The sequence below is a fragment of the Schistocerca gregaria genome, chromosome 9 (genome assembly GCF_023897955.1).
Source record: "Schistocerca gregaria isolate iqSchGreg1 chromosome 9, iqSchGreg1.2, whole genome shotgun sequence".
Lineage (NCBI taxonomy): Eukaryota > Metazoa > Arthropoda > Insecta > Orthoptera > Acrididae > Schistocerca > Schistocerca gregaria.
In genome coordinates this window covers 256,052,683-256,124,771 of record NC_064928.1, presented here as the reverse complement: position 1 = coordinate 256,124,771, position 72,089 = coordinate 256,052,683, and the positions used below count along the sequence as shown (strand labels likewise).

The 72,089-nt window shown below is 44.6% G+C and overlaps 1 protein-coding gene across 1 annotated transcript; it reads left to right on the top strand.

Annotated features, from left to right (window-relative positions):
* The first annotated feature begins 13,333 nt into the window (after positions 1-13,333).
* Positions 13,334-55,718, top strand: LOC126291904 (cuticle protein 79-like). Its single transcript, XM_049985636.1, has 4 exons — positions 13,334-13,402; positions 42,390-42,636; positions 48,318-48,709; positions 55,535-55,718. The coding sequence occupies exons 1-3, from the start codon at positions 13,391-13,393 to the stop codon at positions 48,698-48,700; spliced, it is 642 nt and encodes a 213-aa protein (XP_049841593.1). The 5' UTR covers positions 13,334-13,390; the 3' UTR covers positions 48,701-48,709; positions 55,535-55,718.
* Positions 55,719-72,089: the final 16,371 nt, after the last annotated feature.

Below are 72,089 nucleotides of genomic sequence, written 5' to 3'. Positions count from 1 at the left end.
TCTCACGGTGGGAAGGTATGACATGCATTTAGGCATTCTTGTGTTAGTCTGTGGTATTCCATTTGCTCACTCGTTACTCGTATTGCTTTGGTTATTTTAATGTCACGATTTATTCGGAGCTATGTGACATACTACTGGATTTGCTTATCATGTCAGGGTTTTCATGGAAGGGGTTGGATTTGCCTGACACCTTACATATCACCACCCATCGAACTTAATTTTTGCACTGAAGTTAGGCAATGACTGAATCGTTCTCTAAGTCAGTCAAAAATTATTCTGGTGTCTAAATTTTGTAGCCTATTGTTCAGCCACGTTATACTGTTCTCTGCTAGTTTGTATTACTAATTTATATTTTTATATTCTTCCACATTATAATTAAAAATGACAAGAGATGAATATTTTTATCCTATTATTAATTTTTAATTATTTTCTTTCTTTATTTAAGTGTGAAGTTTGTTTTTTAAGAAGTTTGTTATCGAAAGTGAGGAGTCTTTCACATCGATTTTCTCAGAAATTTTGTTTTTATAAATGTAGTAATTAAGTAAAATCTATTCCTAACACATTTTCCAAATATCATGTACAAGTAAAATGTTTTTGTTTCTAGACAGTCATTTCAACATTGTTACACTAACAAATAAGAATTATTTCCAAGAATTGCTTTGACAAAGAAATATACATACACAAGTATTGAGATATTATCCTAATAAATGGTACAAATGTTATAAAAAAGGGAAAACATCCAACAAAATAATTTTTTATTCTTTGTTTTTATAAGGATAAAATAAGTAAAATATAGTTATTCTTTTATTTTTATGAGGAGAAAATAAGTGGCATATAGTTTTAGTGTTTATTATACCCTAATTTTGTTCTTTATATACTGTCCATTACAGAACTAATGACTTATTTTTTATCGATAGTCTATTTTCTACGTAAGTCCATAGTCAATGACTGTTATTTTGTAGTTTATTAGCTGTCTGGTGTGCTTAACTTATTTAGTTTTACACACTTTTCTTTTTGCACAATTCCTACATTACATAATTTGATTTCACACATTCACACGATCCTATGAATGTTTAAGCATAAGGTTGGCGAATGTTTTTGCACGTAGGTGATGGACTTGATCGAGATGGATGTGGGCACGTATTTGATGTACAGCTTTGTCCGTCGTTCCTTGTTGGCTTTGCAAGTGTGTGTTGCTGTTGTGCAGGTCTCATAATGGAATGGAGCTGTGAGTGCAGAATCTCGTGGTTTACTGGCTTTTTATGCGTGAAAGTCATCGTTATGAGTCGCTGAATGCGGCGTTTCTCGTTGTAATACTTCACACACGACTAGTTTACAATGGGATAGGGATCTGGGAAGGTATGTCGTCTATTCTTCACCCATCTTCTTTCTTGGTCTCAATCTTGCGAATCTTTAACTTCTCTTCTTCCTGCTTTTTCTCTGCTTCTTACTTGCTTCTTGGTTCTTCTCTGGGCATGATATGGAAATATTTGTTGATAACTAGTCGCTTTGAAGTTCTCCTCTTAGTAACAGTTTGATAAATTGTTTGGGTGTGTCATTTTTACTTTGTGGACGTTTCCTTCAGTTTCGTTCATCAGCGTGCTGTTTAATAGCACTAGTGTAACTTTTACACATATTTTTGCCAGTGGTGGCTTGCCCAAGCCGTCTTCTCATCAGGCCATTTTTTGCTCGCTCCGGTGAGTTGGGGCGCTTGGAGACCCTTCTAGCATTTGGCGTCCTGTCGTGTCTCTGCAGGGACAGATTTACTGCCCAATCTACGAGGGTCCTCTGTTGGTCTCGCTGTCCTTTCCCTTCTCTCGACACTTCTGCCTTGTAGAAATCGTGTCTTGCTAATTACGTCCTTTTCTTTCTTGATACTTCTCACATAGCAACTTTGTGGGTCGTTGCATCTCGTCCTTGCTCGAGTTTTTACAATGGTTCTTACAAAAAAGTTTTTCTTATAATCATGTGATATATGTCTAGTACTTACTTGTTTTACGCCTTCTTAAAAAGCTTTACAAATTTTGGCGCCCTTTCCATATTACAATTCTAAGATATTTGGAGTCTTAACATCTACTCAAGAATCCTCAAATTCGTTTTTTTTATTTTTGTGTACTGTCGTGGTGTATAGCATTTTAGTATTTCATGCTATTAGACTATCTACGCTTTATCCATTCACCTTAATCTATGGTACTATTGGTGTTATTATTGAAACTACTTTCTTTTTCCCACCTTCCTGTCTCTTCGTTCTTCTTTCTCCTGACGATCTTATCTGCAACATAATCTTGAAATATTGTGCTGTTTATTTACCAGTAATAAAATTAATCTTCAAACTTTTTGGCTCACATGCTGAAGTCCTAAGGTTTTGCCTGTTTTTGGGTTCATTAGTTCCACAGCATTATCATGAGCAATTCGGCTAATTATGACAGGTCCTTTGTATGCAGTGTAAAACATGTATTTTGTGTTTCTGTTTGCTGGAGAGATGGTGTGTTTTTACAAATACTTTCTGGCCTACTGAGAATCTTCTTTTATTTGCTGTTCTATCTCCTCTTTCTTTTCTTTTAATGGCTGCCTTTCTGATGTTGGAGAGTGCTGTTGCTATGACTTGTTTTTGCTGTCTACGTGGTACAATAGGAAATCTAACATTTTCTCTGGTTATGTTTGGGTGTTCAATATTTTTAAGTACAGTAACTGGAGGTAGTAGTGTAGTGCTATGTGGCATTTCATTTATTACTTCTTGAAAATCTTTAAGGTATATATCCCAAGTGTTGTGTCTTTTGCCTGCATATAATCGGCATAAAGTACCTATGTCCTTCATAGATCGTTGTGCTGGATTTACGCTAGGTTTGTACTTAGATATGTAGATGGGTTTTAATTTTGTGTTGTTTTAACGAGTTCTGCCATTGCACTGATTTGTATTGTGGGCCATTTGCAGAAATTATTCGTTCCACTCGACCTACTTGTCTGAGAAAATCTTGTCTAAATGCTTTACTAAGACCTGTTGCTTGTATTAATGGTGTCAAGGTAACATATTTAGAAGTAAGTTCCAAAACGACAAATATGAAAATGTATCCATTTTTTGTGCGTGGGAGGGGCCCCATCAAATCTGTTGCAGCTATTTGTTTTAATCTTTTAGGGATTATTGGAAACATAGGTGGTTTGGTTTGGAAAGTGACGTGTTTAGCCCTCATACATTTTTTGCATTTGACTAATACTGTTCTAATTCGTCTTTCCATATTAGGAAAAAGGTTGATTTGTTTTATTTTTAAAAAGCATATCTTTGGTCCAAAGTGGCCATTACTTAAATGTGTATACCATATGCACTTATTAATTAGTTCATCTGGGATATAAATTAACCATTCATTCGTTGCAACATTTCGTCTAAAAAATAAAACATTGCTTTTTACGAGATAGTGCTCTCGAATGTCTGGAAAATCCTTACTTCTCCACTTGCGCTTGATTCCTAGTGTTTCGGGATCCTTGTCCTGTTCTTTGCCTATGTTTTTCAATGCTGTCGTAATGTAGTTTTCGAAAGGTACTTGTTTCATATAGTACATTGTAAACTGGTCTTCTGCTGCTTCCAAACCTATGTTATTGGATGCACCCTGTGGACATCGTGATAAAGCATCTGCTAATACATTCGCTGATCCTGGTATGGGTGTAATAGTGAAGTCAAATTCTTGAAGTATTAACATCCATCTGGCTAACCTTCCATGAATTTGGCGGATAACAGAAATTCTAATGCTTTTTGGTCAGTGTATACTTTTGTTTTTCTTCCGAATAGGAAGTATCGAAAACGTTGGAATCCCCATACAATGGACAATGCTTCCAGCTCCGTGACTGAATAGCTTTTCTCGCTTTTTTTGAGTACCCGACTGGCAAATGCAATTGCTTTATATGATCTTAGCCCTGCCTGTTCGTATTCTTGGAATAAAACATCTCCTAAACCTGTTTTCGCGCTATCAGTGGCCATACAAAATTTTTTGTGTTAGATCAGGATGTGCTAAAATCGGTGCTGTTGTTAGTGCATTTTTCACTTTTAAAAATTCTTCATTGGCTTGTTGATCCCTTACCCATGGCGTGTTTTTTCCAGTGAATGCACACAGGCGTGGTGTATCGAGAGATTCGATCCAAATAAATTTTTTATAGAATCCGGTGAGACCTAGAAATCCTCTGAGAGTTTTTTTATTATATGGAGTACAGAATTCTTTGATTGCCGTTAGTTTTTCTGGGTCGGGCAATACTCCTTTCTCTGAAATTATGTGTTCTAAAAATCTGACCTCTCGCCTTCCAAATTTGGGTTTTTGTTATATTTACTGTGACCCCATGCTCTTTCATGATCTGTAAAAACTGATTTAATGTGTCGTTGTGATGTTCCCAAGAGGGTTCTGCTATAATCACATCATCAACATAACAAGTAATTTTTTGTAAAATTTCAGGACTGAGTATAGTAACGCTGCTGATCATATGTTTAAACCAAATGGCAATCGTTTAAACTGGTAACATCTACCGAATACGATAAATGTTGTAAATGTTCTATATTCTGAGGCCAATTCTGTTTGCCAGAAACTACTCCGTAAATCAAATGATGAAAATATCTTAGCACCTCGGAAGTTTTGTATCAATTCCTCTAGTTTTTCTGGGAGATCTGTCTCAGTAATTATGATTGTGTTGATCTGTCTAGAATCAAGCACTAACCTGATGCTCCCATCTTGTTTTTGTACAATATGGAGCGGGCTCTTATATGTGAAGGTAGGTGGTTCAATAACATCGTCATCTAACATTTTAGATATCTCCTAGAATACTTTATTCCTGTAGCTTAATGTGATTGTATAGGGTGGCACTCTAAATGGTTTGTGCTGTTTTACTTCAAACTTGTACTGAAAGTGTTTAATACTGCCAGTCTTAGGTAAAAATACCTCTGCTTTATCTCGTAAAATACCATCTAATTTTCTTTTACTGTGTTCTGAAATACCTTGAACATCTTTCAATTTTTCGTCGATTTCTTTAGGACTACTAACATGAGTTGAGGCGATTCCTTCTTTTGTGGAAACCAGTCTAATTCTTCATCCTCTTTATCTCGCGTCATTCTTAATTGTTTGTTTATAACTGGTATTTCTTCTAATTTTACCTTTTGCTCAAAGAGAAGTGTGACATTCCCGAATGTTACGCTACCTTTCCCCATATCTATTATCGCTCGTCTCTCATTTAACCCATATATATTTTATCGCTCGTCTCTCATTTAAAAAATCTGCACCTATAATCAAAACTACAGTTAGTTTAGGTATAATCACGAAGTTGGCTTCGATCTTTTGACCTTGTCACAAAAGAGTTAACCTTGTTTGTCTCGTAACTTCCGCAGCATTGTTTCTAATAGGACCTCTTACTTTAATCTTACGTGTTTTCAGAACTGGCAATTCCTCATTGGCATTACACTGCATGAATAAATTTTCTGAGATCGCAGTCAGTTCACTTCCGCACCAATTACAATATTGACTGGGATATGCTTTACCATGGCCTTCACGATTGGTTGAATTTGAAAGGGTTGGTTCTGTTCTTCTTCCTCTTGCATCAACGAATCCTCCACTGAATCATACATGAGTCTTTTTAGGAATTTCCCTTGTGAATTCGAACTTTCTGTAGGATAAGCTTCGACTGCTACTTCTCTCTGTTTTATTTCCTCTTCTCTATTTCTTCCTTCATTTACGCTTCCTTCTACATCCCTACTTTTTCCTCATCTTCGTCTATCTTCTCCTTCTTCGTCGCTACTTCCACATAATCGCATCTAAATGCTCTAATTATCGCTTCATAACTTGCTTCATTATATACGTTGGGTTGTGTGCCCACTTGTAACTTATTTTCAAATTCTGTCGACTGCGCGTTACCCTAATTGAATTCGTTTTCCCTGGTTTCCATCTCAAATAGCTCTGCATTACTTATTACTTCGTCATTTCCTCCTATGTTCGTTGTGCACGCCTCTGATAAATTCATCTTCCTTGTCAGTATTCTCCCAATTAATTTCGTCCCAACACAATATTGTTATTTTCTTGTCTTCGTTTTCATCTGGTCCCTGCGGACTTGTTTCTTCCTTCTTCTCTTCTCGTGATAATATTTTTACTTCTCTGTTCAAGGTGCTCCAACTGTCCTGGGTCGGTGCATCATTCTCTTTGGCACGGGCACATAGCTGTCAATTCGAACGTTTAACGGGGTTTGGTGATCTTACCTCCACCTCTTTTATCTGTATTCGCTGTTTTTGTACAGCTTGTTGATAGTGGTTTCTTTGTTGATAATTTGTCGGTATATTCGTTCTCCAGTACCCGTTCCGGTTGTCGTTATTCCCTCTGTAGTAGTTGTTGCCGTTCCTGGGTGAATTATAGTTATTGCCATATTCTATTCTAAGTCCATAACCGGTTCTCTGTTGAAATCTATTGTCGTTTCTTGGTGCGAAGTTATCATGTGGTTCGTAATTATTGTTTCTTCGTACTGTCCTGTAATAATTCGTACTTCACTCTGTTCTGTGCTTCGCTGGACCAATATCGTGAGGGAAACTTCTCTCTGAAATCTTCGTACGATCGGCATGTCGCTGCAACATTCTGCATGGTTTCTGCGACTGTTCCTGACATGTGTGCACATATAAAGTCTAATTTGTGTGCTAGCGTCCAGTGTTCTGGTAATCCTACTCGGAATTAATCAATAAAAGTTCGTGGATGTAATGAGTTTCCTTCTCGAAAGTGTTGAAATATTCTGACTGTGAGGAAATGATCGTTGTCGTACTTCGTCATAGTTCCATATGAAATTCGCGATTCTTCGCCACTTTTGTTTCTGATCATTTCTCCCGTCGTTCTTTCCGGTTGTGGTATATCGATTGGATATTGTCCACTGTAACTTTCGCCTACCCTTGTGTAGCATCGTTGGAGTGGTACGCAATAATTTTCTTCCATCGGTTGTGAACGTGTAGCTGAATGCATTGCACTGTACTCTTCGCGACCTGGCCTTCCATTGTCACATATTGTTGGGTATCTTGTCTAGCTAACCTTGCTGCTTCATTGCACGATCCAAACTGTCTTGAAACATACATTTGTGGTTCCGCATGTGTTTGTGATGACGTTTGTTCATCAAGAATTTCGCAACGTGATTGTTGCTGTGCAGGCTGTCTGATTTCAGGTATGTTACTTTCCGCCTGTGATTGGAATCGCAAATGCGTAATATCTTCGTTAATTGCTTGTTTTTCCGGTGCTGTTACAGATACGGATGTGGTTGCAGACTCTGTGCTTGTTCGATCCTGTTCACTACGCTCTTCAATGGTTTGCAACAACTCTGTTCGCAATTTCTGAAATCGTCGCTTCGTCTGCGCTTCTATTTTGACTATGCGCTTATCATATTTTTTCAGCGCTGCTTTTGTGATACGTTTGTGTAACACACTGTTTTCAACAATTTCACGCGATGTACCTGCTGCTTGTCTAGTAATTTCGTTTATCTGTTTCTCTAGTTTCTTGACTTCTCCTTGGGTGTGGTTACGTAATGTTTTGATCTCGTCCTTAGTGTCATTACGCAATGTTTGTACGTCCGCTTGTACCTTGTCAATGTTTGTTCTCAATTGATTGTAACCTGTTATTAAGTTTCCTATCACTTCTCGAGATTCTTTTGCCTCATCTTCAATATGACTTAGGTGTAACTGAATTTTTTTGTTTTGTTCTTTAATCGCACGCATTTGTCTCGTGGTTTCTCCATTTGGTTTCGTCATTTCTGCATTCTGAATTTTAATTTGGTTCGCAGTTTCTTTGTCTTGTCATAGTTTTCGTCATTGATTGTATTAATTCCGCCAGATTAGTGGGTCCTATTGTGTTTTCTCCCGACGTCCTACGCTCTGTGTTTTCGCCCAATTGTTGTTTTGCAACCGATTGCATTGAACTGTGCTGTGACACGTTTCTGCTCGCATTCCTTGTACTCTGTGGTGAGGGAGCTCTGATTACTTGTACTATGGGTTCTCCGTATGCAAGGCGCAAGTTAGAATCCTCATCGACTGTCTCACTACTTTCCTGCTCCTCTGTCGTATGCTGACTTATGTTTTCTATGCCTTGACGTACATTATCCTCGTTATAGTGCGTTATATGTCCTATTTCTCGCGATACTGCATCGTCTGTTGTACTGTCCTCTATTCTCTGTCTATTTTCATGCTGGGTCTCTACCTCAATTCGGTCAGGGTCTCGATCTGCCATTGCTAATCTTTCCGAATCCCTTATTTTCTGTTTTAAAAGCAATTCACGCGCCCTACTTCGCGTCAACATGCGCTCATACGATCTCACGCGTTTCATAAACTTTTTGTTCACACGATTTGACAAACAATTCACTGACTTGTTGGGTCAGAACCAACTTGTCAACGATGTATCAGCCACCTGCTATCAAAATGGTCTACAGTGACCCTCAATTATCTTTAATTACTTATCTAACTTGTCGTAAATTACAGTGGCTGATGTGGCTTCTCAATAATTATATAACAGAAAAATCATCGCGTTTCAGATTTTTACTTCAAGTGGCAAATGTGAACACCATGAGCTGTAATTGACGATCGACACTAGTATTACGCAAAAACGGGGTGTAACAGATGAGACTTCTGCAGTTCTGAGTGAAGCTTTATGCGCTGTTATGCGGCATAGCGTGCGTTCATTACCTTGTTGGTGGTCGTCAGGGGGCGGCGGCTGGCGCAGCAGCCATCCGGCTCGGAACTAACTAACTTCTCCTTACTACCATTTACCGAAGTTGGTTTAAAAAAAACTGTCTGGCTGTGTTTTCATCTGACTAATCAGGGCCTCAATGTTAACCTTAAGCTCCGCCTACAAAAATTCTGACAATCTAATGAGAAACATTATCCCTTACGTGGTGGGGCAATGTTTCTAAAGTTTGCAACGTAATAGAGACGCGAAAAAGTCTCACGCTAAAACTTGCAGCTGGCGTTGTCCTAGTGGTTAGCTGGCGACGTGGGTGTCCAGTCCGTCCCTTATCGTAGGGCCTTCTAGCTTAACGCGGTTCTGCTCTCGGCTTCTGTTTTTTGTTTCTCCCCTCGGAACTGCGTCTGTCTCACGGTGGGAAAGTATGACATGCATTTAGGCATTCTTGTCTTAGTCTGTGGTATTCCATTTGCTCACTCGTTACTCGTATTACTTTGGTTAATATAATGCCACGATTTATTCGGAGCTATGTGACATACTACTGGATTTGCTTATCGTGTCAGGGTTTTCGTGGAAGGTGTTGGATTTGCCTGACACCTTACAACAGGAAATCACGAAACCAGTCGTACAACTGAGACGATACCCCATGGGCCCGCAGCTTGATTAGAAGTCGCTTGTGAGGAACGATGTCAAAAGCTTTCCGGAAATCTAGAAATACGCAATCAACTTGAGATCCCCTGTCGATAGCGGCCATTACTTCGTGCGAATAAAGAGCCAGCTGCATTGCACAAGAACGATGTTTTCTGAAACCATGCTTATTACGTATCAATAGATCGTTCCCTTCCAAGTGATTCATAATGTTTGAATACAGTATATGCTCCAAAACCCTACTGGAAACCGACGTGAATGATATAGGTCTGTAGTTCGATGGGTTACTCCTACTACCCTACTTAAACACTGGTGCGACCTGCGCAATTTTCCAATCTGTAGGTACAGATCTATCGGTGAGCGAGCGGTTGTATATGATTGCTAAGTAGAGAGCTATTGTATCAGCGTAATCTGAAAGCAACCTAATCGGTGTACAATCTGGACCTTAAGACTTGCCCGTATCAAGCGACTTGAGTTGCTTCGCAACCCTGAGGTATCTACTTCTAAGAAACTCATGCTAGCAGCTGTTCGTGTTTCAAATTCTGGAATATTCCATTCGTCTTCCCTGGTGAAGGAATTTCGGAAAACTGCGTTCAATAACTCCGCTTTAGCGGCACAGTCGTCGGTAACAGTACCATCGGCACTGCGCAGCGAAGGTATTGACTGCGTCTTGCCGCTTGTGTACTTTACATACGACCAGAATTTCTTCGGATTTTCTACCAAATTTCGAGACAATATTTCGTTGTGTAACCTATTAAAAGCATCTCTCATTTAAGTCCGTCCCAAATTTCGCGCGTCTGTAAATTTTAGCCAATCTTCGGGATTTCGCGTTCTTCTGAACTTTGCATGCTTCTTCCGTTGCCTTTGCAACAGTGTTCGGACCTGTTTTGTGTACCATGGGGGTCAGTTCCATCTCTTACCAATTTATGAGGTATGAATATCTCAATTGCTGTTGCTACTATATCTTTGAATTTGAGCCACGTCTCGTCTACATTAGCATAGTCAGTTCGGAAGGAATGCAGATTGTCTCTTAGGGAGGCTTCTAGTGACACATTATCCGCATTTTTAAATAAAATTATTTTGCGTTTGTTTCTGGTGGATTTGGCAGAAACTGTATTGAGCCTAGCTACAACGACCTTGTGATCACTAATCCCTGTATCAGCCATGATGTTCTCTATCAGCTCTGGATTGTTTGTGTCTAAGAGGTCAAGTGAGTTTTCGCGACCATTCACAATTCGTGTGGGTTCGTGGACTAAATGCTCGAAAAAATTTTCGGAGAAAGCATTTAGGACAATCTCCGAAGATGTTTTCTGCCTACCACCGGTTTGGAAAAAGTATTTTTGCCAACATATCGAGGGAAGGTTGAAGTGGAGTCGAAACAAGGCCCCGGGATTAGACAACATTCCATTAGCGCCACTGACGGCCTTGGGAGAGCCAGTCATGATAAAACTCTACCATCTGGTGAGATGTATGAGACAGGTGAAATTCCCTCATACTTCAAGAATAATATAATAATTACAATCCCAAAGAAAGCAGGTGTTGACAGATGTGAAAATTACCGAACTATCAGTTTAATAAGTCACAGCTGCAAAATACTAACGCGAATTCTTAACAGACAAATGGAAAAACTGGTAGAAGCCGACGTTGGGGAAGATCAGTTTGGATTCCGTAGCAATATTGGAACTCGTGAGGCAATACTGACCTTACGATTATCTTAGAAGAAAGATTAAGGAAAGGCAAACCTACATTTCTAGCATTTGTAGACTTAGAGAAAGCTTTTGACAATGTTGACTGGAATACTGACCTTACGACTTAGCTTAGAAGAAAGATTAAGGAAAGGCAAACCTACGTTTCTAGCATTTGTAGACTCAGAGAAAGCTTTTGACAATGTTGACTGGAATACTCTCTTCGAAATTCTAAAGGTGGCAGGGGTAAAATACAAGGAGCGAAAGGCTATTTACAAGTTGTACAGAAACCAGATGGCAGTTATAAGAGTCGAGAGGTATGAAAGGGAAGCGGCGGTTGGGAAGGGCGTGAGTCAGGATTGTAGCCTCTCCCCACTGTTATTCAATCTGTATATTGAATACGCTGTAAAGGAAACAATAGAAAAATTCGTAGTAGGTATTAAAATCCACGCAGAAGAAAAACTTTGAGGTTCGCCGATGACATTGTAATTCTGTCAGAGACAGCAAAGGACTTGGAAGAGCAGTTGAATGGAATAGGCAGTGTCTTGTGTTGTGGCTGGCAGGAGAGCCAACACCGCGTTACTAGAGGAGGCCGAAAGGCACGCGATTTAGCTCACGCAGGCTGGCGTGAGGTCTGGAACAGGACAAGGAAATTAGAATTTAGAAAAACGGACGTAGCTGGTTGAATACTTAACTTTAATCCAATAATGACGAACGTCGGTCTTGACGGTACATGATTTACAATATCAATAGTAACTGATAATGGCACCTTGCTAGGTCGTAGCAAATGACGTAGCTGAAAGCTAGGCAAATGAGAGCGTATTTATTCAGTGAACCATTGCTAGCAAAGTCGGCTGTACAACTGGGGCGAGTGCTAGGAAGTCTCTCTAGACCTGCCGTGTGGCGGCGCTCGGTCTGCAATCACTGATAGTGGCGACACGCGGGTCCGACGTTACTACCGGACCGCGGCCGATTTAAAGGCTACCAACTGGCAAGTGTGGTGTCAGGCGGTGCGACCACATCTTGAAAGGAGGGTATAAGATGAACATCAACAAAAGCAAAACGAGGGTAATGGAATGTAGTCGAATTAAGTCGGGTGATGCTGAGGGATTTAGATTACGAAATGAGACACTTAAAGTAGTAAAGGAGTTTTGCTATTTGGGGAGCAAAATAACTGATGATGGTCGAAGTAGAGAGGGTATAAAATGTAGACTGGCAATGGCAAGGAAAGCGTTTCTGAAGAAGAGAAATTTGTTAACATCGAGTATAGATATAAATGTCAGGAAGTCGTTTCTGAAAGTATTTATAAGGAGTGTAGCCATGTATGGAAGTGAAACATGGACGATAAATCGTTTGGACAAGAAGAGAATAGAAGGTTTCGAATTGTGGTGCCACAGAAGAATGCTGAAAATTAGATGGGCAGATCACATAACTAATGAGGAGGTATTGAATAGAATTGGGGAGAAGAGGAGTTTGTGGCACAACTTGACAAGAAGAAGGGACCAGTTGGTATGACATGTTCTGAGGCATCAATGGATCACAAATTTAATATTTGAGGGCAGCGTGGAGGGTAAAAATCGTCGAGGGAGACCAAGAGATGAATATATTAAGCAGGTTCAGAAGGATGTAGGTTGCAGTAGGTACTGGGAGATGAAGAAACTTGCGCAGGATAGGATAGCATGAAGAACTGCATCAAACCACTCTCAGGACTGAAGACCACAAGAACAACAACATTGAGGGAAGGTTGAAGTCCCCACCAACTATAACCGTATGAGTGGAGGTTACGAGACTCGAATTTTCTCTCAACCGTTCAGCAACTGCATCATCGGAGTCTGGGGGTCGGTAGAAGGAGCCAATTATTAGTTCGGCTGTTAAGTATAACCTCCACCCGTACCAATTCGCATGGAGTATCTACTTCGGCTTCACTACAAGATAAACCACCACTGACAGACACCAACACCCCACCACCAATTCGGACCGAGAACAGAACCCTGTGGTACCCCGCATTTCACACGAGCCCACGTTTTGGCCCTCTGCTACCCGGCAGCTGCCGCAACGTCGCTCGCCAGCTCAAGAGTGGAGAGACGACTTGCTGGGAGCGGCAGGCGGCCGGAGAAAGCAGCCGCCGCTCCTGTGCTCAGCTCGCCGCTTCCTTCCTTCCGTCCGCAGCTCGCGAGGTGCTCCGGAGCAGGGAGCGGAAACCCGCTCCGAACGAGCTGACGCCTGTGAGGCCCGGCCGTGAGGAGGGGAAGCGGATCGCGTGTCGACAGGGAGGGGAGGGGCAGGCAAGGCTGGAGCGAGTATAAATCGCTGCTGCCAGCCGCGGCCGCCAGCAGTTGCTATCCTCCCGCCTGCAGCGAGCAACTCAGCCCAACTGAGCCAGCGGACATGAGGACTCACGTGAGTACAGGCGCGGCGCCAGCATCCCGCCGCACAAACTGTCCCACCGAAGACCCCCGCACGATAGCCCCGCAGGCTGACGAAGCCCGCTCCCAAAGTCGACCTACATCTACATCCATACTCCGCAAGCCACCTGACGGTGTGTGGCGGAGGGTGCCTTGAGTACCTCTATAGGTTGTCCCTTCTATTCCAGTCTTGTATTGTTCGTGGAAAGAAGGATTGTCGGTATGCTTCTATGTGGGCTCTTCGTCTCTGATTTTATCCTCATGGTCTCTTCGCAAGATACACGTAGGAGGGGGCAATATACTGCTCGACTCTTCGGTGAAGGTATGTTCTCGAAACTTCAACGAAACGCCGTACCGAGCTACTGAGCATCTCTCTTGCAGAGTCTTCCACTGTAGTTTATCTATCATCTCCGTAACGCCTTCGCTATTACTAAATGATCCTGTAACGAAGTGCGATGCTCTCCTTTGGATCTTCTCTATATCTTCTATCAACCCTACCTGGTACGGATCCCACACTGCTGAGCAGTATTCAAGCAGTGGGCGTTCAAGCGTACTGTAACCTACTTCCTTTGTTTTCGGATTGCATTTCCTTAGGATTCTTCCAACGAATCTCAGTCTGGCATCTGCTTTGATCAACTTTATATGATCATTCCATTTTAAATCACTCCTAATGCCTACTCCCAGATAATTTATGGAATTAACTGCTTCCAGTTGCTGACCTGCTATATTGTAGCTAAATGATAAGGGATCTTTCTTTCTATCTATTCGCAGCACATTACACTTGTCTACATTGACATTGAATTGCCATTCACTGCACCATGCGTCAATTCGCTGCAGATCTTCCTGAATTTCAGTACAATTTTCCATTGTTACAACCTCTCGATACACCACAGCATCATCCGATGTCATCCACAAGGTCATTTATGTATATTGTGAATAGCAACGGTCCCTGCGGCACACCTGAAATCACTCTTACTTCGGAAGACTTCTCTCCATTGAGAATGACATGCTGCGTTCTGTTATCTAGGAACTCTTCAATCCAATCACACAATTGGTCTAATAGTCCATATGCTCTTACTTTGTTCATTAAACGACTGTGGGTAATTGTATCGAACGCCTTGCGGTAGTCAAGAAACACTGCATCTACCGGGGAACCTGTGTCTATGGCCCTCTGAGTCTTGTGGACGAATAGCACTAGCTGGGTTTCACACGACCGTCTTTTTCGAAACCCATGCTGATTCCTACAGAGTAGATTTCTAGTCTCCAGAAATGTCATTATACCCGAACATAATACGTGTTCCAAAATTCTACAACTGATCGACGTTAGAGGTATAGGTCTATAGTTCTGCACATCTGTTCGAAGTCCCTTCTTGAAAACGGGGATGACCTGTGCCCTTTTCCAATCCTTTGGAACGCTACGCTCCTCTTGAGACCTACGGTACACCGCTGCAAGAAGTACATAGAACTTTACTTTCGAATTCATTGAACGCCTCTCGCATAGCCGTCCTCACACTACCGGATGGTTATAATTAAACTTTCCCTATTTAACACCGTGTGAGTACCAAGCTCGGCAGCATTAATGTCAAATACATGGGGAAGATAAATAATGTAGAATCAATTCAATGTGCTGCTACAGTTCTTCACTCCGGCACCATTACTGCTACAAAAGGGGCTCAACATGGGGCCCATCAGTGTCGCGAAGAGTCTGAAAGCGTAAGACTCCATTCGGCACAGCAGAACGAAGCGTGTCCATAGGTGTGCTGGCTACCTCTCTCGATATGCTGCGCTTCAGATCAGCCTGTGTGTGGATGTCCCCCTGGTAAACCCTGTCCTTCTGGTGGCCCCACAACCCTAAATCACAGGTAGTGAGATCAGTTGATAGAGCCAGCCAAGCATTTGGAAACGATCGACTGATAATGCGATAGTTCCGAAATGGGTTTCGGAGAAGCACGTGAACTTCACGAGTGGTGTGCGTTGTTGCCCCATCTTGGATGAGAACCGTTCACTTCGTCTCTCTGATGTAGGGCGGCTATGAAATGCTGGCGAAGCATATCGCTGTAACGATGGCCAGTCACACAGTCCTTAAACGCCAACCTCTTCCAAAAAAGAAATGCCAGTGATGAATGTACCCATGAAGCCACACCGTACAGTGACACGTTCAACACACAGAGGCACTTTATGCACAGTGACTGGAGGTGAAGATCCTCGCTCTCGGCTATTCTGTATGTTCACCTCGCGCGTCAGAGAAAAATGAGCTTCGTCTGGGCATAGGATTCTCCAGGGTCGGCCCTCATCGACTTCAATCCTGTGGAGAGCAAAGTCAACACGTCGTTTTGCGTCCTGTGGTGCAAGCTGCTGTACGATACGGATCTTGTACGGATAGCATTTGGGAATGGCTCGAAGTACCTTCTGTACAGTGGACCACGGGATGTTCAACTGTCGTGACACAGCACGCGCACTGCCTGACGATCGGGAATTGCGCGCAGCGTTATCTGCCATAGCAACAGCGATTTCATCAACCAGCTGCGGTTTGCACCATAAGTGGTTGACGAAATCCCTGTTACTATGGCAGACAACGCTGATGGTCGTCGGGCTCTTTCCGAAGCGCCGTCCAGTTCTCCAGTCGAATCGAACTTCTTCATCACGCTCTGCACAGCAGCTGGAGAAAGAGGAGCCTTCTGTAATCCTTTCAGCCCTCGATATTCTCGAAGTGCAGCTGCAGCATTACTGTTGTCTCGGTAACAGAGCTTCACCAATAATGCCCTGCTCCTTTTGGCCAGGGTCAGACGCTCGGTGTGGCCCTGCGGTTCTAGGCGCTTCAGTCTGGAACCGCGCGACCATTACGGCCGCAGGTCCGAATCCTGCCTCGGGCATGGATGTGTGTGGTGTCCTTAGGTTAGGTTAGGTTTAAGTAGTTCTAGGGGACTGATGACCTCCCATGTTAAGTCCCATAAAGCTCAGAGCCATTTGGTCCAGGGTCACGTTGACACATCAACAACTGCACTGCGACTGGCGAGGCATGTGAGACAGTGAACCACGATGACCGACCACGGCACCTGGTTGATCTGGACGGTAGCGCTGTGACGCATGGAAATCACGCACCCCATATACTCGACATTAATACTACCAAGTTTGGTACTCGTACAGTAATTAGGTTCCGTGTTATAACGTGGTAAATCGGGAAAGTTTCATTATAACCACCCTGTATATTGTGAGACAAAGATTATGACAACTCGCTTAGCAGCGCGCGGGTCCACCTTTGGAATCCAGTACAACTGTGTGCCATGGATTCGACAATCCCTTACTAACAAGGGAACCTCCCCATGCCCCCCCCCCCCTCCTCAGATTTAGTTATAAGTTGGCACAGTGGATAGGCCTTGAAAAACTGAACACAAATCATTCGAGAAAACAGGAAGAAGTTGTGTAGAACTATGAAAAAATAAGCAAAATATACAAACTGAGTAGTCCAGGCACCAGATAGGCAACAACAAGGAGAGAGCAAGCCCAGGAGTACCGTGGTCCCGCGATTAGCGAGAGCAGCTGCACGACGAAAGTCGTTGGTTCAAGTTTTCCGTCGGGTGAAAAGTTTAACTTTTTATTTTCAGTTTATGTAACAAACGCTTATATTTTCAACAATTTTTTGGGAGTGATTATCACATCCACAAGAAAACCTAAATCGGACAAGGTAGAAGAATCTTTTACCCATTCGCCAAGTATACAAGTTAGGTGGGTAGACAAAATATTCCTGTCATGTGACGCACATGCCGTCACCAGTGTCGTATAGAATATATCAGACGTGTTTTCTTGTGCGGGAATCGGTTGACCTATGACCTTGCGATCAAATGTTTTCGGTTCCCATTGGAGAGGCACATCCTTTCGTCCACTAATCACACGGTTTTGCGGTGTGGTCGCAAAACACAACACTAAACTTATTACAGTGAACAGAGACGTCAATGAACGAACGGACAGATCATAACTTTGCGAAAATAAAGTAAGCGTTTCACGCGAGGGAAGATTTGAACCAAGGACCTCTCATTCCGCATCTGCTCACGCTAACCACGAGATCACGGCGCTCCTCAGCTCACACTATCCTTTATGTTGCCTAACTTGCACATGGACTACTCAGTCTGTATATTTTGCTTATTTTTTCATAGTTTCACACAACTTCTTCCTGTTTTCTCGATTGATCTGTGTTCAGTTTTTCATGGCCTATCCACTGTGCCAACTTATAACTAAATCCGAGGGGGGTGCGATGGGGAGGTTGCCTTGTTAGCAACGGATTGACATTCAGATCGGAAAAATTTGGTGGCCACGATATCAACGTATTCTCTCCTCAGATTACTGTAGAACGATTGTGGCCTTATGATTTGGACAGTTATCGTGTTGGAATATGTTGCCGCCGGGGAAGACGTCAAGGATGAAGGGATGAAAATGGCGTGTAAGAATGTTCACATATTCCACAGCTGTTGTGGTGTCTTTGGTTGCTACCACAGGAACCACGGAAGGCCAGGCGGATGTCCTTTCTAGATTGGTACTGAACCCACCGGTGTTCACCCATGGCGTGTTGCAAGTTTGGAGGAGCCATTTGCCTGGATGATGGCATACCTGAACACGTTCATCGACTTGGTGTGACAAGAAACGCGATTCATCCGACCACGTGACACGTCTCCATTGTTGTGTAGTCGAATCTCGATTTCGCATGATCCCTGCGATTGTAAATGACGTTGTCGATGGCACAGTGGAGAACTCTGGGAGACACGTGCTTGCACCAGCACCGTGCACTCTGCCACAGATCGCCGTCTATTCTATTTTACAGAACGGGCAATCCTCCGACCTTTAAAATTCTGAGATGATTTGTGGACGTCAATCACTTGGTCACCTGTTAGTGCTTTCACTGTCCTTCATCCTCTTTGCGGCCACCCTCACGGCAGTAGCTCGCGAACAGTCGACCGACTTCGCCGTTTCCGCGATGCTCGTTCACACCCGTCAGACGATAACTGTCTACTCTTTGTCATATTCGCTTATGTCAGTTCATTCCCCAATTTGCGGTTGGATGGATGAAGTAAGGAAGACGTAAAATGGCAAGAAATGCATTTCTGATGAAGAGAAATTTGTTAACATCGAATTTAGATTGAAGTGTTAGGAAGTCTTTTCAAGTGGTCACCAGTTTAGCACTGGAGGGAAATGTGTGTAGGTGGAGGTGGGGGAGGGTAAATATCGTACAAGGTGACCAAGACTTGAATACAGCAAGCAGATTCAGAAGTATGTAGACTGCAGTAGTTATTCCGAAATGAAGAGACCTGTGCAGGATAGAGTAGCATGGACAGCTTCGGACCGAAGACCATATCAACATCAACAACAACGTCGCTCGAATGATCCCCCTTCGTCTCTGCTCGGCTTATAGAGTTTCATAACCGCTCAATGTGCCCACAACGCGATCAGATAGCAATCAATGTCGCGATGGGCAGCGGTCACCATGTTTTCCATCCCTACTATCAGTTGCTTCGTAGGGACTTCAATCTTGTTTGAGAGCTCGGAGGCTAAGCGGTCCAGTATCAAGACTAGGTGTCAGGTTCGACCCCTGGGCAGTCCAAGGACTCCTAGCTGTCAGTTATCACTTCTGGGAGTGTTTGTGAAATATGCCGACTTTCTCTATGGTCCAGAGAGTAAATCAGCCGAAAAGCTGGAGGAAGGCAACGCCAGACCAGTTGCTAGTAGGACAATACCTACTAAAGCGCCCCCTCTCTCCTGTCGCCACATGTGAGTTGCCATCGCTTTCTAGCCTTTCCACTCTTCCTGGTCCTCTTCTATTTCCATTTTTCTCATGTCCTCCTGTAGCCCCTCTCATCAGGTAACTTTCAGTCTTACGCCTCTCCTTCTACCTTGAGGGTGCCCATCAAGATCTTCTTTGGCAATCTTTCATTTGTAATGTCCATACCAACCGAGCTTCCGTTCTCTTATTCTATCAGTGACGCTTTCTTGAGTCTGGGTCATTTCCCTGACTTTTTTTCTCCTTACGTGATCTCGCCGAGATCTTCTTAAATCATCCATTTCTACAACTCTCAATTTGTTTTTATTTTTTATACCAAGCTTCCAGCGCTCGAGCCATAAGTCGTTATGGGTACTACAATGTTTCTATACAGCATCTTCGGTGTATTGATGACAGCTTCACCTGTTTTTCTCCAACTAAGTAGAGGAGACATCTGCCTACCATTGATCAACACTCTGGACTCTTCATTTGAAGAACAACTTTATTTGCACTTACAGCAGCAGTCTAAACGCTGTTAGTGGGTTCAGTGGTTATGCTGCCTTCTGACACTGAGTTCTGTTAAGCTTTTTGTTCCATCCGGCGACGGAAGGCGACTTTACCAGATAAACCATCAGTTCCAACAGATGAGTATGGGGCCAGACCGACTGCAAAACACATAGCCAACTGCAAATACAATTGTTTTATAATAATTAACAGTAGCAGAAACACTGCCATCATACGCCAAATTTGAACACAATGATGCTAGAGGTCACCATATATATGATGTTCAGTGGTCACTGGATCCTGGACCAAATCAGCTGAGCGATCGCGTAATTTTTTGACGAATTCATAGACGTTCGCTAACCAAACAGATTAAAGTGGACAAATTCTAGTTTGTAGTGAGATTTCTGTCCTCCTAATGACATCTGTCAGGCCCTGCCCTCAATTTTCGTGATATAGCACCGTTCCAAAACCTTAAACACAATGACGCCCCTGTTAATACCCTCTCCATTCGAAAAAAATAAGCCAGTTTTTGCGCTACCACGACCCAAGACTCACAATAGCTTGAAAATGGCCTTGGTGGCCTAAGCCGCAAGTGGTGAAAGAAAATAGAAGGGCAACTGGTGATGGTATTTGGTTCCATGTAATTGCCACTACTGCGGACTCTGCAGCACCACGGTTCACATGGAGGTTCACAATGTATTTCGAAACGAAACAAAATGTGAAAAATGCGACATATATATAATGGTGCGTGTTTGTTTTTCCTACGGAAATGAAAACTAGAGGCATAGTGAGTGACGGCAGACTTATTCTCACTGCACTGTTCCAAACCTTGTACCGTCTGAAAAACGTAGACTTTAAGGGTTGGCAACGGCAGCACAGTTTCTCCAGTTCTGCGCAGAGCAACGAGCATGCCTACAGTGGGCTTCAGAACAGTGTAGGCAACCCGCATTACGGCACTGCAGCAATACGGCAGAAAATGTGGCACAGTTTCCATTATTTAAAGTTTATGTACTCCAAAAGCTGTAGAGATTAGAGCAGTGAAATCAAGTTTGTCATCATTAACTCTAAGTCCAGTTTTATTTCAGTAGAAGAAAATATATATATATATATATATATATATATATATATATATATATATATATATATATATATATATATATATGTCCCATTTAAACTGACATAACCTTTTGTTGAAAGTGGGTTTTCGTTTACTTGTGGGGATTGTGCGTTCCTATCCATTGTGCAAGCCCCTGACACAGGTGCAACCCTGCCTAATTGTATTTCTCACATTTCATTTCATTTCGGAAATACACAATGTGATCAAACGTATTTGGACACCCGGCGGAAAATGACTTTACAAGTTCGTGGAGCCCTCCATCGGTAATGCTGAAGAATGGGCTGCCATTCCCCAAGAAACCTTCCAGCATCTGACTGAACGTTGCCTGCGAGAGTGGAAGCTGACGTCAATGCTAAGGGTGGTCCAACACCATAGTGAATTCCAGTTTGGTGTTCCATACTGAATTCCAGTATGGTGTTGGACCACCCTTAGCATTGACGTCAGCTTCCACTCTCGCAGGCAACGTTCAGTCAGATGCTGGAAGGTTTCTTGAGGAATGGCAGCCCATTCTTCACGTAGTGCTGCACTGAGGAGAGGTATCGATGTCGGTAGGTGAGGCCTGGCACGAAGTCGCCGTTCCAAAACATCCCGCAGGTGTTCTATACAATTCAGTTCAGGACTCTGTGCAAGCCAGTCCATGTTACTGCCGTGTAACCACTCCGCCACAGGCAGTGCGTTATGAACAGATGCTCGATCGTGTTGGAAGATGCAGTCACCATCCTCGAATTGCTCTTCAACAGTGGGAAGCAAGAAGGTGCTTAAAACATTAATGTAAGCCTGTGCTGTGTCACGCAAAACAACAAGGGGTGCAAGCCCCCCTGTGAAAAACACGACCACACCGCAACACCTCCGCCTCCGAATTTTACTGTTGCCACTACACACGCTCGCAGATGACATTCACCTGGCATTCGCCATACCCACACCCTGCCATCGGACCGCCACTTTCTGTACCGTGATTCGTCACCCTACACAACATTTTTCCACTGTCCAATGATCCAATGTTTACGATACTTACACCAAGCGCGCGTCTTTTGGCATTTATCAAAGCGATGTGTAGCTTGTGAGCAGCCACTCGATCATGAAATCCAAGTTTACGCGCCTCGCTCCTAACTGTCAGAGTACTTGCAGTGTCTCCTGATGCAGTTTGGAATTACTGTGTGATGGTCTGGATAGATCTCTTCAATTGTCGGCGATCTCTGTCAGTCATCAGACGAGGTCGGCCTGTATGCTTCTGTGCTGTACGTGTCCCTTCACGTTTCCACTTCACTATCAGATCGGAAACAGTGGACCTAGGGATGTTTAGGAGTGTGAAAATATCGCGTAGGCTACAGACGTATGACACAAGTGACAATGAGTCACCTGACCACGTTCGAAGTCGATGAGTTTTGCAGAGCGCCCCATTCTGCTCTCTCACGATGTCTAATGACTACTGAGATCGCTGATATGGAGTGCTTGGCAGTAGATGGCAGCACAATGCACCTAATATGAAAAACGTATATTTTTGGGGTGTCCGAATACTCTTGATCACATAGTGTATGTGAGGTACCAAAGTTGTGTGGGATAGACGTGTTTGACATTAGTGAAGATGAAAAAGTGCTCATAGGTCTTAAAGTACGCGTATTAGAGCCCATGTTTGGTATACGTTTCGGTTTCGCATGATACTTACTACCATTTCTCAGCATATTGATAATTCCCCTTGGAACACCCTCTAAAGGGCGACCAAAATAAAACTGGCTCGAAAGATATTTTTGATTGACGCACGACTGACTCTTCGTAATGAGCAGAGTAACTGCGCAGGAAATTGCAGTTGTGCAAGAGTTAAAGTGTCCAGGCCGTCTCCTGCCGGTGGTTTCCAACTTAAGTGGAATGTGGACTGTTCGATCAACAGTTTTTCATTTCTTCATCTGAGGCCTCGATCAGTCTGTCAGGGTACGTGATATCGCAGACCAAGCCTCGTTGCGCGTCAGAAAATTCCCATGGGTACTTTGAAGAGCAGATGCCTAATCTCAAGACTGATGTGGGGGGACACAGTGTATGGAGTCGGCATACACTGCGCTAAGAAGCTTATGTCCTCCATTCAGCACAGTTTGAGGAAGCATCGGTAGTGCCGAACTCATCTCGCCCTTTTCTCACCTGATATACTGAGAACTATATATGAAGGGCAAGAGGTAGTTTCCATATTTCTAGAGTTCCGGTAAGCATTTGACACGGTGCCCCATTTGCACTCTGTTAAAGAAGGTAAGAGCATGTGGAACAAGTTCACAGACTTGTGAATGGCTCGAAGACATCTTAAATAATAGAAACCAGTTTGATGTCCTCGACGGCGAGTCTTCATCAGAGACAAGGGTACAGTCAGGAGTGCTCCAGAGTAGTGTGGTAGGATCGCTGTTGTTCGCTATATGCGTAAATAATTTTGCGGAGAGGGTGGGCAGCTGCCTGTGGTTGTTTACGGATGACGCCGTGGTGTACAGTAAGGTGTCGAAGTTGAGTGACTGCAGGAAGGCGAAGAACAGACTTAGACTTTTAGGAAGGGTTCTGGGAATGTGGAGTAGATCTGTGACTGATATTACATACCAGAGACTAGTGTAATCAATTCTGGTGTATAGTTCTAGTGTTTGCAGTCGTTATCAAGCGGGCATGACAACACAATTCAAGGACGTGTAACTACACTCGTGCTCATAAATTAAGGATAATGCTGATACATGGTGAAACAAAGCTCTGATGGGCGGTTTGCGGGTTTAAATCACCTGGGGTATGAGCATGCGGTGCCTTTAACCTGCGGTCTTCGCACGGTGGCGCTGGCAGCAGTCCATGTACGTAGAGGTGTGTTGGTGCATGTCAGAGTACGGTGCAGCGAGTAAGTGTGCAGACCTTTTCAGACGTGCTAATGGTGACTGTTTGTTGAAAATGGCTCAAAGAATACATACTGATGACGTTATGAGGGGTAGAAAACTAGGGCGACTGGAGGCTGGTCAAACAGCAGGTCGTAGCACGGGCCCTCCGTGTGCCACAAAGTGTGATCTCACGATTATGGCAACCATTTCAGCAGACAGGAAACGTGTCCAGACGCTACAGCACGGGACGTCCACAGAGTACAACGCCGCAAGACTACCGATATCTCACCATCAGTGCCCACAGCCGGCCACGGAGTACTGCAGGTAGCCTTGCTCGGGACCTTACCGCAACTACTGGAACAGTTGCCTCCGGACACACAGTCTACAGACGACTGAACAGACATGGTTTATTCGCTCGGGGCCCTGCAAGGTGCATTCCACTTATCCCTGGTTACAGGAGAGCCCGTACAGCCTGGTATCAAGAACACGGACATTGGATCAGTGGTCCCAGGTTATGTTCACGGACGAGTCCACGTATAGTCTGAGCAGTGATTCTCGCCGGGGTTTCATCTGTCGTAAACCAGGAACCAGATACCAACCCCTTAATGTTCTCAGGGACCTGTATGGAGGTCGTGGTCTGATGGTGTGAGTGGGATTATGATTGGTGCATGTACACCTCTGCATGTCTTTGACAGAGGAACTGTAACAGGTCAGGGGTATCGGCTCGTCATTTTGCACCAGTATGTCTCACTTTGCAGGGGTGCAGTGGGTCCCACCTTCCTCCTCATGAATGATAACGCACAGCCCCACCGAGATGCCATCGTGGAGGAATACCTTGAAACAGAAGATATCAGGCGAATGGAATGGCCTGCCTGTTATCCAGACCCAAACCCCATCCAGCACGTCTGGAATGCTCTCGGTCGACGTATGGGTGCACATTTTCAAACCCCTATGACACTTCCGGAGCTCCGACAGGCACTGGTGCAAGAATGGGAGGCAATACCCCAGCAGCTGCTCGACCACCTGATCCAGAGTATGCCAACCCGTTGTGCGACCTGCGTACGTGTGCATGGTGATCATATCTCATATTGATGTCGGGGTACATGCGCAGGAAACAGTGGCGTTTTCTAGCTCATGTGTTTCGGGACAGTTTTCCCAACTTACCACCAATACCATGGATTTCCAGATCTGTGTCGTGTGTGTTCCCTATGTCCCTTTGGTATTAGCGCCAGTTTTGTGTGGTGCCCCTTTGTGTGGCACCACATTCTGCAATTATCCTTTTTATGAGCATGAGTGTAGGATCGTAACAGCTCTGTGCAGCCGATACGGAAGTGTAACAAAAGTGCCTCGGAAATTTAATAGGGGAGTGGCGGCGTAGTTCTCGCGAAACCGTCTTGAGGAAGTGACTGGGCGTTCAATTCGCTGCCACCAGCGTATGTTTGCGTAGGGATTATCAGAACAAGACAGGAGAAATTAGGTTGCGAACAGAGACAAGGACACTGTCATTTTCCTGTCGATCAATACGCAAATGGAATTGGAAATCGGTAAGAAGCACTCTCTGCCGCTTACTGGCTCTACCTAACGACTGTCAATATTAATTAGTACAGCTTCTCATTTCCGCTTCAAAGCCGCCGAGTCACGCAGGCTAATGGCTTGCTAACGCAGCTTACTGCTTATTGCCACTCTCGCCTACTTCAGCAGTACGTTAACCTCACCATTGATGAGACATACGCCTCGCAGGTAACTAAGTGTAACAGCTTACACGATATTCACTTGTCCCTCGTCCGTGACCAGCACACACCAAGCGCAGTTCCCTACCCAGAATGCGGGTCCACGCATACGCTGTTATTTCACGCTCGGTTTCGGTTACGGCAGCGCAAAACGGCGTTTCCATTGCGCCGTCGTCTATGCACACACGTTTCTTTCAGCTTTTTCGAACACGGAAAGATTATACTTTCACACCGCAGTCAGACGGACAGTAGAATACTTCCCCTCATCTCTCTCGTTCGCCAGCCGCACGAATCTTTTGTAACGCTAACTTGCATTCGAAAGAAAGACATCTGACTGGCAATATGACTAACCACTTTCGATTATTAGAGACGTCGCACAAATGGCTCTGAGCACTATGGGACTTGACTTCTGGGGTCATCAGTCCCCTAGAACTTAAACTACTTAAACCTAACTGACCTAAGGATATCACACACATCCATGCCCGAGGCAGGATTCGAACCTGCGACCGTAGCGGTCGCGCGGTTCTAGGCTGTAGCGCCTAGAACCGATCGGCGACTCCGGCCGGTGACATTGCACATTTAGCGAATTAGGACGAGAACGCCGAAATAAAATATGTCTTTTTTTTTAAAAAAAAAAAGTAATCGACAGTCACTAAATATTATTGCTAAAGTTAGCAACGATTGTAAAGAAAAAAAGGAAGAAAAAGTAACCCCCTGAGTCTTTAAAAGATCGAAGTCAATTGTACAAAACAGCTTCAAACTTCTCTTTACCTTACAAACGAGTTAACGTGTTAAACACTTTACGTTAAACATGTAAGTGAGAAAAACTTTTAAATGATTTGAAAGTAAAGTTTTTTTGAAAGTCGATAAGTGCTCTTATTATGGACTGCAGTCCGGATGGTTCTCACCCTGTTTCAAGCAGAAGTCCGGATGGTTCCCACCCCGTTTCTAGCAGAAGTCCGGATGGTTCCCACCCCATTTTGAGCAGAAGTCCAGATGGTTCCCACCCTGTTTCGAGCAGAAGTCCAGATGGTTCCCACCCCGTTTCGAGCAGCAGTCTGGATGGTTCCCAAACCATTTCGACCAGAAGTCCAGATGGTTCTCACTCCATTTCGAGCAGAAGTCCGGATGGTTCTCACCCCATTTCGAGCAGAAGTCCGGATGGTTCCCACCTCATTTTGAGCAGAAGTCCGGATGGTTCCCACCCTGTTTCGAGCAGAAGTCCAGATGGTTCCCACCCCATTTCGAGCAGCAGTCCGGATGGTTCTCACCCTGTTTTGACCAGAAGTCCGGATGGTTCCCACCCTGTTTCGACCAGAAGTCCAGATGGTTCTCACCCCATTTCGAGCAGAAGTCCGGATGGTTCCCACCCCGTTTCGAGCAGAAGCTGCCTTTTCACGCATGTCAATGTTAAGACGTCATACCCTGTGAAGTATGTATCGTACAGAGATATAATTGTGTAGGTACAGGGTGACAATTATTGAACTATGCGAAGTAAAATCGTCTTAACTTCTGAACGACTTGAGTTAGAACTTTCAAATTGCACGGCTGGCCGTGGGGCACGATGTGAATTACAGTGCGTATGTACAGTTCGGTTTAGCCCACTTTCTTTTGGATGGGCTTATCAATAAGAAAAATTGGCGCATTTTGGGGACTCATAAACCGCATTTCGCGATCGAGAAGTCTCTTCACCCTCAACGGGTGGGTGTCCAATGTCCAGTCACGGAATAATCGCTGGGATATTCTTTGATGGCACAGTGACTACCGAACGATGCGTGAAGGTTTGGAAGATGATTTCATCTCCATTATCCTAAATGACGCTGATTTCGACAAGATGTGGTTCGTGTAAGACGGAGCTCGACCCCAGCGAAGCAGGAGAGTGTTTGATGTCCTGGAGTAGCACTTTGCGGACTGCATTCCACTGTCAAAGTCATTATCGTGTCACGTTACCTCGCGACATATTGTCTTTTTCATAGAACACTTGTCTGTAACAGGATGCGCACGTGTGACGCCTAGACTTGCGTCACACTTCGCATCTAGCAGTACAGACAGGACAGCTTGAAAAAGTCCAACCCTTCCCGTCGATTTCCCCCCTCCCGCTTACTTAGTAAATTTAGAACGCACTTGGTGCTTTCATTTCTTGGAGAAAGATGTTGTAAATCTTTTTACCAGAATGTAATTTCCGTCTCTGAGATTCGTTTTTACTAGTTCGGCATAGAAATTTGTATTTTTTCCATGTATAATGACCATGCAAATTCTCATTCCTTGGGTGCTCGGTTATATATTTCTTAATGGACACAACAGTGTCAGAAATATATTTATTTACTGATTTTCTGATTAACCGTCAACAAGGTTCAAACTGGTTCAAATGGCTCTGAGGACAACGGGACTTAACACCTGAGGTCATCAGTCCCTAACTAACCTAAGGACATCACACACATCCATGCGCGAAGCAGGATTCGAACCTGCGACCGTAGCAGCAGCGCGGTTCCGGACAGAAGCGCTTAGAACCACTCGGTCACAATGGCCGGTGTCAACAAGATTCCTCACATTCTAATTTGTTAAAATCATTTTATCTGTCCCGAAGTGTTTCATACTGGATGCTGTATTGTCCCTAAATGTAGCAGCTTCTTGCGACACAGAGTGAAAAAAAAGCGAAAAAGTACATTCCCAATAGCGTTTTCGACAATTATCGATGCATCAAATTAGGAGTGGTAAAAAAGTGATAGGACCTTGTATTCTGAACCCAAACGCCCGTGATGGCATTCGTCCTTGCACTACGAAAAATTTTAATTAACCCAACTATCAGTATATTGTAAAAATTAATCTGCGTTGTCAGTAACATAATACGACTGCAGATTACTCTCTTTCTCTGAAATCGACAGGCCTTGAATTAAAGACACGAAAAGTAGGATGTGAGAGAAAATAGACTTGAAGTAAAAGAAAAACCCAATAGTTATGTGAGCAAAGTGACTATTGAGTAGGAATACCCTAAAGGTATCATCCAGAGATTATAGCGAGGAATTTGAAAGTGAGTGGGAGGAAAAAGTAAGGTTGTACTGATGAAAGAGCAAGTGCAGTTGAAGATCAGCTCGCAAAAAAGGGTTACTGCATCCACGCATCGACATTAAACCAGGTTCCGTGCACACGACTACAAACCCACAAATCGCTTTATTCCTAGCAGCCTCAGTGTTTGATGACAAGCACAACAGAAAACAAAATGGTTACCTCAGGAGACGTCACGCTAATACCCTGTAACGCCGCCGGTAGCTTTGATAAATAGCCTCAAACAAACAAAAAATGGCTTTGGGCACTATGGGACTTAACATCTGTGGTCATCAGTCCCCTAGAACTTAGAACTACTTAAACCTAACTAACCTAAGGACATCACACACATCCATGCCCGAGGCAGGATTCGAACCTGCGACCGTAGCGGTCGCTCGGCTCCAGGCTGTAGCGCCTAGAACCGCACGGCCACTGCGGCCGGCTTCAACGGCCTCAATGCTTCTGGAATGCCATATCCAGCTACAGACACTCACTGATGCTTACATCGCATAGTTACCAAAGTGTGCAACTCTTGATTGCTATGTTTCACTCGCTGTTCCAAACAGACCCCATATTATTTATCGGATTAAGAGCGGGTAATTTAGGCGCCCATTTCTACATCTACATGTACGTGATTGATCTGCTATTCACAATGAAGTGCCTGGCAGAGGGCTCAATGAAGCACCTTCATGCTGTCTCTCTACCGTTCCACTCTCGAACGGCACACGGGAAAAACGACCACTTAAAATTTTTCCGTGCGAGCCCTGATTTCTCTTATTTTATCGTGATGATCATTTCTCCCTATGTAGGTGGGGTGCCAACAGAATGTCTTCGCAATTGGAGGAGGAAAACGGTGATTGAAATTTCATGAGAAAATCCCGTCGCAACGAAAAACGCCTTTGTTTTAATGATTGCCACTCCAATTCACGTATCATGTCTGTGACACTATCTCCCCTCTTTCGCGATAATACAAAAGGAGCTGCCCTTCTTTGTACTTTTTCGATGTCATCCATCAGTCCCACCTGATACGGGTCCCACACTGCACAGCAGTACTCCAGAATAGGGCGGGCAAGCGTGGTGTAAGCAGTAGCTTTAGGAGACCTGTTGCACCTTCTAAGTGTTTTGCCAATGAATCGTAATCTTTGGTTTGCTCTACCCACAATATAATCTATGTGATCGTTCCAATGTAGATTATTTTTAATTGTAATCCCTAAGTATTTCAGTTGAGACAGGCTGCTTGAGTTTATGGAACCAGGTACCACGTGGCTGCAGACCTGTGAAGACGGTTGGTAACCTCCTTGGAACACAGGCGTGTCCACAGCAAACTCATCATGACGCTGTAGAACTAAGAGCAACACTTGGCAAGGTGACAACCTATGAGGCCCGTCCACAATGAGTGCAAGGCCCACATCACTCGCACACCTTACATTTTCAATACACAATTACGCAATTAGCATATAGTACGCGGAATCGTTCTATTTCTAGTCATGGTCTCCCGGGACTAGCCAAGTGGAGCAAGGGATGATTAAATGTCTCGTTTCACGCAAATAACAAATTTTGTAGCAGATCGAAATAATTGAGTTAGTTGCGGTTTCTGTGAGCGTGTGGCGAGCGAACGTCAGAGTCCAGGGCGGTTTATAGCGGCCTCCAAAGAGAGCCCGAGAGAATGGCAGCGGACACGCTCCCCACACCCCCTGCAGGCGGCAGGCTTTGTATAGGACGGGGATGGGGAGGCCCCCCACATCCCGCACCGTAAAACCTCAAAAGCTGCGGTTCCACCACTACCTGGAAATCTGGCCCAGGCTCAGGCGCCGTATTAACACAAAAGCCGAGTCTGGGGTTGCTACGAGCGAGATGTGCTCCTTAAAAGCCCCGCTCTTGGTGTGGGTTCTGCAGAAAAACTCCGATGGTTGCGATGGCGACGGAGAAGCCTCCAGAACGTTTCAACTTAAAACGACTTCCAGAAGCCACCCATTTGCTACAGTTGTGCGACGTGGATCGATCATTCCCTTGCAGTCGATGTTTGGAGGGAAGACAGGAGATTGGCGGAAATTGTTTTTGCAAGAGGGTGATTGGAGAGGCCGCTGGTGCAGAGTGGCAGAAAGTGACGCTACACTCCAGCTGAAAAGAAACACTCGTGTTCTGACTGCCTTAGCCAGCAGTCCTATCTCCCTGTATCGTCTGCTACAGGCCAGGGTGATAGCAGTTTTACTTGCCCGGTAAACGGACAGGTACACGTTCTTCATAAGCATCGCAACTGCAGCTCCTTGGGCCATGTGCATAACAACCCATCGTGCACTGAAGGCAGTCGACGACAACACCGGCTACAACTGCAGTTACTTACGCAGTACCGGTGTACTTAGATTAGCCTTGTGATTCCCAGTTAGCGCTTTGCTCCATCTCGCTAGAGCGATAGAGATCGCGACATTTGATTACTAGTTCGCGCCTTTCGTGGTCAATACTGATGGATGATAACGCACGCCCCCACCGAGATGCCATCGTGCAGGAGTACCTTGAAGCAGAAGATACCAGGCGAATGGAGTGGCCTGCCTGTTATCCAGACCTAAACCCCATCCAGCACGTCTGGAATGCTCTCGGTCGACGTATGGGTGCACATTTTCAAACCCCTATGACACTTCCGGAGCTCCGACAGGCACTGGTGCAAGAATAGGCGGCAATACCCCAGCAGCTGCTCGACCAGCTGATCCAGAGTATGCAAACCCGTTGTGCGACCTGCGTACGTGTGCATGGTGATCATATCTCATATTGATGTTGGGGTACATGCGCAGGAAACAGTGGCGTTCTCTAGCTCATGTGTTTCGGGACGGTTTTCCCAACGTATCACCAATAGCGTGGACTTCCAGATCCGCGCCGTGTGTGTTCCCTATGTGCCTTTGATATTAGCGCCAGTTTTGTGTTGTGCCCCTTTGTGTGGTACCACATTCTGCAATTATCCTTTTTATGAGCATGAGTGTAGGATCGTAACAGCTCTGTGCAGCCGATACGGAAGTGTAACAAAAGTGCCTCGGAAATTTAATAGGGGAGTGTCGGCGTAGTTCTCGCGAAACCGTCTTCAGGAAGTGACTGGGCGTTCAATTCGCTGCCACCAGCGTATGTTTGCGTAGGGATTAGCAGAACAAGACAGGAGAAATTAGGTTGCGAACAGAGACAAGGACGCTGTCATTTTCCTGTCGATCAATACGCAAATGGAATTGGAAATCGGTAAGAAGCACTCTCTGCCGCTTACTGGCTTTACCTAACGACTGTCAATATTAATTAGTACAGCTTCTCATTTCCGCTTCAAAGCCGCCGAGTCACGCAGGCTCTTGGCTTGCTAATCCAACTTACTGCTTATTGCCACTCGCGCCTACTTCAGCAATACCATAATCTCTCCATTGATGAGACATACGCCTCGCAGGTAACTAAGTGTAACAGCTTCCACGATATTCACTTGTCTCTCGTCCGTGATCAGCGGACACTTTGCATGATTCATACCGATAAACGTGTGATAGGATACACATCATAAGAATTCTGTGCAGTCCGTCTTGATAAGGAAAGTGCCAGCCGTCGTGTACCCTATTTTGAAGTTTACTGCGAAGAAGTTTATTACTGAAGTCCAGGAACACTAAGTCGGCCAACGGATTACTCCCTTACACGTAAGTTTCAAGATTTTTATTTTATATATATATATATATATATATATATATATATATATATATATATATATATATATATATATTTTTAGTCATCATTCTTCTGCCACGAATTCCTTACCTGTGCCAACCTCTTCATCTCACAGTTGCATTTGCAACTCCCGCCCTCAATTATTTGCTGGATGTGTTCCCACCTGTGTCTTCTTCAATACTTTTTGCCCTCTACAGTTCGCTCTAGTACCACGAAAGCTATTCCCTAATATCTTAACAGATACTACCACCCTGTCCCATATCTTGTCAGTCTTTCCCAAGTATTCCTTTCCTCTCCGACTCTGTGAGAACTTCCTCATTCCTTACTTTATCACTCCACCTAATTCTCAACATCTGTCTGTAGCACCGCATCTCGAATGTTTCGACTCACTTCTGTTCCGGTTTTCCCGCAGTTCATGCATCACTACCAAATTACACCGTTGTCCAAACGTGCATTCTCATAAATTTCTTCCTCAAATGAAGACCTTTGTTTGATCCTAGCAGCCTTCTTTTGGCCAGGAAAGCCCCTTTTGCCAGTGCTAGCCTGCTTTTGATGTCCTCCTTGCTCTGTCCCTCATGTGTTATTTCGCTGCCTAGGCATCAGAATCCCCGATCCATTGTTCAGTAATATTTTGAATTAAAAATTCCCGCACTTCCAGATGCCATTGTGGCGGTGCCCCATCCTGTTGGTAAATGAAGGCGTTCGAAAAAGTCTCCAACTGCGGGGAAAGAAAGTTCTCAAGCAGAACGGGATATGTGTTTCCTGTAAGTTCTCGGCAAAGAGAAATGGACCGCATAACTATTCCGTGAAACTGCACAAAACACATTAAATTTTGGAGAATCCCTCTCACGTTGTACAACTTCATGTGGTTGTCGCGTACCCCATGTTCTCACATTATGACGGTCCACTTTTCCATTTAAATGGAATGTTGCCTCGTCACTAAACACTAAAAGTGGCAAAAACTGTCACCCTCTATCTTGCCAAGGACGAAATTACAGAACTGCACACGTTGTGAATGGTGTGCTCCATGCGGTTCCCAAGTCATGCAGCGACCGTAAACCATAAAATTACCAAATATGCAGCAACCAGTCACAAATTGGTTTTATTTATTCACTTTTGCAAATCGATTTCAACTGATTAACAACCATCATCGTTGCTTTCAACCAATATGATGGCTGTTAATCAGTTTTTCATAAACTTTATGTTTGACCTCTGCTTAAGACAGTATTACTACTCAGGGCGCATATTGGTTGAAAGGACCGATAACGACTGTTAATCAGTTGAAATCGATTTGCAAAAGTGAATAAATGAAACACGATTATGCGACTCGTTGCTGCATATTTGGTAATTTTACTGCACACGTTGTTGTTCGTCACCTTCACGAAGAGCTCGCAGAAGCTAAATTTTGTTTCGTGTGTAAAGATTGACGCAACACACGCCAGACGGACATCGTTAACATGTTGAGCTGTCGATCTGCACGGCTAACGGATTTCTGCGGACCCCTTCTGAAACTACAGCGGATGCGTTCGACGTCTGTGTCAGACACTCGGGGACGGTCCGGCGATTTGCCTTTACACCAACAACCTGTTCCTCTAAATTGTTCGTCCCATCGTCTAATGCTCTGTGCTGTAGGAGGATCCACACCATGTTGTTGTTGTTGTCTTCAGTCCTGAGACTGGCTTGATGCAGCTCTCCATGCTACTCTATCCTGTGCAAGCTTCTTCATCTCCCAGTACCTACTGCAACCTACATCCTTCTGAATCTGCATAGTGTATTCATTTCTTGGTCTCCCTCTACGATTTTTACCCTCCACGCTGCCCTCCAATACTAAATTGGTGATCCCCCGATGTCTCAGAAGATGTCCTACCAACCGATCCCTTCTTCTAGTGAAGTTGTGCCACAAGCTCCTCTTCTCCCCAATTCTATTCAATACCTCCTCCTTAGTTATGTAATCTACCCATCTAATCTTCAGCATTCTTCTGTAGCACCACATCTCGAAAGCTTCTATTCTCTTCTTGCCCAAACGATTTATCGTCCATGTTTCACTTCCATACATGGCTACACTCCTTATAAATACTTCCAGAAACGACTTCCTAACCTTTATATCTATACTCGATGTTAACAAATTTTTCTTCTTCAGAAACGCTTTCCTTGCCATTGCCAGTCTACATTTTATACCCTCTCTACTTCGACCATCATCAGTTATTTTGCTCCCCAAATAGCAAAACTCCTTTACTAGTTTAAGTGTATCATTTCCTAATCTAATTCCCTCAGCAACACCCGACTTAATTCGACTACAATCCATTATCCTCGTTTTGCTTTTGTTGATGTTCATCTCATACCCTCCTTTCAAGGCACGGTCCAGTCCGTTCAACTGCTCTTCCAAGTCCTTTGCTGACACTGACAGAATTACAATGTCATCGGCGAACCTCAAAGTTTTTATTTCTTCTCCGTGGATTTTAACGCCTACTCCGAACTTTTCTTTTGTTTCCTTTACTGGTTGCTCGATATACAGATTGATTAGAATTGGGGAGAGGCTACAACCCTGTCTCACTCCCTTCCCAACCACTGCTTCCCTTTCATGCCCGTCGACTCTTATAACTGCCATGTGGTTTCTGTACAAATTGTAAATAGCCTTTCACTCCCTGTATTTTACCCCTGCCACCTTCAGAATTTGAAAGAGAGTATTCCAATCAACATTTTCAAAAGCTTTCTCTAAGTCTACAAATGCTAGAAACGTAGGTTTGCCTTTCCTTAATGTATTTTCTAAGATAAGTCGTAGGATCAGTATTGACTCACGTGTTCGAACATTTGCACGGAATCCAAACTGAGCTTTCCCGAGGTCGGCTTCTATCAGTTTTTCCATTCGGCTCTAAAGAATTCACGTTAGTATTTTGCAGCTGTGACTTATTAAACTGACAGTTCGGTAATTTTCACATCTGTCAACACGTGCTTTCTTTGGGATTGGAATTATTATATTCTTCTTGAAGTCTGAGGGTATTACGCCTGTCTAATACATCTTGCACGCCAGATGGTAGAGTTTTGTCAGGACTGGCTCTCCCAAGGCTGTACTAATGGAATGTTTTCTACTCCGGCGGCCTTGTTTCGACTCAGGTCTTTCAGTGCTCTGTTAATCTCTTCACGCAGTATCATATCTCCCATTTCATCTTCATTTATATCCTCTTCCATTTGCATAATATTGTCCTCAAGTACATCGCCCTTGTATAGACCCTCTATATACTCCTTCCACCTTTGTGCTTTCCCTTCTTTGCTTAGAACTGGGTTTCCATCGGAGCCCTTGATATTCATGCATGTGGTTCTCCTTTCTCCAAAGGTTTCTTTAATTTTCCTGTGGGCAGTATCTATCTTACCCCTAGTGAGATAAGCCTCTACATCCTGACATTTGTCCTCTAGCCATCCCTGCTTAGCCATTTTGCTCTTCCTGTCGATATCCACACCATATCTAGTACGAAAGTCACGATGAACAGTTTTAACTGACGCGCACTGCGCAGAACGTAGAACGGCTTCTGTTGTCCCGACGCCATTTTCACTAGAACTGCGAGGGGCGCACATTGCTGCTACCTAGCGAGAACTATGGAAAAGTCGAGAGTTTGCCCTTTCCAGCAGTACGTTGTTAACGTACATATCTCGAATAAGATAGTAGTTATGTATTCAAAGTTCTCGGGCGTCCAGCCGGATCCGATCGTCGAAGTTCCGCGATATTTCGGCGAATAACTGTTCCGCCACATCAGGTGGGGCTGATGGAATGCACCACCTGATGATGGGGCAACGGTTATTCGCCGAAATATCGCGGAACTTCGGCAATCGGATCCGGCTGGACGCACGAGAACCTTGGATGCAGCACATTCGCCGGGAAAGCCACAGATCACAATTATAGTAGTTATGATTCTTTTTTTTTAATAATTGGATTTGTGGTGATGGGAAATGGTGCTGGAGAGGAGAAAGTGCCCACTCGCTTCACGGAGCAACTGGAAAGGTGCGTTAAATGAGTCGGTCGGCAGCTCGGGGGAGCGCGCTGGTGGATTTCTCACGCCCCGCCTAGAGGGCGCGGAGAAAGTGTCCGGAGATCGGGGGATCTGGTTTGCGGGAGGTCCGCCTTTCACGGGAGGTAAGAGGGGCCGTTTATCCGGGCACGGCGGCCACCGCCTCGGACACGGGCCGGTTCTTCTCTGTGTTTTTGCTTTTCTTTTCCCGGCCGAGCAGCGAAAGTGGCCGCGGCGGCGGTCAAGGTGAGCCCTGGTGTGGGCTGGGTTGCACCGCCCGCTCGCCTTTCACCGTCGCTCGGCTGACCGAACACCTCGGCGGACCTCGCTCTCTCACACGCGGCATCTGACGCCTCCTCCTCCGTGTAGGCAAAAGCCTTGCATCATACCTTCAACAGGGCGCCGGCCTCGGCGATGAAATTTCGGGAATGCGGCCGCCACCGGCTGATCTGCTCCGCCGCAAACCACAGGTCAACACTCGATCCGTTGCCTCACGCGTCGCCTCGGCTAACGTTGACGATGCGCTCGGTGATTGTTTTGGGGCGTCACTTCCCGCTGTTTCACGATGAGGAACCACCTTGTCGTGTGTAATACAAAGTAAGTTCCACGTGAATTAAAACAAACAAGAAGCAACTGTGTGCGGGACCGGGACTGAAGCAGGAAGTACACTACTGGCCATTAAAATTGCTACATCAAGAAGAAATGCAGATGATAAACGGGTATTCATTGGGCAAATATATTACCATATACTAGAACTGACACGTGATAACATTTTCACGCAATTTGGGTGCAAAGATCCTGGGAAATCAGTATCCAGAACGACCACCTATGGCCATAATAACGGCCTTGATACGCCTGGGCATTGAGTGAAACAGAGCTAGGATGGCGTGTACAGGTAAAGCTGCCCGTGCAGCTTCAACACGAAACCACAGTTCATCAAGAGTAGTGACTGGCGTATTGTGACGAGCCAGTTGCTCGGCCACCACTGATCAGACGTTTTCAATTGGTGAGAGATCCGGAGAATGTGCTCGCCAGGGCAGCATTCGAACATTTTCTGTATCCAGAAAGGCCCGTACAGGATCTGCAACATGCGGTCGTGCATTATCCTGCTGAAATGTAGGGTTTCACAGGGATCGAATGGTAGAGCCACAGGTCGTAACACATCTGAAACGTAACGTCCACTGTTCAAAGTGCCGTCAGTGTGAACAAGAGGTGACCGAGACGTGTCACCAATCGCACCCCATACCATCACGCCGGGTGATACGCCAGTATGGAGATGACGAATACACGCTTCCAACGTGCCTTCACCGCGATGTCCCCAAACACAGATGTGACCATCGTGATGCTGTAAACAGAACATGGATTCGAAACTTCCTTGCAGATTAAAACTGTGTTCCCGACCGAGACTCGAACTCGAACTGTAAAGTTTGGAAGGTAAGAGACGAGGTACTGGCAGAAGTAAAGCTGTGAGGACGGGGCGTGAGTCGTGCTTGGGTAGCTCAGATGGTAGAGCACTTGCCCTCGAAAGGCAACGGTCCCGAGTTCGAGTCTCGGTCCGGCACACAGTTTTAATCTGCCAGGAAGTTTTTATATCAGCGCACACTTCGCTTCAGAGTGAAAATCTCATTCTGAAGAACCTGGATTCGTCCGAAACAAAGACGTTTTGCCATTCGTGCACTCAGGTTCGTCGTTGAATACACCGTCGTAGGCGCTTCTGTCTGTCATGCAGCGTCAAGGGTAACAGCAGCCATGGTCTCCGAGATGATAGTCCATACTGCTGCAATCGTCGTCGAGCTGTTCGTGCAGATGGTTGTTGTCCTGCAAACGTCCCCATCTGTTGACTCATGGGTCGACACCAGGGTGCACGATCCGTTACAGCCATGCGGATAAGATGCCTGTCATCTCGACTGCTAGTGATACGAGGCCGTTGGGGTTCAGCACGGCGTTAACGGCAGAACTTGCGAGACGCCATATTGTACGAGGGGTGATCAATGAATAAAGCAACACCCTTTTTTTCTGAAAGCGGGTTGGTTCCATTCGGGGTTCCAGTGCATCAAATTATCCCCAACTCGCCTGGTTACAAAACCTTGTTTTTGAAATCAATCTCCTTTCAGTGCGACAGCCTTATGCGAGCTTACTCGGCGGAGGGGGGGGGGGGGGGGGGGCGGAGAGACGGGGGGGCTGTACCACTCTACTGGTCAACGTCAGAGGCCACGTCTTTCTGCATCAGTAACCTCCCCATTGTCTATGTAATGCCTCCTACAGAGGGCTCCTTTCATTAAACCACACAATTTGAAACTAGACTCGTCCGACCAGGGAACTTGTTTTCAGTCATCAAATGTACAGTTCGGCTTTAGAAGTCATTTGACAACTGAAAATGCTATATTCTCTTTTCTCTGTGAGGTACTGTATGGGCTAAACAAAAATTTTGAACGCTTGGCGTATTTTTTGATTTAACGAAGGCTTTTGACTATGTTGATCTCACAATATTGATCCAGAAGTTGGACAATTACGGAAAAAGGGGAGTAGCTCACAATTGGTTCACCTCTTACTTTAGCAACAGGCAGCAAAAGGTCATTATTCACAATGTTGATAACGGCTGTGATGTGGGATCTGAGTGGGGTACTATCAAGTCGCGGGTGCCCCAGGGATCAGTGTTGGGGCCGCTCCTGTTCCTTATTTATATACATGACATGCCCTCTATTATTATGGGTAGCTCGAAATATTTATGTTTGCTGATGACACTAGCTTGGTAGTAAAGGATGTTGTGTGCAACATTGATTCGTTTTCAAGTAGTGCAGTATATGATCTCAGTTCATGGCTTGTAGAAAATAAACTAACGTTAAATCACAGTAAGACTCAGTTTTTAGAGTTTCTAACACACAATTCAACAAAACCTGACGTTTTAATCTCACAGAACGGGCATACGATTAGTGAAACTGTTCAAATTTCTAGGTGTTCAGATAGATAGTAAGCTGTCGTGGAAAGCCCACGTTCAGGATCTTGTTCAAGACTTAATACTGACATTTTCATTATTCGAACGGTATCAAAAGTGAGTGATACTTCGACACATAAATTAGTTTACTTTGCTTATTTTTATTCACTTATGTCGTATGGTGTTATGTTTTGGAGTAACTCTTCCGATTCTAGAAGGATATTTTTGGCTCAGAAACGGGCGGTTCGGCCAATAACTGGTGTGAGTTCACGAACCTCTTGTCGACCTATGTTCACGAGTCTGGCTATTTTGACATTGGCCTCTCAATATGTATATTCCTTATTATCGTTTCTTGTTACCAATATTAGTTTATTTCCAACAATAAGCAGCTTTCACTCGGTTAATACTCGGCAGTATACTGCTGCATCCATTTTCAATAAGCTGCCACTCGAATTCAAAAAACTTAGCAGTAATCCACGTGCTTTCAAATCGAAACTGAAGAGTTTCCTCATGGGTTACTCCTTCTATTCTGTCGAGGAGTTCCTTGAAAAATTAAGCTGATTCTCATTGTATTGCTGATAGCGTTTACTTAAACTTATGGCTGCCTTTTTTTTCAGGTTCATGAACATTTATTTTTACCTGTTATTACTTTTACGTTGTACGTTCATGTACTGACACGTTCCATGACCTTGGAGATTTGCTCCTCAATTTGGTCCTACGCAACTTTACGTGTAAATAAAATAAAATAAACAGTCCAATGTCGGTGTTGACGGGTGTAAAGCTTTGTGTCGTTCAGGCATCAAGGGGACAAGAGTGGGGCTTCGGATCTAAAAGCCCATACAGATGATGTTTCGTTGAATGGTTCGCACCCTGACACTTGTTGATGACCCAGCACTGGAATCTGCCGCAATTTGCGGAAGGGGTGCGCTTAAGTGACATTGCATGATTCTCTTCAGTCGTCGTTGGTCCTTTGTTGCACGATGTTTTTCCAGCCGCAGCGATGTCGGAGATTTGTTGTTTTACCGGATTCCTGGTATTCACGGCACACTAGTGAAATGGTCGAACGGGAAAATGTCCACTTCATCGCTACGTCGGAGATGCTGTGTCCCATCGCTCGTGCGCCGACTATAAGACGACGTTGAAACTCAGATGTAAACTTGCTTTGTAGCAGCAGTAACCGATCCAACAGCGGTTCAGGCACTGGTTGTTTATATAGGTGTTGCTGACCGCAGCGCCGTATTCTGCCTGTTTACATTGAAACGGAACTTGTTGTACTGTTCCAATGTTTTATTAAATTGCTAGCACGCAGAAATTATTAGCAAGAGTTTCTTCTCTTGCAGGTAATACCTCAGCTGGTGTCCAAAAGGAGAGAATGGACTAAACAGTGTTATTTATTGAATTTTTTTCTGTTGTGTACCACGTTTCCCATTTTCCTATTCTTTGTGCGGCCTGGACGGTATAAATGAGTGAGTGAGTGAACTAGCACAAAGCTTTAGGCGCAGATTGTAACACTGCACGAATGAATCGTCGTTCTGGGGTAGGGTAGTACCAAATCCCCAAGCGTGAACAAGTTTAGCACAGACCGAGTTTGCAGGTCAGGGCAAAGAAGACACGAAGGCGCGCGTATTGGCTCTGTCAGGTTGGCGCGCCACCGCCACCACGTTTGTAAGAGGAACGGTTAGGCGAATTTTGTTGGAAGAACTCTGGTTCCTGGGTCGTGGTGCTGGACAGACATGGAGACGCAGCTCTCGTTTTGGTAATGTTAACATAGGTATTAGATAGTCTGAAATCTGATCTGTAATGAAGTCCAGATGTTGAAATCAGGTGCGAAATTACCACTGAACCCCATAAGGGAATCGATTTTCTTAATTTACTCGAATTTCAGCAGACCTTGCGTTAGTGCCTTGTTCGAGCAACGCACCACGTGCCTTATACTCACGGTCACGTTATTGCTCCGTGCTTAACCGAAATTCACTCATTCAATGTATTTTAATCTGCTCTTCCATTTACAGTAATATTTTGGGGGTTTTTGTTTATTTTCCATATGCTTTCTTTGTGAACTGGCTCTCGCGCCACGTGGTCGGTTGGAGCAACCGCCGCATTGATAAATTGTAGTTTCGGTCTGAAAATAAATTGTATACGATAAATAATCACACGATAGTGAGCGAGTGTAAAATAGGGAAGGAACAATCGTGTGTGTCCATATTTTTCTGGGTTTCTGTTGGCTACTCAAACTTGACCATGTGGGTAGAACAGCACTGAAGTGATGTTTCTTGTGTACCCCCATAACGATTTGATATGTTGACGATGTGGTGCGTTAAGTAAAATACTCGTGCCACTAGGAAAAGTATCGGATTTTAATGCCCACTGATTTGATAAAGATTTGCGAAATACTCTTCCACCCTGACCTAGTTTTGCTTGTATTGTCTTTGCGGAACTTGTTCTGAGTAATCTATAGTAACTGAATGTAATAACCGAGGGTTTAGGTATAATTGTGCGGTTGTATAGAATTACAATGAAGCCAGGTCTGCGCTCCTCTGTCCCATTCCATAATTGCGTGGCGAAACTGAACCATGTCAACTAGAGACCGGTTTTATTGATGTACATTGCATGAGAAACACGACTAGTTGTTGAAAAAGCTTTGGTACTGAATAAATATCAATTAATCTCTACCACCGACTGATTATTTACTCCTTCCATCATAAAGAATAGGTGGCAGTCGGTACCACAGTCGAATTCTGGGCCATGAAAGCAAATAAAAGCTATATAATCCCTATTAACCAATGTATAGGTGAATTTCGGAGTGGAAAAATGGCTCTGTGCACTATGGGACTTAACATCAATTGTCATCAGTCCCCTAGAACTTAGAACTACTTAAACCTAACTAACCTAAGGACATCACACAACACCCAGCCATCACGAGGCAGAGAAAATCCCTGGCCCCGCCGGGAATCGAACCCGGGAACCCGGGCGTGGGAAGCGAGAACGCTACCGCACGACGAGCTGCGGACAGTGGTTCAAAAAAATGCCTTCTCCGCTGCGTTCTAACTTCTACTGGTTCGTGAAAACCTTCCGCGAGAAATTATTAATACCCAGCAATAAGTCGCAGGGGCCAGTAATTTCGTGGACCACACGGATGTAAGAAACCATTTACTACGGACGGTAGCCTGCAGGAGCGGTAGGACATGCCAAAGCGACGGTAATCTGCCTACTTAGGTGGACTTATACCACCACCAGTACTGCAATGTTACGTTGCGACATGTACGTGTGTGCATTTAAATACGCCTGCCTATACCAGCTTCTGTGGCGCTCCGGCCGTCGCCCTCGGTGCGTCTTGTGGACCTCGGCATGACACTCGTCCCCTCTTCTGCCCACGACAGGTGCTGTACAGCTCCGTGCTGGCGACGGCGTTGTTCCTGTCGATGGCGCCGGCGCGCTGCCTGTCTGAGGAGCCCGGTCCGGTTCCAGAGTGCGACCTGCACGTGGAGCGCGAGTCGGCGGAGGTCCACCACGTGGTCAAGAAGCGAGGCGTCATTCACGACGGCGGCCAGGGCGTTGGGCTGGACGGCGCTGGGTATGGCGGTGGATATGGCGGCGGATACGGCGGCGGATACGGTGGTGGATACGGTACGTCACCCTTCGACGCACCTACGTAATTTTTTCCTTATGTATTCCTTTTTTTTTTAACCCGTGTTCTCACTGACGGATACGTCGGCAGTCGCCCAACAGCGATTTCTGTGGTTGTTTCGTGTAGTGTTGCTTGTCTGTTAGCACTGACGACGATCCAAAAACGCCGCGACTCTGGGTCGTGAAGTGAAGCTAAGCGGCCTCTGCGTTGTCCGTGGTGAGAGGTAATGTCTGGAATGTTGCCTTCTCGGCACAGTCTTGACGCTGCATATCTCGGAATATTTACCTGCCTGACGATAGTTCAGCATCTTGTCCAAAGACATTTTCACTATTCGAACGGTATCGAAAGTGAGTAATACTTCGACACGTAAATTAGTGTACTTTGCTTATTTTCATTCACTTATGTCGTATGGTGTTATGTTTTGGGGTAACTCTTCCCATTCTACAGGGATATTTTTGGCTCAGAAACGGGCGGTTCGGGCAATAACTGGTGTGAGTTCACGAACCTCTTGTCGACCTCTGTTCACGAGTCTGACTATTTTGACATTGACCTCTCAATATGTATATTCCTTATTGTCGTTTCTTGTTACCAATATTAGTTTATTTCCAACAATAAGCAGCTTTCACTCGGTTAATACTCGGCAGAAATCAAACCTCCATTTGGATCGGACTTCCTTAACTCTTGTGCAAAAAAGTGTGCAGTATACTGCTGCATCCATTTTCAATAAGCTGCCACTCGAATTCAAAAATCTTAGCAGTAATCCACGCGCTTTCAAATCGAAACTGAAGAGTTTCCTCATGGGTCACTCCTCCTATTCTGTCGAGGAGTTCCTTGAAAAATTAAGCCGATTCTCATTGTATTGCTGATAGCGTTTGCTTAAACTTATGGACTGGTTTTCTTTCAGGTTCATGAACATGTATTTTTATCTGTTATTACTTTTATGTTGTAAGTTCATGTACTGGCACGTTGCATGACCTTGGAGATTCGCCCCTCAATGTAGTCATACGGAACTTGACGTGTAAATAAAAGAAAAGAAAATAAATAGTCGGAACGGAATGTCCCAAGCCGGGGACTCCAACTACCGTTCCCGTCGTGCGGTCACAACCACGTCGGAAACCTTCCACTTGATGCGCAATGTGTTGCATTCAGATCAGTGGTTAAGTTCAAATTGTTCAAATGGCTCTGAGCACTATGGGACTTAACTTCTGAGGTCATCAGTCCCCTAGAGCTTAGAACTACTTAAACTTAACTAACATGAAACACATCCATGCCCGAGGCAGGATTCGAACCTGCGACCGTAGCGGTCGCGCGGTTCCAAACTGTAGGGTCTAGAACCGCTAGGCAACCACCCGGCCAACAGTGGTTAAGTGTTCGAATGGAATACACCTCAGAATGAACAGATGAAATGACAGAAAACTTGAAGGGAAAGCGAACGAAGGGAGCTGTGGGCGGAGGGGGGGGGGGGGGGAGGGGGCTACACACTATCGCCAATCAGAAGCTTCATCCAGGCAATGCACCGAGACACACCCGCTTCTTGGTCAATGATCATCTGACATCGGAAAGGTTTCCCAGACACACCTCCCGATGTGTGTGGTCCTGGGGGTCCCGGGTTCGATTTCAACACGGGTTTGAGATTTTTCTCTGCCCGGGGACTAGGTGTATGTGTTGTCCTCATCATTTCATCGTCATCACCATCATTCGTGACAGTGGGTATATTGGAGTGTGTGCAAAAAATTGGACTATGAAAAATTGGGACTTCGTACAGGCGCTGATGACTGTGTAGTTGAGGGCCCCACAAACCAAACATCATCACCTCCACATGTGGTTTCAGTGGACTTCCCCCTGTTCGCACGAGACCTACCTAAAAGGACTATGCCATGAGACGATAACAAAGTGACTTAGACGCAATTCTGGAAGGAGATACTGGAAAGGTACTTCCAGGACTCCCTCCAAACGAGAAAAACTCGTTGGCAGAAGTTCGTCGGTACCTAAGTTTTCTATTTTCCTGTTTCAATGCTGCCCCTTGGGGCATTGGTGCTGATAAACGTCGGTTATCCTGTTCGCAGACAGGCACAGCTTTTGTAGGTTATCAGGCACGTTCCCTATTACACTTGTTCTGTCCACGCGAGAACTACTTGGTCACCCCTGCCAAACACCCCCACATCGGCTGTTTGCCCACCCCTGCCGATCGCTGTCCCCCTCCCCCCCTCCCCCCGCCACCCAGCTTGCAAGTGGACACTCCAGCTGGAAGATCCTATGTAGAATGTAACTGTTCGTACCGATGTCTTCATTTTTGTTACCCAGTTTCAATCCATTCCTTTTGTACTAGAGCTGTATGCTGAGGTGACAAAATACACATGGGATAGCGGTATGTACATATACAGATGGCGATAGCATCACGTACTCAGGGTATAAAAGTGCAGTGCATTGGCGGAGATGTCTTTTGTACTCAGGTGGTTATGTAAGAAGTTTTCTGATGTAGCACTTAAAGGAGTAAAGGAGTTTTCCTATTTGGGGAGCAAAATAACTGATAAAGTAGAGAGGATAGGAAATGTAGACTGGCAATGGGAAGGAAAGCGTTTCTGAAGAAGAGAAATTTGTTATCATCGAGCATAGATTTAAGTGTCAGGAAGTCGTTTCTGAAAGTATTTGTATGGAGTGTAACCATGTATGGAAGTGAAACATTGACGATAAATAGTTTGGACAAGAAGAGAATAGAAGCTTTTGAAATGTGGTGCTACAGAAGAATGCTGAAGGTTAGTTGGGTCGATCACGTAACTAATGAGGAGGTATTGAATAGAATTGGGGAGAAGAGGAGTTTGTGGCACAACTTGACAAGAAGAAGGGACCTTTTGGTAGGACATGTTCTGAGGCATCAAGGGATCCCAAATTTAGCATTGGAGGGCAGCGTGGAGGGTAAAAATCGTAGAGGGAGACCAAGAGATGCATACACCAATGAGATTCAGAAGGATGTAGGTTGTAGTAGGTACTGGGAGATGAAGAAGCTCGTACAGGATGGAGTAGCATGGAGAGGTGCATCAAACCAGTCTCAGGACTGAAGACAAAAACAACAACATGGCCGCATGACGGGAATTAACACACTTTAAATGTGGAATGGTAGTTGGTGCTAGACCGTTGGGACATCCCATTTCGGAAACCTTTCGGAAATCCCGTATTCCGAGATTCGCACTGTCGAGAGTGGAGCGACATTCCAAATTTTAGGCGCTGCCTCTGACAGCGGACAAGGCAACGGCCGCCGGCCTCCACTTCACGACCGAGAACAGCGGCGTTTGGGTGGAGTTGTCAGTGCTAACAGACAAGCAACTCAGCGTAAAATAGCCGCAGAAGTGAATGAGTAGCGCACTGCGAACGTATCGGTCAGGGCAGTCCGGCGAAATTGGCGTTAATGGGCTACGGAAACAGCCGACAGAGTGCCTTTACTAACAGCACGACATCTGCTGCAGTGATCTCTCCTGGGCTCGTAACTTTATCAGCTGAGCCCTAGACGACTAGAAAACCGTAGCCTAGTGAGATGCCCCGTTTTCAGTTGGTAAGAGCCGATGGTAACGTTCGAGCTTGCCGCAGATCCCACGAAGCCATCGACCCAAGTTGTGAACAAAATGGCTCTACGCACTATGGGACTTAACATCTGACGTCATCAGTCCCCGAGAACTTAGAACTAGTTAAACCTAACGACATGGCACACATCCATGCCCGAGGCAGGATTCAATCTGCGACCGTAGCAGCAGCGCGGTTCCGCACTGAAGCGCCTAGAACCGCTCGGCCATAGCGGAATGGACCGGGGCCTCTGGTGCGACTGAATGATAATTGACTGTAAACGGTTATGTGCAGCTAGTCGGAGGTCCTTTGCAGCCGTGCATAGACTTTATGTTGTCAAGCACGATCGAAATTTTATACATAGCAATGCACCCATCTACCAGACCACAATCGTTCGCAGTTGGTTTGAAGAACTTTTTGGAGTATTCGAGTGAATGATTTGACCATCGAGATCGCCCAGCACGAACCCCGTCGAACATTTACAGGACGTAATCGAGAGGTCAGCTCACGCACAAAGTCCTTCACCTTGTAATGGTACCTGAATTACGTAACCATTGCGGCACCTCACCTCAACCTCTCGATACCAGCAATATTCTACTGTGTTTCTGTAAAATAGTTGACGTATTTCTGAGACAACAGTCAGATTTGATTTCATAAATGTAGAGGCACTTTGCTACATCGATATGTTTGTATTGCAATGATATTATTCTTAAGTGTATTCTTTCTTTTGTCACTATCATCTTTGACGTACTTGTAACTCTTGATTTTTTGGCGCGTAAGCGGTTATTAGAGAGTCAAGCTTTGGTCGTCATGTTAAAAAGACGCAAATTGTAGTCAGTTTATGAAATGTGAACAGTGAGGAAGATGCTTTCGTGTATGTTTTATATTTTGAAGTGATGTTTTGGAACGAGTTACGCGATATTGCAACAAAAGTAATAAAAATGAAGTATAACTTAAATTCGGAGTGCTGATTAATCTTTTTTACATCACCATTGTGCTAACTTGCAAAAGTTTAATCTTAAAGAATGGTTTACGAAACACATCTATAAAACTTTTGATTATGGCAGAATAACACCTAGTCCTCTTTGCATCCGAACTTGGAATCATCAGTACCTACATTTTCGAACATTGAGCCATGAGTTCACAATTAGACTGGGATGGAAAACAGGAAAAGATAAAGTACCTAGTTTATCCACTATTGCAAGAAGTGACTTTATTAACTGTGCTTTAATGACACCTGCCACATAATATAACTTGGTTGTTGCCCCAAAACGCAATATTTAGCAGCGTGAGCAGCACTAAAATCATAGTTAATTTTGTGACCTTTGTTGTGGTAGGGTTGTTAGAACCTGCCACACTTTCGCAGTTTTGGACGGTCCACTATCTGTGCAGGCCACTCCCAACAACTTGTTGAGTCCATGCTGAATCAAGTTGCGGCTCGACACTGGACAAAAGTAGGCCCAGTACGATTGTAGGATCGCTCTCGGTACCTCTACATCTATATCCATACTCCGCAAGCCACCTGACGGTGTGTGGCGGAGGGTACCCTAAGTACCTCCATCGGTTCTCCCTTCCATTTCAGTCTCGTAATGTTCGTGGAAATAAGGATTGTCGGTATGCTTCTGTGTGGGCTCTACTCTCTCTGATTTTATGCTCATGGTCGCTTCGCGAGATATATGTAGGAGGGAGCAATATACTGCTTGACTCTTCGGTGAAGGTATGTTCTCGAAACTTTAACAAAAGCCCGTACCGAGCTAGTGAGCGTCTCTCCTGCAGAGTCTTCCACTGGAGTTTATCTATCATCTCCGTAACGCTTTCGCGATTACTAAATGATCCTGTAACGAAGCGCGGTGCTCTCCGTTGGATCTTCTCTCTCTCTTCTATGGACCCTATCTGGTACGGATCCCATACTGTTGAGCAGTATTCAAGCCATGGGCGAACAAGCCTCAATGTATACTGCCCATGCGAGAGGATTGCAGGAGCTTGCAGAAGGTGTGCAGGGCACAGAGGTTTAACCAGAAGTTTGATATTGGTGGTGGTGGTGTGGTCTCAGCAGCAGCTACACATAGGAGCCCAGAGCACCTGGGGTTGTGACCGGCTGGCGGTGCGGCGTGTGTTGCAGCGGCCGGCGCAGTCCCCATCTCGGAGCACGTGGAGGTGGAGCGACCGGTGGCGGTGCCGGTGGTGAAGCAGGTGGCGGTGGAGGTCCCGGAGCCGGTGGCGGTGGCCGTGCCGCAGCCGGTGGCGGTGGCCGTGCCGCAGCCGTACCCCGTGGCCGTGCACGTGCCGCAGCCCGTGGCGGTGCCCGTCGTGCAGACGGTGGCCGTCCCGGTGGAGCGGCCGGTGGCGGTGCCCGTGGAGCGGCCCGTCGCCGTGCCCGTCCACCGGCCCTACCCCGTCCACATCGAGAGGCACGTGCCCGTCCCCGTGCCGCGGCCGTACGCCGTCACCATCCCCGTCGTCAAGCACATCCACCACTACGTCAAGCACGGCGGCTGGCACTGAGCGCACCAGGTACGCCGACCACCGCCCCACTGCGTGCGGGACGCCCACTCATTACACGCTCTTGTGCGATAAATACTTTATCCCCAGTGATCAATTACCCCAAAATACGATGCCATATGCAAGCAATGAGTGAAAGTAGGCGTAGTAAGCTAATTTACTAAGGTGTTTATCACCAGAATTTGCAGTGACCCTTAATGCGTAAGTAGCTGAACTCAGACGTTTCAGCACACCATCAGTGTGTTTCTTCCAATTTAATCTCTCATCAATGGACACACCTAAAAATTTTGAATATTCTACCTTAGCTATACGCTTCTGATTAAAGTCTATACTTATTAATGGCGTCATTCCGTTTACTGTACGGAACTGTATGTACTGTCTCTTATCAAAATTCAGTGAGAGTCCGTTTACAAGGAATCACTTACTAATTTTCTGAAAGACATTATTGACAATTTCATCAGTTAATCCTTGTTTGTCAGGTATGATCACTATACTTGTATCATCAGCGAAGAGAACTAACTTTGCCTCTACATGAATATAGAATGGAAAGACATTAATATATATTAAGAACAAGAAAGGACCCAAGACCGACCCTTGTGGAACCCCATTCTTGATAGTTCCCCTGTTTGAGGAATGTGCTCATCTTTGCATATTACGAGAACTGCTTATTCCAACTTTATGCACTCTTCCAGTTAGGTACAAATTAAACCATTTGTGCACTGTCCCACTCATGCCACAATACTTGAGCTTGTCTAGCACAATTTCATGACTTACACAATCAAAATCCTTTGAGAGACCACAAAAAGACCTGTGCGTGGTGTTCGGTTATTCAGATCATTCAAAATTTGATTGGTGAAAGCATATATGGCACTTTCTGTTGAAAAACCTTTCTGGAAACCAAACTGACATTTTGTTTGTACTTCATTTTTACAGGTATGTGAAGCTATTCTTCAATATACACTCCTGGAAATTGAAATAAGAACACCGTGAATTCATTGTCCCAGGAAGGGGAAACTTTATTGACACATTCCTGGGGTCAGATACATCACATGATCACACTGACAGAACCGCAGGCACATAGACACAGGCAACAGAGCATGCACAATGTCGGCACTAGTACAGTGTATATCCACCTTTCGCAGCAATGCAGGCTGCTATTCTCCCATGGAGACGATCGTAGAGATGCTGGATGTAGTCCTGTGGAACGGCTTGCCATGCCATTTCCACCTGGCGCCTCAGTTGGACCAGCGTTCGTGCTGGACGTGCAGACCGCGTGAGACGACGCTTCATCCAGTCCCAAACATTCTCAATGGGGGACAGATCCGGAGATCTTGCTGACCAGGGTAGTTGACTTACACCTTCTAGAGCACGTTGGGTGGCACGGGATACATGCGGACGTGCATTGTCCTGTTGGAACAGCAAGTTCCCTTGCCGGTCTAGGAATGGTAGAACGATGGGTTCGATGACGGTTTGGATGTACCGTGCACTATTCAGTGTCCCCTCGACGATGACCAGAGGTGTACGGCCAGTGTAGGAGATCGCTCCCCACACCATGATGCCTGGTGTTGGGCCTGTGTGCCTCGGTCGTATGCAGTCCTGATTGTGGCGCTCACCTGCACGGCGCCAAACACGCATACGACCATCATTGGCACCAAGGCAGAAGCGACTCTCATCGCTGAAGACGACACGTCTCCATTCGTCCCTCCATTCACGCCTGTCGCGACACCACTAGAGGCGGGCTGCACGATGTTGGGGCGTGAGCGGAAGACGGCCTAACGGTGTGCGGGACCGTAGCCCAGCTTCATGGAGACGGTTGCGAATGGTCCTCGCCAATACCCCAGGAGCAACAGTGTCCCTAATTTGCTGGGAAGTGGCGGTGCGGTCCCCTACGGCACTGCGTAGGATCCTACGGTCTTGGCGTGCAGCCGTGCGTCGCTGCGGTCCGGTCCCAGGTCGACGGGCACGTGCACCTTCCGCCGACCACTGGCGACAACATCGATGTACTGTGGAGACCTCACGCCCCACGTGTTGAGCAATTCGGCGGTACGTCCACCCGGCCTCCCGCATGCCCACTATACGCCCTCGCTCAAAGTCCGTCAACTGCACGTACGGTTCACGTCCACGCTGTCGCGGCATGCTACCAGTGTTAAAGACTGCGATGGAGCTCCATATGCCACGGCAAACTGGCTGACACTGACGGCGGCGGTGCACAAATGCTGCGCAGCTAGCGCCATTCGACGGCCAACACCGCGGTTCCTGGTGTGTCCGCTGTGCCGTGAGTGTGATCATTGCTTGTACAGCCCTCTCGTAGTGTGCGGAGCAAGAATGGTGGGTCTGACACACGGGTGTCAATGTGTTCTTTTTTCCATTTCCAGGAGTGTATTACTTTCTCAAAAATTTTGGATAAAGCTGTTAGAAGGGAGATTGGACGGTAATTGTTGACATCCGATCTATCCCTTTTTTTATGCAAAGGTATTTTTCCCTCGTTCTGCTTGGCCATTGAAATTGCTACACCAAGAAGAAATGCAGATCACAGACGGGTATTCATTGGACAAATATATTATACTAGAACTGACATGTGATTACATTTTCAAGCAATTTCGGTGCATAGATCATCAGAAATCAGTACGCAGACAAACCACCTCTGGCCGTAATAACGGCCTTGATACGCCTGGGCATTGAGCGAAACAGAGCTTGGATGGCGTGTACAGGTACAGTTGCCCATGCAGCTTCAACACGATACCACAGTTCATCAAGAGTAGTGACTGGCGTATTGTGACGAGCCAGTTACTCGGCCACCATTGACCAGGCGTTTTCAATTGGTGAGAGATATGGAGAATGTGCTGGCCAGTGCAGCAGCTCGAACGTTTTCTGTATCCAGAAAGGCCCGTAAAGGACCTGCAACATGCGGTCGTGCATTATTCTGCTGAAATGTAGGGTTTCGCAGGGATGGACTGAAGGTTACAGCCACAGGTCGTAACATATCTGAAATGTAACGTCCATTGTTCAAAGTGCCGTCAATGCGAACAAGAGGTGACCGAGACGTGATCCCATACCATCACGTCGGGTGATACGCAGCGATGTCACGGATGCGAACACCATGATGCTATAAACAGAACCTGGATTGTAACTTCCTGGCAGATTAAAATTGGGTTCCGGACCGAGACACGAACTCGAGACCTTTGCCTTTCGCTGGCAAGTGCACTACCGACTGAGCTACCCAAGCACGACTCACGCCCCGTCCAGGTTAGCAGAAGAGCTTCTGTTAAGTTTGGAAGGTAGGAGACGAGGTACTGCCAAAAGTAAAGCTGTGACGACGGGGCGTGAGTCGTGCTTGGCTAGCTCAGTTGGTAGAGAACTTGCCTGCGAAAACCAAATGTCCCGAGTTCGAGACTCGGTCCGGCACACAGCTTTAATCTGCCAGGAAGTTTCATATCAGCGCACACTCCGCTGCAGAGTCAAAATCTCATTCTAGAACCTGGATTCATCCGAAAAAAAAAAAACGTTTTGCCATTCGTAGGCGCTCCTGTCTGTGATGCAGTGCCAAGGGTAGCCGCAGCCACGGTCTCCGAGTTGATAGTCCATGCTGCTGCAAACGTCGTCGAGCTGTCCGTGCAGATGGTTGTTGTCTTGCAAACGTCCCCATCTGTTGATTCAGGGATCTAGACGTGGCTGCACGATCCGTTACAGTCATGCGGATAAGATGCCTGTCATCTCGACTGCTAGTGATACGAGGCCGTTGGTATCCAGCACGGCGTTCCGTATTACCCCCCTGAACCCACCGTTTCCATATTCTGCAAACAGTCATTGGATCTCGACCAACGCGAGCAGCAATGTCGCGATACGATAAACCGCAATCGCGATAGCCTACAATCCGACCTTTATCAAAGTCGGAAACGTCATGGTACACATTTCTCCTCCTTACACGAGGCATCACAACAACGTTTCACCAGGCAACGCCGGTCAACTGCTGTTCGTGTATGAGAAATCGGTTGGAAACTTTCTTGATGTCAGCACGCTGTAGGTGTCGCCACCGACGCCAACCTTGTGTGAATGCTCTGAAAAGCAAATCATTGGCATATCAACATCTTCTTCCTGTCGGTTAAATTAGGCCTCTGTAGCACGTCATCTTCGTGGTGTAGCTATTTTAATGGCCAGTAGTGTATTATGTTAATGCACGGCTTGATGAAACGGGCACCACACATTCGTACAATTGTTTCGCCTCGATCGCCAATGGAACCGCCTTCTTCAGCGTGGATGCCCATGAAAGGCAAGGTTCCAGGTTCGAGTCCCAGTCTGACACACAGTTTTCGTCTGGCAGGAAATTTCAAGGCAGTGCACACTCAGCTTAATGTGGAAGACCTCTTCTCTACTCCGTTTATCTGGTCAGGTAGTTGAACCTAATTGCAAATGGAAATGATGCATAAACTCTAGTTAAAAACAAGCCACTAATAGTACTTTAAAAAGTTCATGGTATCTACGTGGACCATAGATTTATCCTCTTGTTTTTAACTTGATTTTCTCCTTGACTTTGATTACCATTTAGAATATTCTCATGTGAACATGCTCATTGCTCTATGGCCCAATGGCAATCACAATGTTGAACAGGTGATAAATACTTCGTTCTCGATTTTCAGGTTATATCTACAGAAGGGTTCAAAAAGGGTATCCACTGTTTAAAAGTCCATAACTGACAAACTAATTGACGGAATTATCTCATCTTTGGTAATGTAATAGTTTGTAGTTCCAGCAATCGCCACACAAGCGAATGTATTGCGTTGTTTTGTTTTGTCGCCTGATAGTGTTTTGTTCTTAGTTGCGACTAGTTACTCGAGTAAACACGGCTGGCGCAAGGCTTCCATTCGATGAAAGGAAGTCAGTTTTGAAGTGGTATTTTATGTAAGAAAACATTAATGATGTTCGCCGGCCGGGGTGTGCGAGCGGTTCTGGGCGCTACAGTCTGGAACCGTGCGACCGCCACGGTCGCAAGTTCGGATCCTGCCTCGGGCATGGATGTGTGTGTTGTCCTTAGGTTACTTAGGTTTAAGTACTTCTAGGTTCTAGCGGACTGATGACCTCAGAAGTTAATGTCAGAGCCATTTGAACCATTAATGAGGTTCAACGGCAATGGTGAAATGAGTATCAGAGTTACCGACACGTTTAACGATTCGTCGCATTCGAGACAGACTTGAAGCCGAAGCCTGTGTTAAAGATGTACACAAACAACTATCTGGACGACCTGCAACAGTAACAAGTCCAGCTGACTCCCGTCGTGTGTTACAACAGTTCACTCGCTCACCACAGAAGTCTGTGAGACAGTGTGCCCGTGAAACTGGAGTGAGTCGTTCAAGTGTTCGGCGAATTTTGAAGAGAGCAAAGTGGAAGTGCTGCATGCCACGATTGATATACGCAATTAACGAGGACGACCCAGATTTTAGAATGGCGTACTGCAAGTGGTTTACTAACATGGTGCGCAACGATGAAGAGTTTGCAGAGATGATTGTGTGGTCTGATGAGGCACAGTTCATGCTCAATGGTACAGTAAATCGCCACAATTGCATCTAATGGGCCGCCGAAAATCCGAATGGCCTTGTCCATAAAGCCGTGAATTTGCCAGGAGTAAAAGTGTGGTGTGGGTTGTCTTACCGGGACTTGATTGGGCCATTCTTCTTTGGCGGCACAGTTACCCGTGAGGTGTACCTTCAGAAGCTTCAGACATCATTTTACCTGCCGTCCGAGACTTGTATGGAGACGGAAGAGTTTAGTTTCAACAAGATGGTGCCCCAGCCCACTACCAAAATCGCGTTAGGCCTTAGAGGTGCTGTGGACTATCCACCACGTTCCCCAGACCAAACTCCTCTCGACTTTTACCTGTGGGGAACACTTAAGGACGTCGTTTATCGACAAAAGCACATTCGATGAACTTCGAGAATCCATCGTACATTGGTGTGCAAATATCCAACTGAACACGTTGCAGTCAGTAGTTCGTGCTGCAGTTTGGCGGCATCGTTTGTGTGTGGACGTTAACGGTGACCATTTCTAACACCTACAGTGATATCCTTAAGTTGGACTTTAAGCTACACTTTCACCAAAAATAAGACAACTCCGTCAGTTAGTTTGCAAGTTACGGACTTTTAAACAGTGGATACATTGTTTGGACCCCTGTGCAACTAAGCAAATGCAGTTTCGTTGTAAGAAATAACACATCTTCAGCCGCGGTCAAATACAAAGTCAAATGTAGCGTTTCAACTTACAAGTTCTCCTGTTATACTTCCTGCTCTTGTTAAGTCCTACAAGCTTAAAAGGTTTTTGATGGTGCTGAACGAAACTCATACGGTATTTATTGAAAGAATACACACCGCCATTTGCCGGGGGATTAGCCGAGCGATGTAAGGCGCTGCAGTCATGGACTGTACGGCTGGTCCCGGAGGAGGTTCGAGTCCTCCCTCGGGCATGGGTGTATGTGTTTGTCCTTAGGATAATTTAGGTTAAGTAGTGTGTAAGCTTAGGGACTGACGACCTCAGCAGTTAAGTCCCATAAGATTTCACACACATTTTAACATTTTGAACACAAAGCCATTTGACTGTGTGTTACTGTATTTTTCTTCTGTACAATCTAGATGTCAGCTTTCACGCCATTATCCAGCATAATGTTCTCTTGCCGTGTACTGTGCCAGGATCAACAAATACACAGCTCAACAAATTTGCTTAACATTGATACGAGTATAAATGTCACTAAATTAACGGCTTTTGTAGGAATGCAGCGCACTGTTGTATAGTATCTGTTTACCCGCTTTGGGCTGCTTTTACCAGCTACGATCTGCCTTCTGTTCGCAGGTTACTTCAAAGAGGTCCGACTGACTGACATTCGCCCCATCTGCGCCTCTGCACCCCAACCGTCGCACAGCCATCTCTCAGGGAATACTCCTCCCATCATCTTGTTATCAATCGTTATGTTTGTGTACAGTATTGTTGCTCGTTGATGACATTTTTTTATAATAATAATTAATTCCAAAACATATTCTCACTCTTTTTATTTCACCTCTTTGTTCTTTGGTACCCTTTAAAGCAATGTTGTCTGGAGTTTGTTAGATCAATTCGAAGTACGTTACGTTTCATCAGTGTCTCACGTTACGATACAACTGGTATTTTTGTTTTGGCACTTACCGTACTGCTATCGATGTGCATCGTGAGAAATGTCGGTATCAGCGTGTGGAATGGCGTGGAGAGAAAATAATACTTCACTACCACTTTAATGAGAATTATAATTTGTGTGCCTTATACGAGGAATACATGTACAGAAGTATAAATTGAGAGCTTTACGTAGAATATTACGAACGTATCAGGTAATCTGCAACCTATGCAAGTAATATGGCTACGTGCCCAGGCAGAGGCGTATTTAGGCCTCTGCAGTCTAAGGAGCTGCCTAGGACAGAGGAATTTAAGGGGCTTCTTATTTTAAGGGGTGATTTATAAGCTGTTACTTTATTTCATAACATCTTATCACAGCTCTTGACAAGACTTTACTTACAACGAAATTAATATGAATAACAGTGGCAACAATCTGCTGAAATTTCATGAACGATCTACTCGGGCAACGCAAAAAGGACAGGTTCTATAATGAAGGCTTTCACGGAAGGTGTTGTCATCACTTAACACTTCCGGACTGAGATGCGTTGGTCCATACATAAAACTCTCCCCTGACGTTTCGCCTTCGGAGGATACCTTCCGCAGTCGAAGGTGTAACCTCAGGGGAGAGTTTTATGTATGGAGCAACGCATCTCAGCCCGGAGGTGTTATGTGATAAGAGGACTGGTTCTGTTTTTGACATGACGTTAGGTCGTGAGACTGTGACCGTCATTCGTTACCGTGCCTTCTCATGTGGCGTACGATGGGAAGACAAATCTCGTTCCTTCGTGATAGGAGAGGCCCCCAACACTGTCTTAAGAGTAGCCAGTTCAGGCACTCAACAATTCCCTTCCAAACTTGAAATCCAAAGAAAATACCTCCACTCATTCAAATTGCCGGACATTGGCTGGCAGTTCAATTTGAACTGTAAACAGTGCAGTTGTCTGGTATTAGTATTAATCATATCTACATCTACGTGATTACTCCGTTATTCACAGTAAAGTGCCTGGCAGAGGGTTCAATGAACCACCTTCAAGCTGTCTCCCTACCGTTCCACTCTCGAACGAGCGCTTAAATTTTTCTGTGCAAGCCCTGATTTCTATTATTTTATAGTAATCGACATTTCTCCCTATGTAGGTAGGTGCCAACGGAATGTTTTCGCAGTCGGAGGGGAAGACTGGTAATTTAAAATTCATGAGAAGATCACGTTGCAACGAAAAACGCCTTTGTTTTAATGATTGCCACTCCCATTCACGTATCATGTCTGTGGCACTATCTACCCTATGTGGCGATAAAACAAAACGAGCTGCCCTCTTTTGTGCTTTTACGATGTCATCCGTCAGTTCCACCTGATGCGGATCCCACACCGCACAGCAGTACTCCAGAATAGGGCGGACAAGCGTGGTATAAGCAGTCTCTTTGGTAGACCTGTTGTACCTTCTAAGTCTCCTGCCAATGAATCGTAGTCTTTTGTTTGCTCCACCCACAACATTATCTATGCGAACTTTCCAATTTAGGTTATTTGTAATTGTAAGTACTTAATTGAATTTACAGCCCTCAGATTTGTGTGACTTATCGCGTAATCAAAATTTAGCTGATTTCTTTTAGTACTCATGTGAATAACTTCACACTTCTCTTTATTCAGGTTCAATTGCCACTTATTGCACCATACAGATATATTATCTAAATCATTTTGCAATTCGTTTTGGTCACCTGATGACTTTAAAGACGGTAAACGACAGCATCATCTGCAAACAATCTAAGACGGCTACTAAGGTTGTCTCCTATATCGTTAATATCTCTCTCTCTCTCTCTCCTCCCGAACAGGCCGTGAAGGCCCAACGGCACTGACCGGCCGCCATGTCATCCTCACTCATAGTCGTCACTGGATGCGGATATGGAGGGTCATGTGGTCGGCACACCGCTCTCCCGGCCATGTGTCAGTTTCCGAGACCGGAGCCACTACTTCTCGATCAAGTAGCTCCTCGGTTTGCCTCTCAAGGGCTGAGTGCATCCCACTTGCCAACAGCGCTCGGCAGACTGGATGGTCACCCATCCAACTGCTAGACCAGCCCGACAGCGCTTAACTTCCGTGATCTGACGGGAACCGGTGTTACCAATGCGGCAAGGTCGCTGGCATATCGTTAATATAGATCAGGAACAGTAGAGGGCCTGTAACACTTCTCTGGGGAACGCCGGATATTACTTCTGTTTTACTCGATCACTTTCCGTCTGTTACTACGAACTGAGACCTTTCTGACAGGAAATCACGAATCGAGTCACACAACTGAGGCGATACTCCGTAGGCACGCAGTTTGGTTAGAAGACGCTTGTCATGAACCGTGTCGAAAGCATTCTGGAGATCTAAAAATATGGAATATATTTGACATCCCCTGTCGATAGCACTTATTACTTCATGAGCATAAAGAGCTAGTTGTGTTTCACAAGAACGGTATTTTCTGAATCTGTGCTCACCAAGTATCAGTAAATCGTTATCTTCCAGGTACTTCACAATGTTCGAACGCAGTATATGTTCCAAAATCTTACTGCAAATTGACGTTGGTGCTATGGGCCTCTAACTCGGCGGATTACTCTTACATCCTTTATTGGGTATTGGTGTGACTTGAGCAATTTTCCAGTCTTTAGGTACGGATCTTTCTGTGAGTGAGCGGTTGTACACATTTGCTAAATACGGAGCTATTGTATCGGCATACTCTGAAAGTAACGTGACTGGTATACAATCTGGACGAGACTCCTTCCCTTTATTAAGTGATTTTAGCTGCTTTGCTTCACCGAGGATATCTACTTCTACTTCTGCATCATACTGCTCAAGCCACCTATTGGTATGTGGCGGAGGGAACCTTCGATACCACTATCTGATCCCTCCAACCCTATTCCACTCACGAATAGTGCGTGGGAAGAATGATTGTCGATAAGCCTCTGTATTTGCTCTAATTTCTCGAATTTTCTCCTCGTGGTGATGTATGTGGGGGGGAGGGGAGGGGGGAAGTAATATGTTGTCTGACTCCTCCTGAAAAGTGCTGTCCCGAAATTTCAGTAGTAAATTTCTCAGTGATCGGCTCTCTTGTAACGTCTGTTTAGCATCTCCGTAACGCTATCTCGCCAGCTAAACGACCCCGTGAGGAAACGCGTCGCTCTTCGTTGGATCTTCTCTACCTCCTCTATCAGTCCTACCTGATAGGGATTCCGGATAGATGAACAGCACTCAAGAATCGGGCGAAAAAGCGCCTTATAAGCTACTTCTTTCGTGGATGAGCTACATTTCCTTAAGTTCTTTCCATGAAACTGAGTCTTGTGTCGGCTTTCCCCACTATCTGTTTTATATGGTCGCTCTGGGTAGTTATGACTTGTATTTTACGGCAGACGCTGTTTTCAGCCGTTTGTCACCAATAGCGTAGCTGTACAGTAGTGGATTTCTTTTCCTATGTACACGCAATATGTTACATTTGTTTTCGTTCAGGGTCAACTGCCAGAGTCTGCACCATTCATCAATTCTCTGTAGGTCGTTCTGCAAATTCTTACTATCTATTACAGTTGCTACTTTGGTACAAACAACTGCATCATCTTCGAATAGCCTTAAAGAGCATCCCACGCTTTCTACTGGATCATTTATATATATTACGAACAGCAACGGTCCTACCACACTTCCCTGTGGTACTCCGGACATTACCTTCACGTCTGTCGATTTAGTTCCGTTACTGTATGTTTCTAATCTCGGCAGTTGTTCTTCATTGGAATTCAAGAATATTTACTTCGTCTTCTTTGGTGATCGAGTTTCCGAAAACCGTGTTTATTAACTCTGCTTTAGTGGCTATGTCATCAGTGAATTCACTGTTGTTATCGCGCAGTGAAGGTATTGATTGGGTCTTGCTGACTCTCGTTGTTTGGCGTTGGTATTAGTGAAAGTGACTGTCAGGGAAGGGTAGTCGTTACTGGTACCAGAAACTCGTAAATGTCAAGACGTTAAGGAAAAGGAAAATGTGACAAAGAGTGAAAAAACCGATGTACTATTTAAAAATCAAACACATCCAACTAGTTCCAGCTCGAGCTCTCCTCTAGAAACATCACAGTGTAATAATGTGGAGTGTAATGATGTTGTGAACGGGATCGAAAATAGGACAGCGTGGCATTTATCTTTGACAAGCTTTTAAGTTATTGGAAAGAATAATAATGGCGCGGCAGAAATCATTTCTGTCGACCCAAATGGACGATAGTGATTTAGTTTCTGACGATAGTGCGATCTGGATAATAAATTCATTCTTTCCCGGTCTATCGCTAAACAAGGTCTACGGTACAGAATTATTACTTCTGCGATTCATACAGTCAGTATAGTGACTTTCGGAGGCACTTAAATAAAGCTTTGTTTTTCAGAACCATGAGGAGTGACTAAAAACAAGAAAAACTATATTTAGTATACTCTCAAAGTAAGGGACGTATATTTTGTATCTCTAGTTTACTGTTTACAGGGACATCACAGTTTGTAAAACCTAATGAGAGATTTGTTATTGTTGCTCTTGTGGTCTTCTGTCCAAAGACTGGTTTGATGCAGCTCTCCACGCTTCTCTATCCTGTGCAAGCTTCTTCTCCCAGTACCTACTCTAACCACATCCTTCTGAATCTGCTTACTGTATTTAACCTTTGGTCTCCCTCAGCAAATTTTTCCCCTCCACGCTTCCCTTCAGTACTGAATTTGTGATCCCTTGATGCCTCAGAACATGTCCTACCAACCGTTTCCTTCTTCTTGTCTAGTTGCACCACACATTTCCTTTCTCCCCAATTCTGTTCAGTACCTCCTCATTAGTTACAATCTAATCTTCAGCATTCTTCTGTAGCACCACATTTCAAAATCTCCTGTTCCCTTCTTGTAGAAACTGTGTTATCGTATGTTTCACTTCCATGGCTACATTCCAGATAAATACCTTAAGAAAAGACTTCTTAGCACTTCAACCTATATTCCATGTTACCAAATTTCACTTCTTCAGAAATGCTTTTCTTGTCATTGGCAGCCACGCGGAGTAGCCGTGAGGTCAAAGGCGCCTTGTCACGGTTCACGGGGCTCTTCCCGTCGAAGGTTCGAGTCCTACCTCGGGCATGGGTATCTGTGTTGTCCTTAGTGTAGGTTAGTTTAAGTTAGATTAAGTAGTGTGTAAACTGCCAGTCTACATTTAATATCCTCCTTACTTCGGCCATTATCAGTTATTTTGCTGCCCAAATAGAAAAATTCTTTTGCTATTTTAAGTGTCTCACTTCCTAATCTAATTCTCTCAGCATCACCTGCTTTAATTCGGTTTCATTCCATGATCCTCGTTTCGCTTTTGCTGATGTTCATCTTATATCTTCCTTTCAAGACACTGTCCATTCCGTTCAACTGCTCCTCCAAGTCCTTTGCTGTCTGGCAGAATTATAGTGTCAACAACAAAACTCCAAGTTTCTATTTCATCTCACGGGGGTTTAATTCCTACTCCAAATTTTTCTTTTGTTTCCTTTACCGCTTGCTCAGTGTACAGATTGGAAGTGGTACAATCTTGTCTCACTCCTTTATCAAGCACTGCTTCTCTTTCGTGCCCCTCGACTGCCATCTGGTTTACGTATAAGTTGTAAACAGCCTTTCGCTCCATGTACGAGAGCTATTCAGAAAATAGGGAACGTTTTGGCATTAAAAAAAAACTAAGTACAAGAACAGTTCAATGACCGGGTTGTTCTAATCAGAATCGACAGCAGACCAACTCCGACAACGATAGTTCAAGTATACATGCCGATGTCGCAAGCTGAAGATGAACGGATAGAGAAAGGGTATGAGGATATTGAAAGGGTAATGCAGTATGTAAAGGGGGACGAAAATCTAATAGTCATGGGCGACTGGAATGCAGTTGTAGGGGAAGGATTAGAAGAAAAGGTTACAGGAGAATATGGACTTGGGACAAGGAATGAAAGAGGAGAAAGACTAATTGAGTTCTGTAACAAGTTTTAGCTAGTAATAGCGAATACCCTGTTCAAGAATCACAAGAGGAGGAGGTATACTTGGAAAAGGCCGGGAGATACGGGAAGATTTCAATTAGATTACATCATGGTCAGACAAAGATTCCGAAATCAGATACTGGATTGTAAGGCCTACCCAGGAGCAGATATAGACTCAGATCACAATATAGTAGTCATGAAGAGTAGGCTGAAGTTCAAGACATTAGTCAGGAAGAATCAATACGCTAAAAAGTGGGATACGGAAGTTCTAAGGAATGACGAGATACGTTTGAAGTTCTCTAACGCTATAGATACAGCAATAAGGAATAGCGCAGTAGGCAACACAGTTGAAGGGCCATCACAGAAGTTGCGAAGGAAAACATAAGTACAAAGAAGGTAGCTGCGAAAAAACCATGGGTAACAGAGGAAATACTTCAGTTGATTGATGAAAGGAGGAAGTACAAACATGTTCCTGGAAAATCAGGAATACAGAAATACAAGTCGCTGAGGAATGAAATAAATAGGAAGTGCAGGGAAGCTGAAACGAAATGGCTGCAGGAAAAATGTGAAGACATCGAAAAAGATATGATTGTCGGAAGGACAGACTCAGCATACAGGAAAGTCAAAACAACCTTTAGTGACATTAAAAGTCACGGTGATAACATTAAGAGTGCAATGGGAATTCCATTGCTAAATGCAAAGGAGAGAGCAGATAGGTGGAAAGAATACATTGAAAGCCTCTATTAGGATGAAGATTTGTCTGATGTGATAGAAGAAGAAACAGGAGTCGATTTAGAAGAGATAGGGGATCCAGTATTAGAATCGGAATTTAAAAGAGCTTTGGAGGACTTACGGTCAAATAACGCAGAAGGAATAGATAACATTCCATCAGAATTTCTAAAATCATTAGGGGAAGTGGCAACAAAACGACTATTCACGTTGGTGTGTAGAATATATGAGTCTGGCGACATACCATCTGACTTTCGGAAAAGCATCATCCACACAATTCCGAAGACGGCAAGAGCTGACAAGTGCGAGAATTATCGCACAATCAGCTTAACAGCTCATGCATCGTAGCTGCTTACAAGAATAATATACAGAAGAATGGAAAAGAAAATTGAGAATGCGCTAGGTGACGATCAGTTTGGCTTTAGGAAAAGTAAAGGCACGAGAGAGGCAATTCTGACGTTACGGCTAATAATGGAAGCAAGGCTAAACAAAAATCAAGACACGTTTACAGGGTTTGTCTACCTGGAAAAAGCGTTCGACAACATAAAATGGTGCAAGCTCTTCAAGATTCTGAAAAAAGTTGGAGTAAGCTATAGGGAGAGACGGGTCATATACAATATGTACAACAACCAAGAGGGAATAATAAGAGTGGACGATCAAGAACTAAGTGCTCGTATTACGAAGGGAGTAAGACAAGGCTGTAGCCTTTCGCCCCTACTCTTCAATCTATACATCGAGGAAGCAATTATGGAAATAAAAGAAAGGTTAAGGAGTGGAATTAAAATACAAGGTGAAAGGATATCAATGATACGATTCGCTGATGACATTGCTATCCTGAGTGAAAGTGAAGAAGAATTAAATGATCTGCTGAACGGAATGAACAGTCTAATGAGTACCCAGTATGGTTTGAGAGTAAATCGGAGAAAGACGAAGGTAATGAGAAGTAGTAGAAATGAGAACAGCGAGAAACTTAACATCAGTATTGATGGTCACGAAGTCGGGCAGTAAAATAACCAATGACGGACGGAGCAAGGAGGACATCAAAAGCAGACTCGCTATGGCAAAAAAGGGATTTCTGGCCAAGAGAAGTCTACTAATATCAAATACCGGACTTAATTTGAGGAAGAAATTTCTGAGGATGTACGTCTGGAGTACAGCATTGTATGGTAGTGAAACATGGACTGTGGGAAAACCGGAACAGAAGAGAATCGAAGCATTTGAGATATGGTGCTATAGAAGAATGTTGAAAATTAGGTGGACTAATAAGGTAAGGAATGAGGAGGTTCTACGCAGAATCGGAGAGGAAAGGAATCTGTGGAAAACACTGATAAGGAGAAGGGACAGGATGATAGGACATGTGCTAAGACATGAGGGAATGACTTCCATGGTACTAGAGGGAGCTGTAGAGGGCAAAAACTGTAGAGGAAGACTGGAATACGTCAAGCAAATAATTGAGGACGTAGGTTGCAAGTGCTACTCTGAGATGAAGAGGTTAGCACAGGAAAGGATCTCGTAGCGGGCCGCATCAAACCAGTCAGTAGACTGATGACAAAAAAAAAAAAAAAAAAAAATATATATATATATATATATATATATATATATATATATAGATCTGAAAGAGCGACTGAGATACTACTTTTTCACATAGTCATCAGACACATTGAGGCACTTATCATAGCGGTGGACAAGCTTTGAAAGACCTTCATCGTAAAATTCAGACGCCTGAAACTTCAGCCAGTGTGTCACGCCCGCTGGAGTTCCGCATCGTCATCAAAGCGCTGCGTTGCAAGCCAGTTCTTCATCTTGGGAAACAAGTAAAAGTCGCTTGGTGCAAGATCGAGGATGTAGGGCACATGAGGGAAAATTTCCCAATTGAATGAATTAAGGAGTTCTTTAGTGCGGTTTGTCGTGTGAGGTCGGGCATTGTCGTGCAAAAACAAAATTTTGGTCGTCAGCTTTCCTCTGCGTTTGATTTGAACTGCTCTTCTAAGACTGTGCAAAGTTTGACAGTACCAGGCAGAATTTATGGTCGCTCCACGCTCGAGAAAATCAGTAAGAAACACACCTTGTCTATCCCAAAACACTGTCGCCATCAACTTCCTTGCTGACAAGATTTGCAAACTTTTCTTGGTTTTATGAGAGGACCTTAACCGTAATTTTGTCTCGCAATTGACGTGTTTCACCCAAGTCTCGTCACTGGTTACGATTCGATCCTGCAATGAATCACCATTTTTGTGGTAGGCCTCCTGAAATGTCAACGCTGCCCCCATTTGCTGTTCTTTATGATGCTCTGTAAGCATTTTGGGCACCCATAGTGCACAAAATTTGTGGTAGCCTAGCTTCTGAGTGACAATTTCAAACAACAAAGTGCGTGAAACTCGTGCAGCGACGGTTTTCACGAGTCGTTCCATCAACTTTAGCGACAAGATCATCAGTCACATGCTCGGGCGTCCATTCTTCTCTTCATCATGAACGTTGGTTCGGCCACTTTTAAATCGATGCACCATTTCCGGACGGAAAATTCACATATTACGTTGTTTCTGTACACTGCGCACAGTTGACGATAAATTTCTATAGGTTTTAGGGTTTTTGCCAAGAAAAACCGTATCACAGACCGCACCTCACAACTGGCGGGATTTTCTATCGCACCGCACATTTCAAATTCGAATATCAAAAAAAGCCAGACGCGCATAGATGTTCCCGCCGTCACGGATGGATGCCGACTGAGCTGCCGAGCACGCACGTACCAAGATATGCGCGATCGGGGCGCGCGTAGCGGCGTCGGACGGAAACGTTGCCTACTTTCTGAATAGCCCTCGTATTCTATCCCTGCTACCCTCGGAATTTCAAAGAGAGTATTCCAGTCAACATTGTAAAATGCTTATTCTAAGTCTAAAAATGCTATAAATGTATCTTTGCCTCTCTTAACCTATCTTCTATGAGAAGTCGAAGAGTCAGTACTGCCTTGTGTGTTCCTAGATTTCTCCGGAATCCAAACTGATGTGAAGGATTTAATTACTGGAAAAACGATCAATCCCGAAATACTTACCACGAAACTTCAGCTGAAAATAGGAAATGTACGAGTTAGAGGGCTAATCACGAGAAGGAGAGATAAGAAACTAACATCACAGCTTGATAATGAAGTAAAATCTTTTTGAAATGAGTTGTTGCCATGCTCAAAAACTTGTTCTTAGGAAGCCTGTCTTCCAGAGATCACAATTATGGGTTTAGGTCAACACATTGCGGAAATTTCGAGATGGCACTGCAGCTATAGCAGAATTAGATCCCTTCGTAACTAAATATACGGAACTTCATGGAGACAGAGGGAAAAGGAGCACATCGTATTTTTTCTTTTCAAACGTTTGAAGAGTTTATATCAATTCTGGCAGAAACGGTGGTGAAGTATGTTGTAGATGAAGTGAAGCAAATTAAATATTTTTCCACGATACTGGAATTCACTCCCAATATTACACATGTAGATCGACTGCCTGTTGTTAGAAGCTATTTATCAAAAGATGCATTTGCTCTTTGTTTGTTTTTTGCTAAATTATTTGCACCGCAATCAAGATATGTCACACATTTTGATACTCGCAGATTCACTCATCAAAACTTATAGATGAACTGCCTCGCTTTTGTCCAGTGTCTTTACAGTAAGTCCTCTAAAAGTTCTGTCTTCATTATGGCTATACACGTGTCTTTTGCCTTCCTAGATGAAATGATTGCCTCAGGTCTCAAACATTTCCAGTGTCTTGTGGACGACGTCGAGTTTTTATTTTTATTTTTTTTTAATTTTTGACTAGCACTTCACATCTGTGCCCACTTCGCTAATTCAACAAACGAATTTTCCAACAAATGCCAGTAATTCCGTCCTGTCAGTCGCTCTTCTGAAACGACTGGGCCTATTACCCTGTTACTGGTCATGCTGCACCAGACATTCGTGGAAAATTAACTTTGTTTTCAACAGCAGTGCTGCTGACAAGATGACTCTTCTATTTACTATTATTTATATAAATTTGACGATGCTAGCGCTGATTTTGTATTTACCATTTGACGATGCCCCTATGGCTCCAGTATATTAGAACATGTTTTTATAAAACAGATCAGAAGATGGTCATTATAGACCGAAACCGGTAGTCTGATGACAATAAATTTGCGACCAATAGACGTAAAGCAAAGGAAGTTTATTCTGTGTTCGGGTCACTCTTCAGTTCGCGACCATGTCGCATCTTGTGGAACTTGGATTTTCCCGGCCCGTAGATGATTACTGCCTTTGTTGTTGGTTCTATTCCGTGTAAACCTGACTTCATCAGTGAGTAATATTAACCGAAAAAAAGGACGATTGACATAAAACCAGTGAGAAAATTCAAGTCACGTGGAATTCTCGCTAATGTGAAGATTGTGCACATGCTGTATATGCCTTGAGTACAAGTTTCCCTGCATGTGTGTGTGTGTGTGTGTGTGTGCACTATGTGCTTGTATATAAGTGCTTGTGAGACATAGGAAGGGCGTGTGCCGCCAGTATGAATACGCTGATCTAGTTGAACAATGTGTTGGTGTTCCTGTACAGGACGTCGAACTACTCGTTCAGAAGAAGAACAGGAACTTGGAAATACTCCACTGTATACTCACAACGTACTATGGACAATTCCAGGTACAACGGGGTAGTTAAACGTAATAGCTTGGACTAGAATGAGAGGTCAACACACACTTGTCCACCACTAGCTGAAAAACAACATGTACATTACATCTGTTCTGTCTCGGAAAACATTCAGAATAGAGTGCACGTCCACACGGGGCTTTTGCTTCAAATAATCGTGATACCCATGAATACTGAATATTTCTTATGGGACGCCAAGCATATATGAAACAGTAAATGTTTTCGGACGCGTTGGTATAGACCAACTTGAATAAAACACTACACATATGCCCAATTTAGATTGGTTGCAATGTAGCCCAAAGAAATACAACTAGTTTAAGCAAAGACTAACTATCAAGTACACAGTTATTTTTCGTAAATTCTAACCCCAGATGCAATTCCGAATTGCTTGACAACACCACGTGATGACTAGAATGTGCAGGGGCCCCGCCATACTGGAGGAAAGTACGCATATTACTAGCTAAAGCAACCTCTTACAAAAATGCTGGGAGCTCGTTTTCAACTCAGTCTAGACAGTTAGGCTCTACAAGTCGATGCGTTTACATCAACAGGCGAAACAACTGTCACAGCACAGCAGTCACTCACAGAGACGTGAAGTGTTGTTGAGAATGTGGCTCTACAAAGCCGCTGGTGCCAGTTGCGACTGAAAGTGGCCTCATCAGAAAAAAGTATCAGCACGGTTTCTTGGCATCTTGCTGTTAGTCCACTGCCTTCATCTGCTCCTCTCCATTCAATCGATTCTAAATCATAAGAACAGAAGCTGTGCGTTCGAAACACAGTTCTAATGTATGTGTTACACCGATTAATATACATACACTATTGGCCATTAAAATTGCTACACCAAGAATATGACGTGCTACAGACGCGAAATTTAACCGACAGGAAGAAGATGCTGTGATATGCAAATGATTAGCTTTTCAGAGCATTCACACAAGGCTGGCGCCGGTGGAGACGCCTACAACGTGCTGACATCAAGAAAGTTTCCAACCGATTTCTCATACACGAACAGCAGTTGACCGGCGTTGCCTGGTGAAACGTTGTTGTGATGCCTCGTGTAAGGAGGAGAAATGTGTACCATCACGTTTCCCAACTTGATAAAGGTCGGATTGTAGCCTATCGCGTTTGCGGTTTATCGTATCGCGACATTGCTGCTCGCATTGGTCGAGATCCAATTGCTGTTAGCAGAATATGGAAAGGGTGGGTTCAGGAGGGTAATACGGAACGCCGTGCTGGATACCAACAACCTCGTATCGCTAGCAGTCGAGATGACAGGCATCTTATCCGCGTGGCTGTAACGGATCGTGCAGCCACGTCTCAATCCCTGAGTCAACAGATGGGGACGTGTGCAGGACAACAACCATCTGCACCAACAGTTCGACGACGTTTGCAGCAGCATGGACTATCAGCTCGGAGACCGTTGCTGCGGTTACCCTTGTCGCTGCATCACAGACAGGAGCGAATGCGATAGTGTTGCATCCGTGTATGGCGACTTCACGCTGGACGCACACTGGAAGCGTGTATTCGGCATCGACATACTGGCGTATCATCCGGGGTGGTGGTATAGGGACACGTCGCAGTCACCTCTTGTTCGCATTAACGGCACTTTAAACAGTGGGCGTTACATTTCAGATGTGTTACGACCCGTCGCTCTACCCTTCATTCGATCCCTGCAAAACCCTACATTTGAGTAGGATAATGCACGACCGCATATTGCGTGTCTTGTACGGGCCTTTCTGGCTACAGAAAATGTTTGTTGCTGCCCTGTCCAGCACATTCTGCAGATCTCTCACCAATTTAAAACGTCTGGTAAATGGTGGCCGAGCAACTGGCTCGTCACAATACGCCAGTCACTACTCTTGACGAACTGTGGTATCGTGTTGAAGCTGCATGGGCAGCTGTACCTGTACTCGCCATCCAAGCTCTGTTTGACTCAATGCCCAGGTGTATGAAGGCCGTTATTACGGCCAGAGGTGGTTGTTCTGGGTATTTATCTCTCAGGATCTATGCACCCAAACTGCATGAAAATGTACTCACATGTCTGTTCTAGTATAATATATTTGTCCAATAAATACCCGTTTTATCATCTGCATTCCTGCTTGGTGTAGCAATTTTAATGGCCAACAGTGTATTTCATAACAAGCACAAACATAATTTTTACGTGTATGTGTCTAACAGTGAAAATACTGAAAGTACCGCAACAGAACAATACAAGTAACTAGCATCTCGCCAAAATCGCATGCAGAACTGAACCTGTGGTAGCGTCCAAAGATGGCGGTCCCAGATGGATACCACAATCACTAGTGATACCTCGCTGTAATCCGCAACGACGAATGGGAGAGGCTAAGGAAGACACGCCCTCTCTCCCTCTCTCTCACCCCGGCAGTACCACAGCCCATATTACACAAGCTGGAATCACGAGAAACTACAATCATGGGAACTGAATATTCCATCAGTTCTTGGTAGAACAACATTATAATAAATAAAAAGCGCTAGTGTGCTTTTGTCAGCCCTGGCAATAGTCAGTAAATGTATGGAGATGGCCTTTTTAGCCGAAAACCGGCCAAGACAATAAATGTAATACTGTAGAACAAAAGCAAACTAGCACCTTTCATTTATTAGAGGTGGTAACGCTACGAAGACCGCTTACTGCTACCTTTCTGTGACATCTGCTACTTTTGTTGCTGGGAACTTTATCTTGACTGTTAATACTAAACTCCGAACAGACCTTGAAGCCCCAACCGAACCAACCGGCCGCCGTGTCACCCTCAGTCCACACACGTCTCTAGAAAAGACCCAGATGAAAAGAGACGAAAGAAAGAGAAAGATCTTCGTAAGAGAAACGAAGGGTGGCTTGTAGTAGATGTTATTAAAAGTTTTACAGACCTATGTGAAAACGTAGGCAGAGTTGTGCAAAGCGACAAGTGGTGCCATGCTGTAATTAAGGGTTCTGTATGTTTCTATTAATAGGGGTAATGCAGGAGTAGGTTTAATAATGAATAGGAAAATAGGAATGCGGGTAAGCTACTACAAACAGCATAGTGAACGCATTATTGTAGCCAAGATAGACATGAAACCCACGCCTACGACAGTAGTACAAGTTATCATGCCAACTAACTCTGCAGATGACGAAGAAATTGATGAAATGTATGATGAGATAAAACAAATTATTCAGGTAGTGAAGGGAGATGAAAATTTAATAGTCATGGGTGATTGGAATTCAGGAGTAGGAAATGGGAGAGGAGGAAACATAGTAGGTGAATATGGATTGGGGCTAAGAAATGAAAGACGAAGCCGCAGAGCATAACTTAATCATACCTAACACTTGGTTTAAGAACCATAAAAGAAGGTTGTATACATGGAAAAACCCTGGAGATACTAAAAGGTCTCAGATAGATTACATAATGGTGAGATAGAGATTTGGGAACTACGTTTTAAATTGTAAGACATTTCCAGGGACAGATGTGGACTCCGACCACAATCTATTGGTTATGAACTGTAGATTAAAACTGAAGAAACTGCAAAAAGGTAGGAATTTGAGGAGATGGGGACCTGGGTAAACTGAAAGAGTCAGAGGTTGTAAAGACATTCAGGGAGAGCATTAGGGAACGATTGACAAGAATGGGGGAAAGAAACACAGTAGAAGAAGCATGAGTTGCTTTGAGAGATGAAATAGTGAAGGTAGCAGAGGATCAAGTAGGTAAAAAGACGAAGGCTAATACAAATCCCTGGGTAACAGAAGAGATATTGCATTTATTTGATGAAAGGAGAAAATATAAAAATGCAGTAAATGAATCATGCAAAAAGGAATACAAACGTCTCAAAAATGAGACAGGAAGTGCTAAATGGCTAAGCGGGGCTAGCTACAGGACAAGTGTAAGGATGCAGAGGCTTATCTCACTATGGGTGAGATAGATACTGCCTACAGTAAAATTAAAGAGACCTTTCGAGATAAGAGAACAACTTGTATGAACATCAAGAGCTCACATGGAAACCCAGTTCTAAGGAAGGATGGGAAAGCAGAAAGGTGGAAGGAGTATATAGAGGGTCTATATAAGGGCGATGTACTTGAGGACAATATTATGGAAATGGAAGAGGATGTCGATGAAGATGAAATGGGAGATACGATACTGAGAGAAGTGTTTGACAGAGCACTTAAAGACCTGAGTCGAAACAAGGCCCCCGGAGTAGACAACATTCCATTGGAACTACTGACGGCCGTGGGAGAGCCAGTCCTGACAAAACTCTACCATCTGGTGAGCAAAATGTATGAAACAGGTGAAATACCCTCAGACTTCAAGAAGACTACAATAATTCCCATCCCAAAGAAAGCAGGTATTGACAGATGTGAAAATTACCGAACTATCAGTTTAATAAGTCACAGTTGCAAAATACTAACGCGAATTCTTTACAGACGAATGGAAAAGCTACTAGAAGTCGACCTCGGGCAACATCAGTTTGGATTCCATAGAAATGTTGGAACACGTAAGGCAATACTGACCCTACGACTTGTCTTAGAATATAGATTAAGGAAAGGCAAACCTATGTTTCTAGCACTGGTAGACTTAGAGAAAGCTTTTGACAATGTTGAGTGGAATACTCTCTTTCAAATTCTGAAGGTGGCAGGGGTAAAATATAGGGAGCGAAAGGCTATTTACAATTTGTTCAGAAAGCAGATGGCAGTTATAATTGTCGAGGGGTATGAAAGGGAAGCAGTGGTTGGGAAGGGAGTGAGATAGGGTTGTAGCCTATCCCCGATATTATCCAATCTGTATATTGAGCAAGCAATAAAGGAAACAAAAGAAAAGTTCAGAGTAGGTATTAAAATCCATGGAGAAGAAATAAAAACTTTGAGGTTCGCCGATGACATTGTAATTCTGTCAGAGACAGCGAAGGACTTGG

Bases quoted from the DNA above. Each gene is read 5' to 3' on its own strand.
- LOC126291904 (XM_049985636.1), top strand. The intron at 42,637-48,317 runs GTACGTCACCCT...CGTGTGTTGCAG, and splicing joins CGGATACGGTGGTGGATACG to CGGCCGGCGCAGTCCCCATC.